Source organism: Sceloporus occidentalis, unplaced genomic scaffold, assembly GCF_023333645.1.
Source record: "Sceloporus occidentalis isolate IW3139 unplaced genomic scaffold, rSceOcc1.0.p SCAF_106, whole genome shotgun sequence".
NCBI classification, from domain to species: domain Eukaryota; kingdom Metazoa; phylum Chordata; class Lepidosauria; order Squamata; family Phrynosomatidae; genus Sceloporus; species Sceloporus occidentalis.
Genome location: NW_028317086.1, coordinates 1,758,724 through 1,830,812, shown reverse-complemented (window position 1 = coordinate 1,830,812; position 72,089 = coordinate 1,758,724). Strand labels below are relative to the sequence as shown.

General features: G+C 40.2%; 3 protein-coding genes across 3 annotated transcripts; 2 read left to right on the top strand and 1 right to left on the bottom strand.

Annotated features, from left to right (window-relative positions):
• Positions 1-15,224: 15,224 nt before the first annotated feature.
• Positions 15,225-21,944, top strand: LOC149283331 (dimethylaniline monooxygenase [N-oxide-forming] 2-like). Its single transcript, XM_089497711.1, has 6 exons — positions 15,225-15,356; positions 17,137-17,325; positions 17,708-17,870; positions 19,560-19,702; positions 20,598-20,797; positions 21,581-21,944. Exons 1-6 carry the CDS (start codon positions 15,225-15,227, stop codon positions 21,942-21,944), a joined length of 1,191 nt encoding a protein of 396 aa, XP_089353837.1.
• Positions 21,945-35,701: 13,757 nt separating this feature from the next.
• On the top strand, positions 35,702-45,170 carry LOC149283330 (dimethylaniline monooxygenase [N-oxide-forming] 2-like). The gene is made up of 8 exons (XM_089497710.1): positions 35,702-35,839; positions 36,812-37,000; positions 37,604-37,769; positions 39,666-39,808; positions 41,643-41,842; positions 42,172-42,530; positions 44,354-44,426; positions 44,810-45,170. Exons 1-8 carry the CDS (start codon positions 35,708-35,710, stop codon positions 45,168-45,170), a joined length of 1,623 nt encoding a protein of 540 aa, XP_089353836.1. The 5' UTR covers positions 35,702-35,707.
• A 7,577-nt stretch (positions 45,171-52,747) lies between these two features.
• LOC149283329 (flavin-containing monooxygenase 3-like) lies at positions 52,748-65,907 on the bottom strand. The gene is made up of 8 exons (XM_089497709.1): positions 65,770-65,907; positions 64,627-64,815; positions 59,510-59,672; positions 58,531-58,673; positions 54,898-55,097; positions 53,852-54,207; positions 53,318-53,390; positions 52,748-53,090 (listed from the first exon to the last, which is right to left on the bottom strand). The coding sequence occupies exons 1-8, from the start codon at positions 65,899-65,901 to the stop codon at positions 52,748-52,750; spliced, it is 1,599 nt and encodes a 532-aa protein (XP_089353835.1). The 5' UTR covers positions 65,902-65,907.
• Positions 65,908-72,089: the final 6,182 nt, after the last annotated feature.

The following is a 72,089-nucleotide window of genomic DNA, read 5'->3' as shown; positions in this document are numbered from 1 at the left end:
CTTATGATAGTTGGTCCTATTAAATAAGCATAAAGGAGGCTTTTTGTACATGTGTTGCTTATTTTTATCCGAAAACAAGTTTAGTCTCCCGAAATGTGTAGGGTTTCATAAAAATGACAGATCTAGTTTATACTACAAAAAGGCATGCTTTTTTCTTAGCCTTGGACACAGCCATTTTGGCCAAAACATCACCGTAATGCAGATAAGGGCCACTCCCCCTAAGCCTCAGTATGACCACATACATGTTTTTACTCTTCTCTGCACCCCTTCTCCTCAAACAGATTTCATCTTCCTTTCATTTGAACAACCCCTCCATAGTCCACATCTCTCCTTCCCTTTTGCTATCTCCCCACTTCATCTAACATGCCCTTCAAAGCCTTGCCACCTCTAACCAGTCTTGGATGAAAGCAGCCCATTCCCACAAATCTAAATCTCACTTGTTTTTGGTCTTAATCCTCCACCGTCTGTGTTTGGGGTACATTGAATTTAACCCTGTACCCTGCCTCAACCCCTGCATCTTCCATACAAACACAAACTACCGCAATCCTTCTAGACTTAAATCGGTACTACTTTAGCGTGTAGTCTACCAGTAATCTACAGTCTACCTTTAAACTGCCGTCAATTTAAACTGCCGTACATTCTGTCTAGCACAAGTACCCTGCTATAATGTTGTTAAAAGATATCTATAAAAATCTAATCTGCATAGAAGAGAATGCAGTTGCATTTTTCCGTGAATACAATCTGCTGGTTGTACCACAAAACGCAGCGCCTTGTCATCACCCATGAACGCAACAGCGACTTTTACCGGAGAGTCTAGTAGAACTGTCACTGTAACGGTACTCCTAGTTGACTGGTTTAGTATGCATTGACAGGTGTGTGGAGCTATTGTTTCTCATCGTGCACAAGGTAAGATGGTTGGCACAGATGTTAACCTCATCTAAGTGGATGAGGCAAGATTTTCTGGTTAACCCTCCTCTTTCTGAAGATAGTGATGCAGATAAAAAAAAACAACAGGGACATGGACGCAGAATTGATGGGCCTTTGGTTTGGCCTTGCCTTCAGCCAAGGCTCGGATTGTCAATATTTTTAAGTGCAACAGCATGATAAAAACATCCTTCTATCAATCAGCGTGAATGCAAAACAGGTTCATTCCAGGAATAATCACGCAAGCGATTGAATGGTCATGGTTGGATGCCAAAATAAGCATTTTGAAAAATGAGTGGCATTCCTAATGAGCTGTTTAAATCGCACCTTGATTACATTTGCTGTAAAGTGTTAAGAAAAGAAGCAGAAGTTTTGTTTTTAGCATTTCTGAAGGACATATTGCATGTATATCGTTTAAAGGATTGAAAAGCAAATACTTTTTATTCCTATGCCATCTAATTAAATATAAATTATAAAATTATAAAGCAATATTATTTTTTTTATGATAAAGTTCAGGTAGACCACACACTAAGGTAGTATCCTCAAACCACTCCACTGCAATCTCAGCACTCCTTTCTCTTGCACCCTCTGGAATACACGCTCTGTGTACACTCACTGCTGTTCACAATCTTTTCATTTCTAACCACCTCCTTGCATTTTGTGTAACATACGTGTTACTGTAATCTATTGGTCTCTTGGCCCTACTTCCCTATTATTTGACAACTTTGCTGCATGGCTCTCCCACTTTCTTTCCTCTACCATCCCTGCACGGATCATGGCTGACTTCAATATATATTGAAGACCATTCCTAACCTGCTGCTTCTAAACTCTCCTCCTCTCTTGGTCTCCCACAATGGAGCACCTCCCCCACTAGACCTAGTGTTCTCCCATCTTTATTCAATATCTGGTTTATCCAACTTCCTCTTCTCTCTGTCAGGCCACAACCTGTTAACTTTTAACCTTAGCATGCCTCCCTCACATCCTCTACATAAAAAAAAACTACCACAGACCTATGGAAAACCCTATGATTTTAACAGATTACAAACATTACACTCTACAGATTACAAACACGCTACTGAACATTTCTTCAAGCACCTCTATCTCCTCCTGTCGAGATGTTGCAACAGTTTAGTAGAACCATACACTAGCCTCAGTCATGGATTGACTGCACTCACTAAAATTACCAATGACCACATCACCTGTAAAACAAAAGGCCACTACTCACTTCTTATATACTTGGACATCTCTGCAGCCTTTGACACAGCTCTTTCCTAGTTGAAATCCTACTTCTCTGACCATAACTTTAGTGTCTCCTTCACTGGAACTTGTTCCTCTTCCCTACTGTTGGTGTTCCCCCGGGGCTCAGTTCTTGGGCCTCTACTTTTTTCCATTCACACCTCCATTTATATCTTCCTTTTGCTTCCGATACCATCAACACAAGGACAACACCCTAATATACATTTCCTCTCCAGACCTTTCACCCTCTAACTCGCCTCATCAACTGTACGTCTGGAATTGCAACACATCTCACTACCTTAAACTTAACATCTCAAATACTGAGTTTATGGTTATCCTGCCATCCCGTCTGTCCACATTTCCAGATATCTATTTTACTGATGACAACTCAAGCATCCAACAAACAGATGACTTATAATAAACTAGCTGCATTCATCCTCTCTTACCTCACATCCAGTCCCTCACCAAATCCTGGCGCCTTCACTTGAAAAACAACTCCTGAATTTACCCATTTCTCACACAGGAAACAACCCTGTGTATTAATAAAATATAAGACAGAGAGGCCTTGCGCTCCCACCACAGGACTTCAGCAGGGTAAGTGAACTACAAAAGGGGCAGAGGGTAGATAGTGAGAACAGGGCGAGGAGGAAGATAGTGAGAGGGGGTAGATAGGGAGAAAGGGGGGGGTAGGTAGTGAGGGGGGGATAGTAAGAATATTGAACCAAATAAAGAGTGAGAGAATGAATGAATTGATGTGTGGATGTATTGTGTTAATGAGTTAGAGAATTAATGAATTACCGTATTCGCTCGATTATGAGATAAGGTTTTTTCAGAGCAAACGCCATGAAAATTACCCCTCGTCTTATAATCGGGGTCGTCTTATAATCAGACCTCAAATAGGCACACTGGTGCGGGGAACTCTCCTCACTGACAGCCGGGGAAGGTCTGCGTGATGGACGCAGACAACCCCCGCTGCTAACGGCACCTCCTTCCGGCTCCAGCGGAAGCTGCCTACGTGAACCGCGTAGACGTCTACATGCTGCCCGGACAACACACCGGGAGTCAGAAGCACCGGTAAATTGGGGGGGGGGGTGTTAAATGGGGGGCATAAGGCATTTCTGTAAGCAGAGTGCTCTATGAAATGCCCTTTAACCCCCTTAATGCCACTCTGCCTCAAGAAATGCCTTTTAACCCTCTATACGCCACTCTGCCCCATAATATGCCTTTTAACCCCCTAAATGCCAGGGTGGCATATATGGGTATAAGGCATTTCAGGAGGCAGAGTGGCACATAGGGGGGTCAAAAGGCATATCATGGGGCACAGTGGCATATAGAGGGTTAAAAGGCATATCATGGGGCACAGTGGCATTTAGAGGGTTAAAAGGCATATCATGGGGCACAGTGGCATATAGGGGGTATACAGCATTTCTGGGGCATAACTGGATGGGCAGGTTGGAAAATAAAAGGAAATAAAAACAAAATATTTTTCTCAATCATAGTTTACATGAATTAACATTTACTGTTTTTTTCTTTTTTTCTTAAATTAATATTCAGATTTTGGGGGGTCGTCTTATAATCGAGCAAATACGGTAATCTGTGAATTAATTGTGTCAGTGAATGAGTGATGAGTGATTTTGTGAATTAGTTGTATGAATGAAACAGTGGATAAGTAAGTGACTGTATAAGTGTGTGTATCATAGATGTATAAGTGATTTTGGGAAAGGCAAAGATGGCACAAGCAGGGTGTTTTAGCCTTGGGGACCAAGATGGAACAGGGAGAGTGTTTTTGGGACAAAGATGGCACATGCTGGGCTTTTTGGGGACAAAGTTTGCTCAGGCTGGGCTGTTTGGGTGACAAAGATGGCAAGTCCTATGTGTGTCATCTGGGTGCTAGTCATGTTCTATGTGGATGTCAGGGTTGGCTTTTGTGATGTGCTGTTTATCTACGACTGCTATGCTATGTTCCATACATTATTTATGTATACTTGCAAATGTAGGGTTTGTATGTCTTATTCAGTTGGTCTGTACTTCAAAGTACTGTTTACATGTGTTGTTTATTTGATTTATATTTGAATTACAGGAAGAAAGGAAAACAGGATGATTACGGGGGAGAGGACCTCTTAAAGTCATGGTAGAGTCAGAAGGAGGGAAGACCGCACTGACTCTCACTGTCTTCCCTTAATCTGCAGTCAGTATGGCAAATATTTTTTTGGGTATGGGAGTGGATAAAGTGATTGCGTGCTAGGGTGTGTGGAGGAGGGCCCAAGGAAATCATTTCCTAGGGTCCAATTAAAAAAATGTGTCTGTTACAAATATGAAATAATTTCAAATTAAAACTAGTTGTTTGTTACAAAAAATGTTCCTTTCTTTTTTGTGGGACAGGGCGGGTGCCTGAACACCTAAGGCTGGCCCTGAGAGTGCGAGCAACCCAGACATAAGTAGCAGCCCCTGTAGAAGTCTGGGAGCTACACAGAGAGATCAACAATTCACACAGGAGGGTGGAAGAATACATTTGTGTGATTGAGGGAATTAATATTTGTGAATGAATGAGTATCTGTGAATGAGGGAATGAGTATTTGTGAATGTGGAAATTAATATGTGTGTAATAGCATGGATGTGTAAGTGGGGGGAATAAATAATAAAAAAAATGGTATCTAAAGAACGCCCTGCTTGTCCTGAAAAACCCCCAATATATAATGTGTGTGGGTGCACAAAATAAGAAAGAAGAAAATTACAGCTAAACAGCAACACTGAAAAATATTAACAGAGCCTTTGTCCCAAAATGCACTATGAGTCTTGTTACTAAGGGGTTAATCACCATAAAGTTCTGGTTAGATTGTTTATTTTTTTCTTTCATTTCCATATTCACCATATTATCATCAGACCATGTATTGTCTTTAATAAAGATTTTATATCCAGATTTGGCAAAACCACATTACCCAGAATCATGTCTACAATTAAGAATAACAAGTCTTGGAAACATCTGTGGATGGTAACATTCCTATTTCCTGGCTAACCATGGCAGCATTACATATGGGTTAGCTCCTCCCCTCAGTAGGGTGACCACATGTCTCGGATTGCCCGGGGCAGTCCCGCAATGAGACTTTAAATCCTGGGACCCAGGCAGCCTCAAACTGGGAAAATGCATTGTCCCGAAATGAGAAGTCTGAGTGAAGGAGGTCTCAGCCAATCAGGAGAGACTTCACAACTCTGCTGATTGCCTGAGAGTTCAGAAGCCTCTCCTGGTAGGCTGAGTGTGACTGTTTTTGTCTGATTGTCACTGTGTTTGTCTGTTTGTTTGACTGTCTGACTGTGTGTGTAATGTCTGCTAATGGAGGAGTTAATTCTCTGAATTTGCACATGCCTGGTAATAGAGGGGTTAACACTCTAATCTACTTAGGTCTGTAATGATTGTATGTATACTATTAAACCTGACTGGTGGTGGGGGGGGGATAATGTGCTCCCTTTTACCCCTGCAGTACCATGGTAGCCTCCTGGAATCTAATATCAGGCATGGTGCTTTTTATTTCTCTGGTGTCCTCCATAAGTTTATTGTGGCTGGGGGAAAGTTAACTGCAACTCCTTACCGTGAATAAGTCCCCCCTTCTGCCTGAACTTCATTAGAACATTAGAAGCACTACTACATGTTTTGGAGCTGTCAGAATTGGTTTTCTAGCGCCATACGCCAGAGGTCCTTGTTCCTCTGTTTACTTGCAATTTACTTTGCGTACAAAATCACATGCCAGCCCTTAAAGCCCTAACAGTTACCAGGTAAGCCTGCCTGTCTCTGCGCCACACTTGATGCCCCTGGCTCTCCATTTTTTACTCTTCGGGGAAGAGTAAGTGCACTTCTAACTATATTTATCTTTTTTTGACAGTTTTATTTATATCACAACAGTGATTTAACGGTTGCAGTTGATTTTTTCCCCTTTCCCCCAGCTGCACTATGGATAGTTCTCATTATTCTCAAAGATCTCAATCTAGGTCTAGGTGAGCCAATAATTTTTACACGAAAAAACATCCTAGAGTTGCAGATAGTGTACAATGCCTTGATCCACTTCAAGGATATCTTGGAAGGCAAATGGGTAAAAGTCTGTAGCGACAATTAGGCAGCTGCCTCCTACAGTGGATATAAAAAGTCTACACACCCCTGTTAAAATGCCAGGTCAGTCTTTTTGGGTAGGAGTCTATTAGCATGGTACATCTTGCTGTGGCAATATTTGCCCACTCTTCTTAGCAAAAGTGCTCCAAATCTGTCAGATTGCGAGGACATCTCCTGTGCACAGCCCTCTTCAGATCACCCCACAGACGTTCAATTGGATTCAGGTCTGGGCTCTGGATGGGCCATTTCAAAGCGTTAATCTTCTGGTGAAGCCATGCTTTTGTGGATTTGTGCTTTGGGTCGTTGTCGTGCTGAAAGGTGAGCTTCTTCAGCCTCAGCTTCCGTCTAGTCTATGTATAAGTTAAATCAAGCCAGTGTACTTGTCTCACTCTGTATTCTTGCAAGTCTGGTGGGAGGATAACCAACACATCCATGGCATTCCTCCATTGGGGTTAGGAATTAGGTTTGGACACCCCGCCAGGTAGATGGTAACTTTAATTGGGATCTTTTGCCTGTCAGTTTAATTTAAATAAATTTACTTCTAAACAATCTATTTGCAATAAAATATTTGCAGTATAATTACCTTGGTAGATCAAGTGTTAAAATAATACAGACTTAAAGTAGGACGAATTAAAAAGTGTAAAAGCATTATGTCACTTAACATCCTAGATTCAGTCTTGTTATAAACACAAAAAACAATCCAAGCCAATTAAGATAACAAGCATGTTTGTAGAAACAGAAAGATTAAAAGAGAGAATTTCAAGGAAATGCAATGACGCCATTAAATATCCACCAGTATATTTTTTAAGACAAACCACTGCTGAAGAAAGTAAATGCAGTAACTATAAACTGCCCTACTTTGGTTAGAGTGGAACTTTCAAGAGGTGATGTAACTGTAAGAGCACCAAGAAAAGGGCGCCCTTTTCTTATCCAGGACACAAATTGATTTCATGTGTTGATGACTGACCTCCCAATACTTACAGATCACTGTGAGATCACATTGTGTACACATAAAGTGAATTTTTTACAAATAAAGATTGTCTATTATAAACTACACAACATTGGATTGACTTGTTAAGTATACTGAGCTCTAAAATGCAGGAAAAGTAGATGGTCAATTTTAATTCAACTCTCAGCATACTGAGCTTCTCAAGCATACTATTTTGAAATGGAATTAAAATCCCTGCTTCAATGGCCACTCAACTCTTTTAAAACGGTGTATGTTGACGCCCTGGGGGGGCAGACATGGCCCCTGATGCCAATTACGGTATTGTTGAATGCTTTCATGTCGAGGCATTACAGCAACACCGTTTGGATGCAGAAAGTGAACGTAGATTGCTTTCAGCACCCGTTTGAAGTCATGATGGTCCTGGCACGTCAACCCTTTGTTTTTAGGTGACGTGCCTGGACCGTCAATTGTCATTTAAGGGTTAAACATATATGGAATGGGCATATATGACTAATTAAGGTTTCAGTATTTAACGCAGGACAAATGGACAGTCTTGATGGGAGGAATGGTTCTTATTTTGTATCAAATGCAATAGAACCTTAGCCATTTCCTTGTGCAAATTAATAGTAGAAAATATGTTAAACTATGTAATTAAAATGCATTCTTTTTATTTTGAATGCATTTCATAATCCCTTAAATAGCTTTCAATAGGTGACAAAGTCACATAAAAAGTGTTGATAAAGTTCTGCCCCTAGCAACACCTCTTACCACACCAGGAAGATAAAAGTATGTGGAGCGGGATCGTCACTTGTCTGACTTACCAAAAGAGCCTTCTAGTGGCACCTAGCTGCAGAGCATTGCAAGGTGGTCACGTGGGAGCTGCAAGGGAGGTTTGTGTTGCAACCGGACAGACTTTTATTTTAAAGCTCTCTGGGCTGAAAATTGGTACTGTCTCTGGAAAACAGAACTGATGGGGGGTTGTGTGTCTTTTTTTTTAGTAAAACCACATTACCTCTATAAATCAAAGTATCTGTCAAGTTAAACATTACTGTAAAACTAATTTTTCAAATGTATTAATACTTTAATTTAGTTCTGTGTTGATTTGAGAAATTATGCATACATCTGCCACTGCTTTTTACGCTTGTCACTTTTTGGCATAGATTCCTAACAGTTTCCCAGACTGACCCCTATTTATGAGAAAAAACAAGACTTACTAACATTCAAATGCTGTTGTTTAATCACGGGCTATCCTCAAAATAAGACAGATGCCAGTCTTGCATCTTTGTGTGCATTGTAGTTGCATGCAGCAGTTGTACTGTATAATGGGGACCTCAGGTGGTATAATATGAGTACTGCACTATTATTTTTGGGGTTCTCAAATCAAATTATATTTTATGTTAATACATTTAGAATAGATATTACCTTCTTTGTTTTATTATTACATGTCATGCCAATGAAGGTGTAGAAAGTATGGCCCTTTGAAGCAAATCATAATTTCCTTTACTGCCGAAATTAGGATTTTTATCAACTATATTTAACTGCTATTCAGCTAATGATGTAATGGGTTTAGTAAAGTAATCCAGTCAATCGGGAGTGGGAAAGTGAGAATTCTTACCTGGGAATTCCTTTTCCTTGTCCATTTCCAAGGTGGCACATGAGAAGAAGGCTCCGCCTACCAGGTAGGGCAGGAAATACTATAAAAAAAGGAGACGATTCCTCCCCATTGTGGTTAAAAAGAAGGACTCAGACAAATAATAGACAAGCAAAAGTAAATTTAATGGGTGGGAGTAAAAGTGTGCCACCTTGGAAATGGACAAGGAAAAGGAATTCCTAGGTAAGAATTCTCACTTTCCTTGCCATTCCAGGTGGCACATGAGAAGAATTAGCGAGATAGGGAGGGAAGGATTCCAGTCTGCAGGACACGACGACCAAATTGAGACTCATCAGAGAGATGAAGATTCAGCTTGTAGTGCCTTATAAACGTATGAATCGACCTCTAGGTCGCTGCCTTGCAAATGAGAGACGGATTCACCCCGGAGAGTTCAGCCCAGGAAGTCGAGACGGATCTGGTCGAGTGTGCCTTCAGGCCGGAGGGAGGTACTCTTCCCGCGGAGATGTAACATAAGGTGATTGCGTCCTTAAGCCAGCGGCTTTTTGGAAGCCCTGGACACTGCTCTGCCCTTGCGGGTCCCCGCAAAGGACAGGAAGAGAGCGTTGGATTTCTTCCAGGCAGACGTACGCGAGAGATAAGACAGGATACACCTCCGCAGGTCTAGCGAGTGGAGTTCCAGCTCCATGGGATTCTTGGGATTCGGACATAAAGTAGGTAAGACGATCTCCTGATCCGAATGGAAAGGTGAGACTACTTTAGGGAGAAACTCTGGTGGTAAACGGAGGATAATGCAGTCCGGCAGAATCCTGAGAAAAGGTTCCACTCTGGAGAGAGCCTGGAGCTTACTCACCCTCCTAGCGTAAGTGAGGGCTACTAGAAGGACAACCTTGTAGGTGAGCAGCTTTAGAGAGGTATTCTCTAGAGGCTCAAAAGGAGACGTGGTGAGTTGGTGCAACACGAGGTTAAGGTCCCAAGGTGGAACCGACAGACGGAGCTGTGACAGGGCCAGGCTAGCTGGCTCATATGTCATATGAAGTTTAGCCGGGTCACGGAGCGCTTTTGTGTCCGGTTCTGTATACCGTGACCCGGTAATATATTATATTGTGTTTATTGTGTAACCGGCCCAGAGACTGATGTGGATTCAGCCCCAGCCTTCAAAGAGACGATCCTATAATCTGGCTGGGGCTCTTAATCAGCCAGCACAGCCCTGTCTGCCCAGACGGCACCCGCACTACAGGGGGGATAACACAGGTGGGGAAACCCATTGTATTCTGTAATCCCCTCACCTGATACATCCCCTGTATACTGATGGGATTTGTGATGGGATGTGGCTGATGGGATTGGGGGTTGGGTTCGGTACACATTGCATTGAGATTGTATATAAATTCTGTGTGTTTGTAATAAAGAGAGTTCTTCTTGGTTTACTACGAATGGTGGTCTGGATGATCCGTGGATAGCTGAGTGCTATCCGTATGAGGGACTGACTGGTGATTCCTCAGCCCTCAAACAGGGGGACCCAGCCTTGGGTACGGTGACCCTGTAACAGGAGCCTAGGGCGAAGTCTGCACATCCCCTTAGAAAATCTGGAGATCCAGGGATGGGAAGCCAGATTGGAGTCCAAGAAGTTGCTGAGAGCTGAGATCTGGACCTTGATAGTAGCAGGTTGTAACCCCTTATCAAAGCCGTCTTGTAAAAAGCGCAGCACCTCACGGATGGATGGAGAGGATACTTCGTGCCCATTGCACCAGCTGATGAACGTTTCCCAAACCTTCTGGTATTTAGCAGCCGTAGTTTTCTTGCGGCTGGAGAGAATCGTTTCCACTACTGATGAAGTTAATCCCCTTGAGGTCAGGATCTCCCTTTCAGAAGCCATGCTGAGAGGTTGAGCCGGGAGGGATCTGGGTGGAGAACAGGGCCTTGAACGAGAATATCCTTCACCTGAGGAAGAAGCATGGGCTCGTCTACGGACAGGTTGGTAAGGTCCGAAAACCAGATTCTTCGAGGCCAGAAAGGAACAACCAGGATGACACTTTGAGGGTTTTCCCGAATCTTCCGTAGCACTCTGGAGATAAGGGGAAGCGGAGGAAAAACATACGCGAGATCCAAGTCCCAGGTCTGCGAGAGTGCTTCCAGGGCTCAGGGCCGGTGCGTGGCCATCAGGTCTATCTGAGGAGTACCCCATTTCTTTGTGATGAAGGCGAAGACCCTTTTGTTTAAGGACCATTCTCCTGGAAGTACTGAGTACTGAAGTACTGAGTTCCTGCTGAGGCAATCCGCCTCCTGATTCAGTGAACCCTTGAGATGAACCGCGGAGAGAGTGCAGTGACTGAACTCCGCCCATCGGCAGATATGAGCGGTCAGGGTCTGCAGGCGCCTGCTTCTGGTGCCACCTTGTTTGGAAAGATAGGCCACAACGGTGACGTTGTCTGGAAGGATCCTGATGGACTTGTGTAGCAGGATTGTAGACCAGAACCTTAGAGCCCTCCAGACCGCTAACAGTTCTAGAAAATTGATGTGCAGGTCTGATTCCCGAGGAGACCAAGTTCCCTGGGTAATATTGCTTCCCATAACAGCACCCCAGCCTCTCAAACTGGCGTCGGTGGAAATTACCACCCAGTCTCTCGTCTGCCAAGAGAGCCCCTGTGAAAGATTCTTGGCTGTCACCATCCCCAACGAAGGGAGAAAGTCGGACCTTCTTGCGAAAGGACATCCTGGAGCGATCCCAGTGATCCAGCAGGAACTGTTGAAGAGGTCTTGCGTGAGCAAGTGCCCAGGGAACCGCTGAGATGGAGGAGGTCATTAGACTGAGCAAAGACATGATGGCTCTGATGGACACTGACTTGTTCGTTAGCACTGCGTGTGTGAATTCCCTCAATCTTAGGATCTTGTCCCGAGGGAGAAACGTCTTCTGTATGTGTGAATCGAGGATCATTCCCAGAAAGGTACGACGTCTGTTTGGAAGCAACTGTGACTTGAGTCTGTTTACTAGCCATCCTAGGTCGTGGAGGGTCCTGAGAGAAAACTCCAGATGGGACTGGAGCAGAGTTGCTGAGGCCGCTACGAGGAGCCAATCGTCCAGATATGGGACAACCTTTATGCCTTTTTGCCTCAGAAAGGCCACGACCACCGACATGAGCTTCGTGAAGATCTGAGGTGCTGAAGCAATTCCAAAAGGAAGAGCCCGAAACTGAAAATGTCGAATACCTTGAGGTAATGGAACAGCCGGACGGAGGAATCTTTGGTGGTCTCTTCTGATGGGAACATCCCTCGAAGAAATGATCTCTGTGGCGGACTTCAGGGATTCCATCTGGAACCTGTTGCATCTTATACAGGTGTTCACCACCTGTAGGTTGATTATTAGCCTGAATTTCCCGGATGGCTTTGGCACGACAAAGACGTTGGAGTAGGTTCCCTCTCCTATCTCCTGATGAGGAACCGGGACCAGAGCTCTTTCGTGAATTAAGTTGTTGAGCGTGGCGAAGAAACCCGAATTCTGCACAGCTTGTGTTTAGAGGCATTATCTGCAGACCACGACTTAAGCCAGAGAGCTCGCCTAGAAACCGCTGAAAGCGCAGTGGCTTTAGCAGACGTACGGACTGATTCAATGGAGGCATCGGAGATGAAATCAACTGCTAAGCAGGTGTCGGACAGGTTTCTTGCGACCTGCTCAGTCCCTGGAATAGCTGCAAGGTCTTCCACCACCAGTTGGAGCCAGATTTTAATGGCTCTAGAAGTTGACGCCATAGCAATAGCTGGACGAAAATTCGCCGCTGCTGCTTCAAAAGACCTTTTGGCGGCATTCTCAGCCCTCCGGTCCATGGGGTCTTTGAAATGGGACGCGTCCTCCAACGCAATGGCTGTTTTTTTCGTGGCCTTGGCTACTGCGGTGTCGACTTTCGGGACTTCCCAGGCCTCAGAATTCTTATTATCGAAAGGAAAAAGCTTCTTGGTTCTGGAGGATGTGAAGAATCTCCTGTCAGGATATTTCCACTGCTCCGTGATAATGGCAGAAAGTGAATCGTGGACTGGAAAGGTCTGCGGTTTCCTAGAGTGACCCTGAAAAGGATCTGGTTTTGGAACTGGTATGTCATCCTGTAGATTCAGAGTAGATCTGACTGCAGAGATGAGTTTCCCTGTTTCTTCGACTGGAAAGAAAAAGGTTTCTTCTTTAATCTCCCCGTCCTCATCAGAAGACTGTGGGTCATTCGACTGGTAGTCATATTCAGAAAAAGGAGCCGAATAATCTTCAGGGTTATCTGGGAGATAATTTGGTGGACCCTGCTGGTAAGGTTGTTGCTGGGGTACAGGTGCCTGAGAGGAGCTTGCCATTGTCAAAGGTAGACTGAAGTTCCCCCTTCAACCAGGAGGTAAATTCCGTCGTGGAAACTTATTTAGGCCGAGAGCAGGAGTTGCACGTTTTGGCCGAAGGGTCATGCAGGGTCTTTTGCAGGATGAGCAGGCTTTGTGTTTCGTCTTTCCCACAGATTTCCTATGTGGGGAGGCTTCAGGAGGGATATCCTGATTTTTATCTGACACGACTGAGGAGAAAAAACACAAGCTGTAACCGCAGAAAACAATGGCATAGGCAACGTAAAACTTCTTCCAAGCCAAGAGGGCAACACCTACTTAAAATGGCAGTAAAAAATCCTCAGGCACAGGCAGGCACAATAGCAGAGAAGTAGATGCAATACTACAGCACAGAAACGAAGAGCAAGGAAAGATCTTACCCATTCTGGCGTTTTATACAGAGGCATTTAGGTGCCCAGGACCGGAAACCTCACATCCGGAAATTCCCAGCCAATTGACCTCTCGTGACCCCGGGTCGCTGCACCGGAAGTGAAGCCGATTGGAGATATGAACGTGTGCCGAGAAACCGGCACAGCCGGTTAGAGATCTCCTCCTGCCGTGCCACACTCTGAGGATTCCCCGGGACGGAGTGAACCGGAGTCCGAGGATACACATCCCAGTGAGCCCCCTGGGCTGTGGGCAGAGCCGAACGAGGGCTGAGCCTCGTGTGCGTTGCCGCGATAAACGTGGAGTTGCAGCCTTCGAGGCTGTCGCACGAACCCTGGATCCACATGGGACCTCTGCCGGGTATCAACAAGGACACCTCCCCCGGGGCTCCGAGAAAATAAAAAAAGGAAGTAGAGGTAAGCTTCAGCCTTACCGCTACCTGAGTAGGGCAGGAAACAACACTGGGGAGGAAGGGGGAGGTCTCCTTTTTTTATAGTATTTCCTGCCCTACCTGGCGGGACGGAGCCTTCTTCTCATGTGCCACCTGGAATGGCAAGGAAAGGGGAGTTCATATGAATGCACAATGGCCCCAACACATTCCTATGGCAGATGGCTTGACATGGAAGTTCTGGGATCATTGGGAACTCTGCTGGAATCACCTCACAAAGGGTTAATGTTGCTCAGTGAATAATGGCTTACATCTAGCGCTTCCAATCCCAGTTGTTTGGTATATTCTAAACACAGAGGATAGTGTATTGTAGTGTAAATAGGTGTGAAGTAGCAGTGGTGTATCTTTTTCAAATTGTTATAGAATCCAAATGTCAAAGATCGTCATACCTTGTTCTGGTCATTACATATCCTCTCCATGTCTTATCATTGGATAAGGCCAGATAAAGAAAGGAATTGTAACACAAAGGTCAATTAGAGCTATTACCGATGTTACACAAAGTTACCATTTTTTTTAAAGTCATAAGAATTAAACATTGTTTTCATTGACACCATTTCAACATCCACACGCCCATGGTAACAAATAGTTAAATGACCTGAGTAATTGTGAAAGCTTGTTTAATAATGTTTTAGTTGCAAAGATTACTAAGTAACACGGAAATCTCTGCCCTTCCTACAACCGAATACATTGCCGTGCAAGAGGCAAGGTAAAGTAACCAAACTGCATGCAATCCTGAAAACATTTTATATTCTGTTTCCTCAGTCCAATACTGATTGTTAGTTTTATATAGAAATCATATAGGATCACTGTGTTCGATATTTTCCAAACCAGTGGTGTGTATTGTATTGTAATGAAAAGTTTATTAACAGACATATCAAACACGTGTCCTTGTCTTGCTAACTTATTAATATCAGTGCGCAACTGCTATTAACTATTAGAGAGGAGCTTACATACTCCTGCCCTTCGAGAAAAGTTGTAACCTTCAACTATACTTGCCTTATGTATGCAGTTATCTTTATCCAGTGGCTCTATGCAGCCATAGCTGAAAAATAGGAATTGTTTTACAATCTCCAGGACAGGAACTCTGTTCTAAAAGATCGCTCCAACATTACAAATGCAAGAATTAAATAATCATAAATGATTATAAATTGCTTTACTGAGAACTGCCTTGATTCCAAAAAGGTGTGCTCATTGCCAGCAGTTGGTATTTTAGGGGACTATGACTAAAAGGGTCGCTATAGTTGGTGCTGGATGCAGTGGACTAACAGCTATCAAGAGCTGTCTGGAGGAAGGTCTGGAACCAACCTGCTTTGAGAAGAGCAATGACATCGGTGGACTATGGAGATTTACAGCAAGTATTCATGCCCTCACCTTGTGATATACATATTTGTTGCTTCTTTAATTTAGTTGAATCTGTCTTGGGAACAGTAGCTGTTCTACCATATAATCAGCTTAAGCAGCTTTATCTTGTCGATACCTTCTATTGTCTTGGTAAAGGTCGGAATTAATTGATTTAAGTATTTAAGCAAACATACTACTAGTGTCCACCGCAGGGTATTGTAAAAATGTAAAATTCTTTGTAGGTCGCAAAGGCAGATGGGAAAATGAGCCCTTAACCAAGAGTTGCTTAAAACACGTTAAAAAAGTGTTAAAGTTGCCTTTGAGCCCCTATCTTTGTGGCCAAGACACCTCTGAAAAGTAGTGTACTAGGCTGGGATGCAACCCAATTCGATTCCCAAGCCCCTTCCTCCTGCACTGCTTCCTCGTCTTCACAAACACCTTCTACAAAAAAACATAGTGATTAAAATTGTGCTTAACTTTGGTAGGTGGGGCGGAGAATATTTTACCACAGGATGTCTGCTGGGACTGGTGATTGCAGCTGCCTATATATCTGACTCCAGGCAGGAAGGCTTTCACACGCCTGCAGCCGGCTCCTCTCAACCTCCATAAACTAAAATCATTCCATTTCACAGACATCTCCAAATCAACTGTAATTAATAATGAATACAAAAGTCTCCCGCCCTGCCTAATTTGCCACAAATATTAACATATAAACCCGTAACGTAAACATACAACTGTCTTAAACCCAATTAGGAACAGTATTTAAAGAACTAAACACACACTTTGTGCATGCCCTGATTAATGTGTCACCCCATCAGTCTGTGGCTGCTACCAGGGCCGGCCCAAGGCAAAATGCCGCCTGGGGCGAATTTTAAAATGCCGCCCCCCCCTTATGTACCCTTCCTCTCCCTCTGTCCCTGCCGCCCCCCCCAATTATCTACCCTTCCTCTCCCCCCCCTTGTACTTACCTTTCAGCAGTCCTGCGGCGAGTCTCCCTGTTCGGTCTCGGTGCCGGCTTGTAATGCTGAGCGCCGGAAATCTTCCGGCGCTCAGCATTACAAGCCGGCACCAAGACCGAACAGGAAGACTCGCCGCAGAGGAGGAAGAGAGGGGTGCCGAGCGGGTACTGACAGCTTGGTAAGCGAAAACCACTCGGCGCCCCTTTCTCTCTTTTTCGCTTTAAAAAAAAAAAAAAAAAAAAAAGGGCTTGGGGCGGCAAAGTGCCGCCCCTTCAAAAGTGCCGCCTGGAGCGGTTGCCCCACTCGGCTCCATTGTCGGGCCGGCCCTGGCTGCTACTGAGAAGTAAAGATGGCATCAGCGAACTTATATGTACCATCCCACACACAGTCCCTTCCTACTTAACCACATCAAAGAGAACCCAAATGGGTTGTAAGGGTGCCAAAACTGCTTGCAACTGTGGCAAAAAAGTGGCAAACGAATGAATCTTAACAAAATGCCTGTGATTTTGCCATTTGTTTTCGTTGGTTTCATCAGGGGACCTCCTCGTCATCCGGGGATTCATACAAACGCACAAAATTGCCAAATTTTATTAAAAATAAAGTTTATACGAATCAGAATGCACAAGTACAATGCATATAATAAAATAACACAATGCCTAAATAATCACACCACATGAACACGTATACCTGGTTTTATATTTAGATTGCATGTAATAAAGTGTTTTAGTTTAATTAGGGCCAATTAATAGCTCAAGAGGATTTTTAATATATGCTAATTGTAAATTTTAAATTTTTAAGTAATTAAACTATGTATTTACCTTATTTACACAGGAGGCTGTTGAAGAAGGGCGAGCCAGTATATACAGCTCTGTGATCACAAACACCTCCAAAGAAATGATGTGTTTCAGTGATTTCCCCATGCCAAAAGACTTTCCCGTATATTTACATCACTCAAAGGTCTTAGAATATCTCCATCTTTATGCAAAACAGTTCAAGCTCTTGAAATACATTGAGTTCAATGTAAGTAAAAGGCTTTTAGAGTTCTCCAATTTATTTAGTAAGTGTTTGGAACATTTTACTAAATTATTTTTGAACTATAAACCTCATTGAGTATAACAATTGGGGGCTGTTGTCCCTGGGCACCTGGAACATCATAGGTGCCCTATACACAAATTGTACAAATTTTTTGTGGTGTACAAATCTGCTAACACCACATAAATTCAATGATTTGGAAGAACTTGCCAATTATGTCAAGTGTATTCATATCATATTTTTATGATAAGTACACTTTAAAGAAGCTCATCACAAACCTATAAAAGTAGTCACGGTCTGTCTCAGATGTAATAAAATAAGTGTTAGAGCTTTTACCTGGCATGTAATAACATCTATTAATTCCATGTAGACGGAAGTCTGCAGTGTGAGTAGAGGTTCGGATTTTTCCTCTACGGGACAATGGGATATCGTAACTGAGAACCACGGAAAGAAGAAATTAACTGTGTTTGATGCTGTAATAATTTGCAATGGCCATTATACGGACACTTTTTTACCTCTTGATTGTTTTCCAGGTTAGTTACTTAAAATGTATTGTATTATGTTTTGTACAATCACTGATTTTTGAAAGCCAATATGAATGTAAGTTTCCTACTTTGCACAAACCTTGCATGTCTTGATCCTTCGAGTGACTCCACTTTAGTACAAAATTGGTGTCATCGGAAAGCCATCATTCCCCACAGAATTGTCTGAATGTGTGGCTGATGACCCATGCCATCTCTTTACCTTAAAACTATCTAGAGTGTGGCTACAGAGTGGGATCTCACTGCATTTTCAGCTCTAACTAATGTACCCCTGCAGTTATACTGCATTTGGGACACCACATTCTCTGCGATTCTGTATTAGAAACATGTAATCCTTGGAACCCACACATCAATGTGGTTAATCATCATTCTGTTCTAAAGTAGAAAATTAAAAGGCAAAATCATTGTAAAATGTGACATAAAAGCTCGAATGTTCCAAAGAGGAGGCAAGTAGCAACTCTGAAATAAGTAGCATACTTTTGCGATTTCCAAGGCTAATGGTGTTTGCCACATATCTGCTTGTATTCTGTGTTTTGTTGACTGTAAAAAGACAATGCCATTAATAGTTCATCTTTAAGAATGATACTGAACATTGTCACTCAAGGTTGTTACAATATTGTTTTGGAGACCTCATTTCCAGAAGGATATTTACATATTGGAGAGTGTTCAGAGGAGTGCTACTAAAATCGTAAATGGTTTGCATGATACAAAAATAAAAGGAAAGACTATGTGATCTCAATATTTATAGCATGTAAAAATTGGGATTTAAGAAAGCAAAAGAGGGAAGTTTATTTCAAAGTGAAATGTTAGAGTAACTGATCCTCATCTAAGTAGAGAGTCAGAGGCTTAGATGTAGTGCAAAGAAAATATCTCTTTATTGAGAGAGTAGATTGGTAGATAAACAGAACAGTGGTTTTTGAGATTTATATTTACATAGCATTTCCTGTCACAATACTTTTCACTCCCAACCATTTTGATGTTACCTGGGGCTAGCCCTGTACTTGCCCACATGTAGCCTCGCCCCATGGATGGTAAAGCCACACTCCTTCAGGGAGAGCTCCAGGTAGCCTACCTAAGGAAGTTCCCAGGTATGACAATGATTGCTCAGTAAACACTGCATCTGTTAGCCAAAGAAGGAGGTAGTCCTTAATAACATATTTCCTAGTCTTTACCTGCATTGTTGTAGAAGACTGTGTATGAGCCTCAAAGAGTACCAACCGGTAATAGTATTAATATGTTAACTGTTACTTATAAGTGTCAAAACAATTTGAAATATACATTCAGAATTAGTTTTTTTCTCTTAGGCAGATATTCCATCCAGGAGAAAATATACAATATAGATAGGACTCATCGAACTTGGGGTACTTTGACGTAGTGGGGGCTAAGCAATATGTGGCCGTATAGAGTGATGAAATCCCCAATATTTATGCCTTAGATATTTTGCATGGTAAAAGCTGAATTATTGTATTGATTCCTTCCAAGAGGTCCAACAGTCACAAACTGATTGTGCTTGGTTCTTGTTTATTGGTACATTTGCCTTCCACTACTCTGCAAATCAATATTTTCTCATACATGCATACTTTACCTATCTGTACTATTTGTAGTACATAAAATGTTGTAAACTAATATACACTTATATACAAATTTCTTACACTCTTCCTCAACAAATTTTTGTTATAGGCATAGAACTTTTCAAAGGCCGATATATTCACAGCAGGTTTTATAAAACACCAGAGGATTATCGAGGAAAAACAGTCTTGGTATTGGGAACCGGGAACTCAGCTGGAGATATAGCCGTGGAAATCAGCCTCACAGCTAAACAGGTGAGTGTGTAATAGACAGTTTCTTTTCTTAGGAGGACTTGAAGTTTCTTAACTATGCATTGAATTGTATCATATCTTACGGTGTTGTGGCATACACTTGGAAATTAGGTTGAAAGTGGGGGCTGGCCAAGCCACTCCACAAAATTATGATATAAATTAAGTTGAGTAAACTATAAACTGAGTGAATGTTGAATTATGTTAAGGTATAATAGTAATTTGGAATATAAACATACTGTAAGATTTTATTAAATCACTGGGAATGTGTTGAATCAGGTGAATAGTCTTCCAGTAGAAGTATTTGGGGTTAAAATAACCAGTGGAGGTAAGCATGAATGGGACTGGCATAAAGTTGTCCTGACATAAGGCAAAGCCAAATTATGTTACAGATGATATCATCATGACACACATGAGGTCACTGGCTCTGGTGCATTATCACAGACTATGATGTCATGTCACAAGCCTGAGTGATAGTTTATACCAGTGACCAATGATATCCCAAGATCTGGCCTTAGACACAGTGACACAAAACTCCTTTCTGTGGACTTTGAGAGCTTTTGTTTAGGAGACTATCCTCAACAAACCTATATTTCAAAAGTCATATCAATAAGAAAATCGTTTCTAAATTTTAACAAAACAGAGAACATGTATTCCATTCCATACAAAACCTCAAATTACTCAATTTATTACACCTACAATTGAAATACCAACATTACATTAAATACCTACCCTCCTAGTAGGAGAAACTGTTAAACAGCTATTTAATGTGTCATCTATACAATTTAAATGTTTGTCTTTTGAGAATGATGTATCAATATAATATTTTAATGTCCTGTTTCTCTTTGTTTTATTGTTTTATTTGTTAATAGAACTAAAATGCAATTGGCATATTTACTAGGTCTTTCTAAGCAGTAGACATGGATCCTGGGTAGTTAGTCGCATATCACATGGTGGACTCCCTGTAGATATGGCTCTCTCAAGACGTTGCAACATATGGATCAAGAATTTGCTCCCTTATGGACTTGCTGCCAGATTGAACGAGAAGTTGATGGGCAGTTGGTTTAATCATGCAAACTATGGCTTAGAACCTAAAAACAGGTACATTCACACAGGTGAAGGTGTACATATTACACCTGTGTATATGAGGAGCACAAACCTCCCTAGTGCCTTACAAACCACCCTAGTTTATTACAACTAGAATAAAAGGATACAATATGAAAATGTGCACTAAAAATGATCAAATAATGTACGTAAACAATAAGAATACCTTGTAAGAGACAAAGTAGAAACTCCAAGCTTGTGTAGCATGAGTGTTTTTACTGTTAGACATTATATGATAATTTTAGTGCACATCTTCCCTTTTCTATTTTACATTCCAAAACGATATTTTTATGCGATTAGGATCTTGTATAATTGTAATGGGGTTGTTGATTTAATGCTAATGTTGTCAATCATTTGCCTTAATTATAATTATCTTATATGATTTAGATGTAGTAATTGTTATTACGTCAATATTATACAAGCATAACATAGTATTACACTTTCCTTTTTGATAAAGTGAGGCTGTACTTTTTTGTTAAATGTTGGTTGTTTAAGAGTCGTATACCCTATTAATAGGGGTTATTCACTAAAGGAAGAGTTGGTTGGAGGGTTTGCATGAGACTTTTGTTTTAACTCTTTCATTTCACTATACATTATGAAGGCCCACCCAATAAACTTCTTCTGCATGAAGAGGTTGACTGACACTGTTAAAGGATCTAAGGATAGAAATGTAACTCATGAAAGACTGTGACATTAATATTCACATTTCTGTTTGTGAGTGCCTTAGGTTATCTGTTATGCGTGAAATAAATATCATAGCAATATTTTTTCATCCTATAGGTTAAAACACCCAATTGTGAATGACTGGCTGCCCAGCCAAATCCTACAAGGAGCTATAAAAGTAAAACCTAGCATTAAGGCATTTACTGAAACATCTGCTATATTTGAAGATGGGACTGTGGCTGAAAATTTGGATGAGGTTATTTTTGCTACTGGGTACAGCTCGTCTTTCCCCTTTTTCGACAGCAGCCTTATTGAGTTAAATGACAACCAAGTTACTGTGTATAAATATATTTTCCCCATCCACATTGAGAAGCCAACACTTGCTTTCTTGGGACTTGTTCAACCACTTGGATCAATTATGCCAACAGTAGAACTTCAAGCACGATGGGCAACCAGAGTCTTTAGAGGTACGAGTGCATAACACATTTAGAATGAATGTAGGAAGTTGCAGAAATAGTTGAAATGTACAGTGTATTCTTTAGGTACAGGGAATAAGAATTGTGGATAAAGAAACTGTACAGGGAAAAGAGGAATTATGATACAGTCTATCTTGAGTCATGTAAAACCGATGGGGGGAATTACTTGCATAGAGCATAAGAGAAACGGCATCGTGCATCCAGTTCATTGTACTGTGATTTTGGATGCACCATTAGTACCTTAGTCTCAGTCCCTCTAAAACTGAAATAATAGCTGCCCCTCAATCCATTTCTAACCAAGCACTCATTTCCATGATTAAAAACATTCTGTTGCCAATAACAAAGCAAAGTGTCTTGAGGTTGTATTTAACTCTTCTCTTCCTTTTATAGTTTATCACTAATCAGTTATCACTATATAATAGAAATGTTTATTTTTAGCATAGAATAAGGTGTTTTATCAAGATACAAAAACCAATTACTAGGCTTAAATCATGACACGTATGCAAAATTGCTTAAGTGAACCATGTCGGCCAAAGCAATATCTCCCTTTTAGGTGCGGCTAAGCTTCCTCCAATGAAAAAGATGCAAGCCTACGCTATAAAAAAAAAACAAGAAAGCAACAAATGGTAAAATATTTCCTATTAATGCAATCTACATATATATGTACACATAATTATATGCTTAAAATGTGAACTTTATTATTATTATTATTATTATTTTTTATGAAAAATGGAAAATTCCCCCTCTAGGCCACTAAAGGAGGTAGGAGGTACATTGTTTATGCTGAAGAGATGCATGATACACATTTGGAAGAACCTGTCTAGCCTAATGGGGAAGAAATTGACCAACATATTAAATTTGTGATAGCAGTGCGTAGCCATAGGCCTTGCAACAATCTTAAATCCATTGCCATATTTTACTGTTTAATCTTTGCATTCAGACTCTCTCATACTCTCTCCATATTTTCCTACCTTCTTCTCCAACCGCTACCATGTCCCCCATCTCCTTTCCCGCTCTACTTCTTGTCTTGCTTCTCCTATTGTTTTCTTTATACTTTCGTAGTTTGCTACGCTATCTGCTCTGGTAACCTGGCCTCCAATTGGGGGAAAACATGTGCATAGAAGCTCTGCCCTGTTGCTGAAGTACTACACCTGTCTGGAATAATGTAGATGAATCAGCAAAGAAAGAGAAGCGTTTCTGGACCTCTCTTTCTCTGCAGATCTGTTTATGTTATTCTGGCCTCCTGGAGTACTTCTGCAAAAGGAAAGAGCCACAGGGTGCACCCCGTGGGACAGCCTCTCCCCCTTCCCTCCAATTGGAAGAATTGCTCCAGGTTAACAGAGCAGATGACGGAGAAGCGGACAAAGAAAGAATAATGAGAACAATAAAACAAAAGAAGAAGAGACAAGACAAGAAGTGGAGCTGCAGAAAAGGAGACAAGGGGACATGGAAGAAGTTGGAGGAGAATGTAAGAAAACTTTGAGAGAGAGAGAGAGAGAGAGAGAATGAGATTATGATAGAGTGTGAAAGAGAATGAGAAAGTGAGAGAGAGAAAAACAACAACAAAACCCCCCCAAAAATTCTCTGTATTTTATTTTTGTTTGTTTGAAGTGCCTCCTCATTCTCAGACATTCGTACAAATCCAAATGCACAAGTTTATTGTTAACCATTATAAAAATGTCCCAACATTAAAGAAAAGATAGTCATGTTTTGGTGTTCTTTCTTTAACCATACAAGTATAACCTCATAGAGGTACAATGAAACAACAGCAGTATACTTTAAATTAAAGTTGATTATACTCTTTGTAACAACTTTACATTAATCAATATAGAGGATATTATCTCAAAATATGCAGCACATTTTGGTAAACATATTACTGTACCTGGGAACTTCCTTGGTTGGGCCACTTGTAGCTTTCCTCTTGGGGTGTGGCTTCGTGAAGGGGGCAGGATTAAGTGTGTGTTATGGTGGAGCTAGCTTCACGTAAGATTCTCGACTAGCCTTAGATGCAGGTACGGGCCCAGTAGCAGGGGAAAGTGGAAGGGAGTAGGCAGAACATAGGTGGGGGAGGGTGTGACCAAACACCTTCCCCCTGCCTGGAGGAAGAACAGACGGACCCAGAGATCCAGGTAAATGGCAAACATGGAGAGTGTGTATTACCGAATGTATACCACCATTTTCCTGTTTAGATAAGCCTTAATAACAGGCATTAAGAGTTCTTATTTTCCTACAATATAAATGCAACATGATAGTGTAATAATAGCATAATTGCATAATAATAACATTAAGTAAAGCAACAAAAGCATATGATTTATTTTAGTAACTACCATTGCACTCTATTTTCCCCTTGATTTAGGTTTGGCTTTGGAAGAACCCAAGCTCTTCAGACACATTATATTGATTACATTAATGAAGTTTCCATGGAGATTGGAATCAGCCCCAACATGATTTATCTGTTTCTCACGGACCCTAAACTGGCCTGGCAAGTCTTTTTTGGTCCTTGCACCCCTTATCAGTACCGATTAACCGGACCAGGGAAGTGGCATGGTGCAAGGGAAGCCATTATGACACAATGGGACAGAACAGTAAGCCCAACAAGGACCCGCATTGTGCATAAGAATCATAGCTCTGATTCTAATTTGGTTGGACTATTGACTGTTAGTGCTATACTAACTGCCATTTACGTTGGTTATTTATGCATATCATGATATTTCAGTGGTATTGAATATGATTGTAACATGATTGAGTTATTTACTCTTCACAAATTACCTACAAAGGCCTTAACTATGCATTCTTCATTGGTTGGGTGCATGGGACACTGCAATTTTCTTTTAAATTGAGGCGACTTGATGGGTTCTTATCTGCCAAAACATGTTTTTATGTTAACCTCCTATTCCATGGGCATATTACTTAATCATACATATCAATCAATCACATAAGACTAATGCTAATCCAAATACCTTATGTCTGATATTGCTTTTTAGAATTTTGTTTTAATCATTTACATACTTTTCCTCAATAACAAATATTAGATTGTTATAGCGGACAATTTCTAAAAAGGGTTCTGTTTTTGTTGTTGTTTTACATTGAAACACTTAATAAAGAAAACGCCCATAAAGGAAACAAGTTCTTCTTTCCTTTGTTTCTTTACCAAATAGTGAAAATCTGTGGGTTATGTGACATACTGTCAGATATTTTATGCCAGAAAGTATGTGTATCATTTTTAGGCATATTATATGTCACACAAAAACAAGGTTGAGTCAGAGCCATCTTGTTTTCTCATAAAGCACATACATGGTTACAGTTGTGATCAAAAGTTTGCATACCCTTAAAGAATTGGTAATATATTTACCATTTTTAAAGAAAACAGTGAGCAGGCAAAACATATTCCTTTAATTTCTTATGGGATTCATATCCAACTGTAGGTTATAACAAAATGGCATAATCATAAAACAAATGATTACATCCAATTACAGTGAGGCGTGTCAGGGTGTTGTCGGGCAGTACTGACTGACATTTTCAAGGCTTTGGATTTCTTTTTATATACTTTTCCATCTTTATAAAGTTCCACTACCTTATTACGCAGGTCTTTTCTACTCCCCATGGCTCAGTATTTAGCCAGTTCAGCGCATCCACTAAGCAATATCAGTAATTGTTTTTAAAATTAGGCAGTTCATTCAATGGACAAACCTATAAAAAAATGATAGGAGTTATTATAAAGACAAAGTCCAACAAAAACCTTTAATGGTTAAAACTATCTTTGATAGATGGGTAATACACTTTAATTGCCTTTTTACATAATTTTTGTTACCAATTTCAATACTGGTCAATAACTCAAAGTACTTATTAGACAAGAGCTCCTCTTGGTGCTGAATAATAGGAAATTTGTAGGGATATAATTGGGTAACACCTGATATCTTTATTGGAAAGTTTAAATCCAAAGGAGGCAATCGTAGAAATAAAGTTTGTCTTTAAAAGTTCACGTAATCACACACACTCTTGGGATACTTTATGGTGTTTGCTAACTTCAAGGAAATTATTTCCATTTATATAATTATTTCCAATTCTTCATCAACAGAGACCAATTGGGCACCAGCAACAAGATATTATTTAATTTTTATATTTTTACATATAAATATATATAATTGTCTTCTTCAACGTTTAGAATAAATGTATGCCTTTTTGGAAAAAAATATATTCTTCTGATTGTCTATAATGGTTTATGAGAACCATCAAATAAAATGCCAATGTGAAGGGTATAGTGAGGTATAGTGAATATCAGAAATTGTATTATCATCTTCAGAATTATGATTTTCAAAATATGGTTAAGTTTTCATAGTAGAATCATAACATGAAGATGTGTGCTGACCTCAAGAATGATACATGGCAGTAGGGGTTAAATGGGGCTAAGAAATAACAATGGATGACTAGCTATCAGGTTGATGGGGGGTGTTTGGTACCTGTAAGCAGGGCGGACTGACCCATCTAGGACCTGGGTTGTCTCTCAGGTGTCTCTCTGCACTGTACTCCGATCCCCACACCCTGACAGAGTGAGAGCATTTGAAAAAATATATGGTTTCATATGATTAATTGAATTGGCTAGCTTCAAAGATGTCCCAAATAGGAGGGTGCAGGGTGGCCAGGTGTCAAAAGCATTTGCTCTGAAAAAAACCTCGTCTTATAATCGAGCAAATACAGTATATTTTTTTCATAGTAAATTAGATGATATGATCAAAATAATGATATGTAAAGAAAGACTTTCTTGTGCTTAATAACACAATACCGTATTGGCTCGGATATAGGCCGCCCCCGTATATAGGCCGCACCCTAAAAGTTTGGTGCTTTTTTAAAGAAAAAGTTTTTTTCTTTAAAAAAGCACCAAAAAAACATGCTGCCACTCTGCCCCCCCCCGAGATATGCTGTCACTGTCCTCCCTCCCCGAGATATGCTACCACTGTCCCCCCCCCCCGAGATATGCTGCCACTGTCCTCCTCCCTTCCCGAGATATGCTGCCACTGTCCTCCTCTGCCCCCCGACTTACCGGAGCTGACTCCCGGGTGTCTTGCGAGGCCGGCGGGGGACATCTACGCAATACGCGTATACAACTTCCGGTGCCGGATGTGCCGGCACCGGAAGTTGTATACGCGTATTGCGTAGATGTCCCCCGCCGGCCCCGCAAGACACCCGGGAGTCTGCTCCGGTAAGTCAGGCGGGGGGCCAGAGGTAAAACGCAACCTCCCGTGCCGGCACCCCCCCCGTGGGAAGTGCTGGCAGGGGAGGCTGTCTGTGCGTATCGGGGAGTAGGATGCAGGTCCCCTGCACCGCTGCGGGGGATCTGTATCCTAACCCCGCTGCCTGCCCGGCGCCCGGGACTGCATGTCCCGGGCGTCGGGCGCTAGACCCCGAATATAGGCCGCACCCCCACTTTAAAGACTTAAAGTGGGGGAAAAAAGTGCGGCCTATATTCGAGCCAATACGGTATATAATTTATGCGGGTACAGTAAATGACAGAAAATAAAATTACAGCTAAACAGCAGCACAGCAAAATACTGATCTGTCCTTAAGGGTTTAACAAACCTATGGTAAAAATAAAATGTTTTGGTCATTGGTAAACCCTCAGAACTGAAGGGGTTAAAGAAACATTCACTATAGTTGTCCTTTAAAGAAATGATAGTTTCTAGCTAGTTGTGTGCAAAACAGGATTTTTGTCTCAAAATGATTGTAATAATGCGTAAATAAAACGCCCTAACACATCTTTGCAAATGGTGTGATGGCAAGTTTCTAGATATGAGTTAATGAGTACACGTTCATGGATGTAACCACATTTTTAGATAAGAGTTAATGAGCACACTTTGGTAAACATCTGCACATAAAAGTTGGCCACTTACATAGATCAGTTTATGTTGCCTGGTGCTCAGCCCTGCAGCCTGCCTCGCTCTGTGAATAGGTGCAAAGATTTGAGGGTCTCCTGGTGCAGGAAACAATGTAAGTTTATTATTTTTTAGTCGGTTAATTTATAGGCATGATTTCATCTACTGAGTTAAAGTGTTAATGTATTCTAGAATCTGTTAACCCTAGCCTGTCGATACAGAAGTTTTAATTTGTACTGTTCTTATAGAGTTAAATAATTGTTTTGCTGTAGTTGCAAGGACTTTATTTTGGTACTGTTCCCAGCAGATGGTGCCAAAGGGTTTGCAAGTATAAGCGAGTATTTTTGTACTGTTTGTGGAAGCAACTTTACTGTTTCAAGAAAACCTCAGAACACAAACAGGTAAGGCAAAAACATTTTAGAACTTGTAAACTCAATGCATTGAATGATACACTGCATAATTAAGCCACAAAATATGTAATGTGAGGGCACTGGGGTTTGACATAAGAAAGATCCATGGTTCTTAAATATTATTTCATATTATGTTACCATGGAATGCATCATTTAAGAAACTGGCTTTAGGATTGGGAGTCTAGCATGTATGTTCAAATGGTTAAGAATGTTTACTTTCGTTTCGGAGTACATTGAAACAGCAGTTGATTTCAGAATTAAAAAAATACTGAAAACAGATTTATAGGAGGGATCAAATTATTTTGTTGGGGTATTTATAGTAGCTCTTAGTACTCTAGTGTCATATCCCTGTAATGACTAAATCATTTATTGATTTGATTGTTTATATAAAAAAATAAGCTGGAACTCAGGACAGTGTGATAGATGTGTTGCAAACACTATTAAAACCTATTATCACTTGAAAAACCTAGTGTTCCCACTGTTAATTCAATAATGTTTTTGATACTGTTAATGTCTAAACTCGATGTTTTTTATTGGATACAGATAATGTATCTAATAATAGCAATAGGCATTAGACTGCATTAGGCCCCAAATCATTTTTCATTTAGTTTTTGGCTCATTCAGTTCGAACAACAAATTTTGTTTCCTGACCTTTTGGTTCAGATGAAATTTGGAGGGCTTTTTTATTTGGAAACACATGAGGAGACCATTGTCTGGTCCCCTCTGATCTCTGTGCAAATCTAGAGATGAGACTGACAAGACAGATGGGAGGGGAAAGAGGGGAGGAGGTCTGTCAGAGTGTGGAGCTGCAGAGAAAGAAATGACAGGAGGGATGGGAGGGGAAGCAAGAGTGGCGAGAGGGAGTGAGTCTGTGCAGAGAAAGAAGAAGGAGAGAGGGGAGTGAGCATATAGTGCACACATTGCCTGCAACCAGTGACATATTTACCTTTGGGGCTGCCTTAGACCCACCTAGTCCAGCGTCCCCTGCTGCCTCCTGCTCCTTGGTCGGATATGACATCATATACTGGCGCATTGTGTCTTAAAGGCATGCATCAACTTTTAATTAGGTCTATGGCTGAGCCAGCAGAGCCTTGAAAGTATAAATGGACTAGTTCTGCCTTAAATATTAAAACTAGTAGCTTGAGACCCACAGAACCCCTCACAATTTTGCTTTATTTAATGTTAGAAAGTTGTACTTAATGTAAGGAAGACTTACTTTACTGAGAGATGGTGGATATGTGGAACAGCCTCAAGGCACAAGTTGTTTGAGGTTCACAGAACCTGTGAGATTTTTACTTGTATTTCATGTAAAAAAGGTTTACTTGATGTAAGGAAGACATACTTAACTGAGAGGGTGGTGGATATGTGGAACAGCCTCCTATCAGAAGAGGGTTGAGGTCCACAGTGCCCCTGAGATGTTTCTTTCCCTCATCTTTAAACCTCTCTATTTAAAGTTGTTTTAGTTGGGGTTATAGATATTATTACAATTTTAGTATTAAATTGATCTGAGGAAGGGTTTTTCAGTATATATGTCTTTGGTATTTAAATGGTTAACTATAACTCCCTGATTGTTTCCTGGGGAGTTTGCATTTGCTAATACTAATTAATCAACACTTGATTTATTGAACACCTGAATGCTTAACAGTGTACCATTTTTGAAGATTTACCATATTTTCTAGGAACATTGCCAGAAATGCTATTTATAGCTTGTTTAAGTCAATCTTCTAATTAACTGGCCACAGTCCCATGAAAATGTGAGGTAATGAGAATAGGAGGGATTAAAGAGAAGGGGAGAGAAAAAAGAGAAAGGACACAGGTTGGAAGAAAGGGGAACCAGAGAGAAGGGTGGAGATAAAAGAAAAAGGGGAAAAATAAAGAGAAAGAAGAGTGAGAGGGAGAAATAGGAAAGATCATGAGAAAAAAGAGTGAATTAGACAGAGGAGAAGTTATGAAAAAAGGGGGTCATTGGGAGAAAGAGGAATGATAATTAGAAAGGGGAGAGAGAGTTTGTATTTTGAAAGTTTTTGTATGTAAGGGCAAGTAAGCATATGGCTGTAAGGGCAAGTGTAAGCCAGGATGTTGTGTAAATGTGAGTGTGTATTTTTGTGTGTGTGTATGTGTGGGTAGGCATTTGTAAGGACAGTATATATGTGTGTATCTATCCATTACTGTTTTGGACCTAAAGTGTATGGAATGCTTCACCAACCCAGGAGAACTATTTAGTATTTTTTTTAAACAAAATTTTTACTTTTGCTGTGTAAAAATGTAAAAATGTTCACTATGAACCATATCCGTACCTATCCCTGCTCCTAAAATAGAGCAAATGTTTGCAGTATTTAAATAAATATCCATGTTAAAGTAAGTATATACACAAGTAGGGTTGGGTTATTGATTGGGCAAAATCAGTAGATGCCAAAGCGCACCTAGTTTTCCATGCTCCCCTCTCAGGCACACAGCAAATGCCAGTGAATCCTGACATCAGTAAGTACACAGTCCAGGAAAGATCCCTTTGGGCACAACTCATATGACTAACATTAACCCATTACTGTATATGTAACAGTGTCAGCTTGCTAATTTAGTGGGCAGTCTTGTGTTGTCTCAACGTTCCATTATGGTTTCTTAATGCTCATCTATACATGTAATAGCCTTGTCATGTAAGAATTGTCACTCATTCTAAGCACCACCCAGTGTGAGTGGCAATTGCCAGTGGTGATGGCTATAAAGAGGGGGTGAAGAACAGAGGCATTTTAGGACTGAGGGGCAGCAGAGGGGTTGCTACTTGATAGTATTGCAGGGGGACAGGGTTCTGACCAGTATGTGGAAAGGGTGAGGAAAGGCTGATGGCTGGGTGCTGGGGGTGTACTTAGAGTAAAGGTGCAGTGGGAGAGTTAAGGGAGCTTCCAGATAATGTGTGCGGGAGGTGGGGTGAAAGGGAGAAGAATAGACAGGAGGAAAGGAAGAGAAAGAAGAGAGAGGATGGGGAGTAGAGAGAGTAGAAAAAGAGAGACGACACATACACTAATATTATGTATAAGCATGGTTCATCACAGCCTATATGCTTTAAACGTCTTTTGTAAGATACAGTGGAGGATATGCCATATCCTAAAATATTAAATTAATAGTACATTGAAAACCTGCAAAACATGGATGGAGGCTTGTTCAAACTATAATAAATTCACAGATTCAGGATAACATGCATTAAGCGTTTTGACTACTGCGTGAAATCTTGTTCATCAAGGAAAACAAGTAAAATAATGACATTTAAAAAATATCCTGCTTAGATTAAAAAAAATACAATATAGCTGGTTTAAATGTTGGTTGTATTTTTTATTTTATCAATAAGTTTTGTTAAATCATTAGGACATGTTAGTGAAATATGGAATTTAATCACTGAGGGTAAATCAATCCTAGTTACTATCCCATTAATGTACAAGAACTGATAGCGTGATATCAAATTTCATATACTTTTTTTCTGGATATTGTATTGTAAGACCACCTGCACATTGAAAGGCAGGATTAGTCAGTGCCAGCATTCAAAAACTGTACAAAAATTTAGCATTCAACCCTCAAGCTGTTATGTGAGACTTTACCTCTGTGGGAAAATGCAGTTGGGTTAGTTTATGAAGATTATAGGGGCACAGTGTCAGGGACTGTGTCCATACAGACGACTGTAATGACCCAAAGCACCCAAAGATTTTGTTCAGGAGTTATTGAGCAGTAGCGGAGTCGGACAGGACCTGTGCAGGGTGACTGCACTCAGGGGAGGGCTGGCAGCCTAAGGCCTGGGGGGCAAGTCTAGTCAACTGGCCCATTGCACCATCAAAGCGGCTGCGAGCGACATTGAAAGCGGCCGTCGTGCGGTAGTCACATCACCAGCGCCTAATGAAATTAAAGTGGCCGGCGTGCACGCACCGCATGCCTCAGCTCTTCATCACACCCCTTTTAAGACGTGGGAAGAGGAGCTGAGGCATGGCCGTTGGGTCTGACTGCCGCATGATGCAGGGGCGTACCTAGAGTATTTGGCACCTGTGGCAGACCCTGTATGTGGCACCCCCCCACACACACACACACACTTTAAAACTGCATAGTTTCTATGGTTAGGCAAACATTGACAGGGGTACAGCATATTTGTTATCATTATATGCTTAGGGATTATGCAGTACCACCGTCAATGTGTGCCTATACATTGAGCCAGACACTGACAACCCCTATCACTATATACTAAGCCAAACATTGATGTGGTGTAGGCTTACCACTTTAGTGACTGGCCTAGTATATAGTAGGGATGCACCGAAATGAAAATTCTGGACTGAAACTAAAAATTCAGCATTCACTTGGCCAAAACTGAAAAAAAAACAAAAAAAACTTTAAAATACTTTATTAAAAGTAACACCAAAATTAGACAAAAAAATCAACAACAATATTAACATATATATATATATATACACATATATATAACAACAATCACAATCCTATCATGCCCAGGTTCTAGCATGTGCTGGCTGACTTAGTATGATAGGAGTGTGATTGCTGTTTGCAATTATATATATATATATATATATATATATATATATATATATATATTAATACTGTCATTGAATTATTCTGTCCAATAAAGGTGTTAACACACCGAAGTTGGACCAAAAAATAATTTATAACAGCAATCACACTCCTATCATGCCTAGGTAGCTACTACATGCTGGAATCTGGGCATGAAAGGAATGTGATTACGGACTCCCTATGCCAAGCTATCCCCCAACACGTACACATCCATGCTATCTGGAACCCTCATTCACAAACATTCAGCATAACACCCATCACTCTCACACACTTACATTCAGCATAACACCCATCACTCTCACACACTTACTAATCCACTCTCTCCTACCTTTTCTTCTTTCACTCTCACTTTTCCTCCTCCTCCTCTTCTTCTTCTTCTACTTCTTCTTTTTCCTGTCCTTCCGGTGTACTGAGTGCGGCAGACGGTGGGCGTGGCTTCAGTGTTGTGCGCCGGGATTTGACATCAAGTCCCGGCGCACAGCCACAGTTGCCGCGCGCATCGTTTCTGGAGGCGTGCCGGCATGGTGGCACCCCTCAGATGAGCGGCAGCCGGGGCGGACCGCCCACCTCCCCCCCCCCGCCAGGTACGCATGACGGCCGCATTCAATCCTGCTCACGGCCGCTTAGTTTTTAACTTTGCGGCCGCAGCCGCATTGAATGCTAGTCTGCCGGTCGTCCGTCCGGCCCACCGGCCCGGATTTAGGGCGGCCTGGGGGGCAATTGCCCCCCGGCCCAGCCCGCCCCTGACTGCACTCTCCCGAGTGGGCATCAAGGGTTGTGCGGCCACATACCAGGCCCTGTCCAACTGTGCTGAACACAATCTTGCGGCACTCTGGGTCGTTACAGTCGTCTGTATGGACCCAGTCCCTGACATATGGCCGCAGGCAAAAGGCCAGGAGTTTGCAGAGTTGAAACTGCAGCGCTTTCAGCTCGTCTGCTTCTGTGTTATGCTGGTTCCGGTGTTCTGTTAGCTCTTTCTGCCTGTTATGATGCATACCTGTTTCTGGACCTGAGTCTGCAAGAGTCGTCTTCCTCATCCCTGTTCAGTTAACCTGTTCTGAGCCCCGGCAGAGGGGTGTCCTGTCCCTGTAACCTGTGTTCGTGATTCCTGCCTTGGAGGAGGTCAGTCTGCTAAACAGTGTTCCGGTCATCCAGTGGTCTCTTCTTCTAGTCTGCCTGGACCCCCCCTTTTATGAGAGTACCCTCACGTCTCTGGACATCCGCCAGACAGGCCTTCATTCTGTTGATGTTTCTGTTCACGTCCGGAGGCCACTCATTCGAAGGGGGATACTGTCAGGGTCTATCCAGGCTGCAGAGCTGCATTTCTCTGATTTTCCCTGTCTCGCTACAGTTCCCCCTCTGCTGTAATCCATTCCTGAATTTCCAAATGCTCTGTTCTGTGCTTCTGATTCCTTGATTCCAGTTGTGCTCTTTGCTTCAGCTCTGTTTCCTTTATGTTTGTCTCAGTCAGCAGTCTAAAGGTATGTCCTTCTTGCTTTTGTGTCTAGATTCAATGTTTAGTTTCAGGTTATTAATAATTCAGTAGGCAGGGTTTAGTGCTAGGACCCACCGAATATTGGAGTACTTTGGCGTAGTGGTGGGCTAAGCATACAATGGCCATATGATGTGACGGAATCTCCAATTGTTATCTTATAGTCCTAGGCTAGTTCTGTGTTTATGTGCGTCAGGTTTTTTTTGGACCTTTGCCCTCTTTGCCCTGATTCATCTGAGGATTTCGGTTCCTCTCTCCTCTCCCCATGTCCCAGTTAAGATATCCTATCCTTGCTTAAAGGAGACGCGTTCGGAGGATTCAGGCTCCTCACTCCATCCCCTGTGTTCCTTGTCTTGTTCCCTGTCCTCTCTTGTGTCCTGTATATGTATGTCTTGTCTGGCTATGTTTCTTGCTTTGCCCCCCTTGCGTGCTCTGTCCCCCTTGCTTGCTATGTTTCTGCTGTTGCTCTGCTTGGCTTCTCTACTCCCAGCCTGAAGCATCCTGCACATTCGTCTGGAGAGCTATGTCTCATGCCTGCTCTGGGGTGCCTGCAGGATATCACTTTGTTTTGTTTTTGACAACATCCGCTGCTATGTCAGGGCCCTGGTATGTGGCTGCACAACCCTAGGTGCTCAACACTTGGGAGAGTGCAGTGCCCTGCACCAGGCCCTGTCCAACTCCGCTACCGCGCAATAACTCCTTCATACCATACATGGGTGCTCTGGGTCTTTACAGTCGTCTGTATGGACCCAGCCCCTGACACTTGCCACTGTATATGATGTTTTCATATACAGAGTTGATTCAATTTGAGATGAAATAGATACAACCTGATGCATTTCACCACTTTAAGGTGGCTTCTTCAGAGGTAATACAGTATATCAAAATTATAATATGAGTATCCTACCAAAAAAGGAATAAATTATCATGCATATTAAGAGAATGTCATATAAATGTAAATCCAAAAATATTCATAATAAGCATTCCTTTGAGAGTTAATAGATTTAAAGACCTGATATTTCCCAACAGGCACCTGACTGTGCTTTTTTGTTTAATTGGTCACATTTTCAGTCATTTTAACGTGTTTTGTAAAATATATATATATATATATATATCTAAATGGGGCTAGTTAACTAACGCCCCAAAACGAGGTTTGCAGCAGGTAGGTTGACATTTGATGATGGATGAAAATAGATTAAGAATATTGGCAGTAGTTTTATTAATGTTCACTGAATCAGTGTACATTTGTCTACTTTTTATTGTTTTTAGTGTTGGGTGGACATTTTTTAAGCATCATTGATTGTAAGCCTGTTGTAAGCTCATTTTTAGTGCTAAAAAAATTACAGACTGCAGTGACATCAAGATGTTGTTCAATTTGAATCAGCACTCACCAACAAGTAGATACCTACATATGTACATGTCTAACATTATAGGACATAATGACAAAACAAGTGGCAATAATTGGAGCTGGATGCAGTGGGCTAGGAGCCATCAAATGTTGTCTGGAAGAAGGTTTGGAGCCAACATGCTTTGAGAAGAGTGATGACCTTGGTGGACTTTGGAGGTACACAGTAAGTATTTAAAGGTTACAGACACAGGTTATAATGAGAGAGAGCCAAATATCTGCTTGGTAGGTACAAAAGTTCAATCTCAATTAGAGAACATTTATAGTTGAGTAACTATGATAAAAAGAGTTTTTTTTATGATGTTTGGCTAAGTTTGTTGCAGAGGCAGCAGTTTTAGAGAGAAGCTATTTCATCACTAAACCTTTGAATTTTAAAATGCAGACTTTTTTACCCTTTAGCTTCAAGGGATAGAACGAAATGTCTATTGCACCTCTTACCTGAGTTTTGTCTAAGGGCTGTCCTGCACAGCAGGCAATTGCTCTCAAGGGATCCATGTATAAAGTGGATACAGAGGCAAAAGGTGATATTTGTTGACCTTATTTGCATGCGCCTACCCAGAATCCCTTGTGGTTGTGGCAGCACCATGAGATTTCTGAGGGAAAAACAAGCCTTCTGGCTTCTCTGGTGTCTGTAGATGAGTGTTTAATAATACTCAAACCATTCCTGGACCATGTTTGCTTTGTAGCAGGGTGCAATATCCTGCTAAAAGAGGCCAATGCCATTAGGGAATACCTTTTCCTTGAAAGGGTGTACATGGTCTACAACAATGCTTGGCTAGGTGGTACGTGTTAAAGTAACATCCACATGAATGGGAGGACCCAAGGTTTCCTAACAGAACATTGGCCAAAGCATCACACTGTCTCTGTTGGCTTGCCTTCTTATCTTAGTGCATCCTGGTGCCATTTTTTATCCAGGTAATCGACGCATCCAGCCATCCACATGATATAAAAGAAAACGTGATTCATCAGGCTAGACCACCTTCTTCCATGGCTCCATGGTCCAATTAATATGCATTTTTGAGGTCTTGATTGATACGCATTAGATCTAATAAAACTCACACCCAAATGTAGAGGAAATGCAATATAAGTTATCACGTATAGTGTCCTCCCAGACATTGTTCAAGTTTTCCCATCACAGGAAATGGTGGAAGAAGGAAGAGCCAGTATTTACAGCTCTGTGGTAACCAACACCTCAAAGGAGATGATGTGTTTTGCCGACTTTCCCATGCCAGATGACTTCCCAGCATATTTGCACAACTCAAAGGTTTTGCAATACCTTAGACTCTATGCTGAACACCACCAGCTACTGAAATACATCCAGTTCAAGGTGAGTTCATTGAGTGGTATATTCAATGAAAAGTTAATTTGTCAGAAACAAATAACCAATTGACCGTTAAAATCAAAATGCTGCATTGACTATACTGTCTTGCTGTTCTTTTCCCACTGTGATGTTGCACAACATATCTGCAGCATTACTTTTCAGCACTTGCCTCTAGCAGATGATTGACCAGTCCACATTCTAAAACATAATTTTGGCATGAGTAAGCTGTTAGCTGGAGATGTCTAACTTTCTCCAGGGACCAACATAACTAAGCGAAGTAGAATCAGAAAGTTTAGCTTTGTACTTACCGGTAATATTTGTACCAGTTGAAATGCAGATTTTGTTTGTTACCCATGCAGTCAGACCTTAGGAACTCACTGGATCAGAAGAAATCAAACAAACATAGCAAAGATCTGGTTAAGTGAAAAATAAATATTCCTTCACAATAATACATGATTTCATTGTTATATCGGCGCCGTGACATTTTTCTGGATTTTTAATTTCAGTAAAATAATCAATGTGTATGTATCAGAAACCCACCCTGAGAGCTATTTTCACTTGACATTGTAAGCTTTTTCTAGCACACCACAATGCATTTCTCTCTTACAGACTGAGGTTTGTTGTGTGATGAAGCATCCAGATTTTGCTAATACCGGCCAATGGGAAATTGTAACTGAGAAGGATGGGAGGCATAAGAAGAAGACAACATTTGATGCCGTTTTAGTTGGCAATGGTCATTTTTTTAAACCGTATCTCCCCCTTGATTCTTTTCCAGGTAATACCAACTAGGCCTTAAAAAAACCAATATGCTTTATTTAAATTAATGGAGAAATATTTAAATGAAAGGAGAAAAAATAATACCTTTATGCAATGCACCTTACAGGGGTCATGAAATGTGCAGGTATGACTGCCCTTGCTCTCCTGTTACAGACTAATCTTACCTAACAAGTTGGCAGAAAATATTTTGTTCCAAAGAAAAAAGTTCTACTTTTCCTGTTAATACTATCCCTTGTTGAAAGCATAGATATATTAAATATTTTCGATCATTTTGAAGTTGGAGACAATGAAAACTTGATTTAGTCAGGCACAAAAAAACAGGAAGAAAATGTAAAAATATTTTAAGATATCTTTGTTAACTCATTCCAACTTAAATAACTTTCAATTGCTACTTTGGAGAAAAGCCACCTTTCCAGTGATGTTTGAATCTATTTTAATTTCCCAAAATGTAATCTCTCAACAGACCACAAATGCCTTGAGGTTGACAAATGCTATTGCAACAGGGGTTTAAGTTAAAAACAGACTTAGATTCAGTCAATACTGAAGCTGACCCCAGGATGATCATTTTTGAAAATTACCATCTCAGGATATTCCTTAGTAAATGGTACCTAGTTCAAAGCCTAGTGGGTATGTTTAGTATATAATCACACACGACTAGAAGCAGATGTTATAAAAACAGAGTGGCTCTCTAAATTGATGCCACTGTTGTGAAGAGATGAACATGTTGAGGACTGGAGATGAGAATTACTGCTCTAATCTTTATGCTAAGTCAGCATGGTCCAAAACCCAAACATATCATGGGCTATTGCAATTTCCTTAAGTTAGCTAGGTTTAGTCAACTTTGGAGCTGACCGCCTGTGTTGCCCTTTCATTTAAAGGGCAAGCTAGTGTTCCATACAACCACACCAATAAAACATGCTTATTAAAACACTTTGTAGGTAAGTTAATATGTGTTCTTCAATCTGCAGGGAAAAATGAAGCACTCATGTTAGGAGAAGCTGCAGCTCCAGAGCCGTAGTGTGCTTCACCCTCTGTGGTCCCATTTTCACATCACTTTAGGCTGATTGTTTAACCTTTAAAGTAGGTAAACAAAAGCAGCAGAGTCTATTCAGATTTAATCTGTGATCCTTTTCGTGCAGCTTTATCCACTGAAAAACTAAACAAGTGAGAGAGTAAATAATGCAATACCTGTTTTTTTTCTTTTCCTAGAAAGTATAACTTTTTTGCTAATATTTTTGCTTACCATTTTGGATGAAAATGAAGAAATCACCTATTATCTTGCCCCATAGCACCTCATATTGCAATTTCTTAATTCCTCCCTATTGTGCTTATTTGATGCTGTCATTTAAACAATTCAAATTTGAAAATAAAATTGCCTTTTTTGAAGAAGCCAAGCTCATTGTTTCAATGTACTTCATTAGTTACAAGTCCCCCCCACCGGTAACTAACACAAACTCTAGTAACACTCACTTTAACACACACACTTCCACATACACACTAACTCTGACATACTCACGCTAACACACCTCACATCCCTTACCTTGCCTTAAGCTTTTTTTCCATAGCTTTTGTGTGTGTAGGCATGCTATTACTATAGGATAGCATAACCTTGTGTTAGCGCGACCCCACTCTCCCGTATCATGTTGGGTGAGCCTAGACTTTAGACCAGCTTGCGGGGATAGATATTGCCCCCTAACTTCGTATGAATGTCCGTAAACAAGACTAGAATACAACAGACATAAAGGAAGTGAAAAGCTACAATTTTTTACCTGACATTCGCAGTTATGGCGTTCTTGTAGGTATGTTTATTGTATATATAATGTGTAACATAAAAGTGAATAGGATGGTAAAATCACACTGATTTTTTTTGTCCTTTTATTTTTTCACATTGCAGGTATAGAAAAATTTAAAGGCCAGTACATTCACAGCCGTTTCTATAAGAAAAGTCAAGATTATCACAAGAAAATTGTACTGGTGGTTGGAATTGGAAATTCAGCTGGAGACATATCTTCTGAAATCAGTGGCACAGCCAAACAGGTAAAAATACCTTTATGTGTGTATATGTACGACCTGGTACCGTATTTGCTCGATTATAAGATGACCCTGATTATAAGACGACCCCCCAAAATCTAAAAATTAATTTAGGAAAAAAAGAAAAAGCCTGAATATAAGACTACCCTATAAGAAAAAAGTTTTACTAGTAAATATTAATTCATGTAAACTATTTTTTAATATTTAATAAAAGCTATGATTGAGAAAAATATTTTTTTGTTTTTTTTCCCTTTTATTTGCCAACCTGCCCCCCCCAGTTATGCAAATCTGCCCCCAGGCTTGCCACTCTGCCTCCAGATATGTATTATACCCTCCTTTATGCCACTGTGCCCCATGATATGCCTTTTAATACCCTATATGCCCCTCTGCCCCATGATATGCCTTATACCCCTATATGCCGCTCTGGCATATGGGGGGTTAAAAGGCAAATCATGGGGCAGAGTGGCATATAGGGAGTTAAAAGGCATTTCTGGAGGAATATATCAAGCCCAGGAAGCCAGTACATGCTAGAACCTGGGGATGATAGGAGTGTGATTGCAGCCTCCCTATGCCATGCTACCACCACCACTCCCCCTTACACATCCATGCTATCACACACACTCATTCACAAACATTTAAATACTCATTCATTACATTAATCACACATACTTGCTCATTAACCCTCCCCCACCCCCTTACCTGAACTGCAGATCTCTCAATCGCAGACTTCTGCAGGGACCCGGCTGTGCAAGCAACTTATCTGGCCCCACCCCCAGAGGAAGCAAGGAGGGGGGCAGAGTCATATGACGACTCTGCTGGCTTCCTGTTCTCCTGATGCTAGTACAAGAGACGCTGCTCGCGACCAAAGCACCAGTAAGCAGCCTGGGCCCAGCTGACATTTTTTTTGAGGTCTGATTAGAAGACGACCTTGATTATAAGTCGAGGGGTATTTTTCAGAGCATCTGAAAAAAACCTTGTCTTATAATTGAGCAAATATGGTATTTGCATCGTGAGATTAAGCGCTGCGTAAATTGTTGGCACTATATAAATAAAAGATAATAATAATAATAGACAACCGTTTCTGAAAGGACAACAGACCTCATGTTCGTGAGTCAATAATAACCAAGTTAATAATATTCAGGATTATCACCTCATTTAACACCAGAAATAACAAACTTTTCAGGGAACACAGTTTAATTCTTACAATCAGCTTCTTTTAGTTTTCTGGAGAAGTTTTGCCTGCTGGACATGAAAGTCCTTCTTCCCATGAAATGTTATGTGTCTAAAAATCTATATGTGCTAGTTTCCCTCGTTGTCTCGCGTTTTCTCGTTGGACAATTGTAGCCCAAATGTTTTAGAGGAAAGAACACTTTTATTTAACAATTTAGCAGAGTTTGCTAAATAAGGAGCCATGCAGCAGTGCTTTTTTATAATGCTACTCCCATGCTGATGACACCCAATAACCCACTTCCAGCGTTATTCACAAAAACTCAAATAGGTCCATTTTGTTTTTTAAATAAAGATTCAACATCTAAATTTGTACCATATATAATATAAATCTAATGTATCCTCTTTTGTTAGGTATATTTCAGTACACGTCAAGGATCCTGGGTGCTAAGTCATGTTTCACAACAAGGATTTCCATTAGACATAAGATTCTCAACACAGTTCCATTTCTGGATTACTAATGATTTATCTGCCCAAATCCAGCATTACGCGCTAAAACACACAGGAGTCCATTGTTTTGTTCTTTGTTTTTCATAGAGATTCAACATCCTTTCCAACTATTTTTAGATTTGTACCCCATATAATATAAATCTAATGTATCCTCTTTTGTTAGGTATATCTCAGTACACGTCAAGGATCCTGGGTGCTAAGTCGTGTTTCACAACAAGGATTTCCATTAGACATGATGTTCTCAACACGATTTCATTTCTGGATTACTAATGCTTTATCTGATGGTGTTAGAGCAAAGATGATTGAAAAACAGATGAATGGGTGGTTTAACCATGCAAACTATGGTTTACAGCCTAAGGACAGGTACAAGTTATATTTGTTACATGACACAGCATGAATTGGTAAACTAGATAAAGTTCATATGGAAACCTGAAGGACAATATTTAAATATAGTTTATGAAATGCACTCTGTACAGATGAATGGGAGCAACCAATGCTGTTCAGGTCTGTGAAATAAAAACAAGTAATTAAAACCTACAAAAAGTGAAAACTATTTTTGAGGTGCCATAGCTGGTAGGTAAGTAAAAGGGGAGATATCCAGCAATATTTAACAAATAAGATGTTTACCTATACTCTGTGTGAAACCTATAAAAATGATTGCCTTTATGTTAATAGTTTTCTGCGTTCTACAGGTCTACGTTAAAAGAACCAATTGTAAATGATTACCTTCCCAGCAATATCCTGTGTGGAGCTGTCCGAGTAAAACCCAGCATTAAGGCATTCAGAGAGACTTCTGTCATTTTTGAGGATGGAACAGTAGTTGAAGACCTGGATGCGGTTATATTTGCCACTGGATATAGCGTCTGCTTTCCTTTCCTCGATGACTCTATCGTCAATGTTAATGATGACAACAAAGTCACACTGTATAAATATGTATTCCCTCCGCATTTAGAAAAGCCAACACTGGCTTTTCTGGGAGTCCTCCAACCATTTGGGGGTGTCATACCGGTCGTGGAACTACAGTCCCGCTGGGCCACTAAAATTTTTAAAGGTTAGCATGGTGGAGATTGTAAACTTGAAAACAATACAGTAAATACATGCTTAAATTCGTGCAGTAGATATCCTAGTACCTTTAGGTCTTTAGATTCTTTGTCACTGGATATATCAAAGTACTGGTATAATATAAAAGTATCATTTCTAGATTACCAGATATCCAATGACATCTAGTGATATATATCCTTTCTCACGACGCCCCTGATATAAATGGATCATATTTTTTCTTTTACATTTCTTAGTTTCATATATGAGAAATTGTTGGATAATTTCCCCAAATTCAGATACACAGACAAGTCCTAAATTAGTTTAGTTCCAGGGGCCCAGAATAAACCTACAAATAAGGGCAGGTTAGCCTAGCAAAAGAAATATCAAAACCTATATTGCCTATGTGAAAATATAATTATCACATTAACCCTAATACCTGGTTGTGCCACCCTTGCCGGCAACAAATGTAATCAAGCATTTTCAATAACTGCCAATGAGTCTTACATCACTGTGGAGGAACTTTGTCCAATTCTTCTTGTAATTCAGTCGCATTGGAGGGTTTTCAAGCATCAACTGCATTTTTAAGATCATACCACAGTATCTCATTTATATTCAAGTCTGGACTTTGACTAGGCCACTCCAAAACTTTCTTTTCACTACTTGTCCTGCTGCATAACCCAACTGCTAGACCTTTAGGTCACAAACTGACCTTCAGGAAAGCAGAATTCATGGTTCCATCAATTATAGCATGACCAGGTCATGAAGCAGCAACGCAAATTGTTAGTTTTAGATCTAACCATGTCTTTCAAAAAGTTCAACTTTTGGCTCAGCTGTCCACAGAATATTAGCCCAAAAAGTCTTAGAGGTTTTGGTAAATGTAAGATGAGCCTTTCTGCTCTTTTTTGGTCAGTGTTTTTTACCTTGCAACTCTCTCCAATGGATGTTATTTTTGTACAGTCTTTCTTATTGTGGAATTGTGAACATTGACTTTAACCAAGTCAAGTGAGATCTGAAGTTTTTTACATGTTAGTCTGGGTTCTTCTGTGATCTCCTGGGTGAATGATCGATGTGCTCTTTGAGGAATTTTAGTAGGCCAGCCACTCCTGGGAAAATTCACTATTGTTCCACCATTTGTAGATAAAAGCTCTCACTGTGATTTGCTGGAGTCCCAGAGCCTTCAATGGCTTTGTAACCTTTCAAGATGGCCGTCGATTACTTTGTTTCTCATCTGCTCTAGAATTTCTTTGGATCGCAGCATCATGTGCTACATTTTGAAACCTTTTTTGCCAAAGTTCACTTTGCAAGAATATTAGATTAAACAGGGCAGGCAGTAATTATACATTTAATTTGGTTAATTGGCTGATTTAGTAACTAACAGGCAATTTACTTCAAATAGGGCCAGGAAGGTTTGAATAGCTTTTTCCTTTTGAAATGAAATCATCTGCAATTTGTATCTACTTAAGTTATCTTTCATAATAGAAGGGGCTAATACTTTTTCAAAGTGCTGTGGTGTTCTATATTTTCACCTGTGTTTTGGATATGAATGAAAAGACAAGTTTTACCACAGTTGCCCAACACATTTCTCTCTTTATGTCATGACTGCACTTTTTTAATGGTAATTTAACCTATTCTTTGTAAGGGTGGAGTGAACAAAGACCTCAAAACTGGAAAGAATCCTTCGTTTTTAATCTGATTATGCAGCAATACAGAAAAACATAAACTATAGTTTAAATTAATTTAGTTATAATAAAATATGTGAAGGATTAAGATGAACATTTTCACATGTGTGCCTGCTTTCTGAAAATTTAACAAAATACTATGACATTGTTCTAGGTGCTGCTTGTTTACCTCTGGTGTCCAAAATGGAAGATTATATTAAAAAGAGTGAGAAACTCAGAGCTAAGAAGTGAGTGAAAGCCTAAAATATCTTATATTAATATCAAATTGCATTGATAATTATATTCATAGTTATAGCCATAGCCCCAAGTGGTGCAATGTCATATGTGGTACAGGAGAAAATCCAATAACTCTTAGAAGCACACCTGGGAGTCTTCTTCCTCCAGGCAGGGAAGTACTGTGTGACCATGTCCACACCCTGCCCACTCCTTGCCTAGTTCCTTCCTACTAAAGCCTGCCTGGGACTAGCTCTGTCCATACATTAAAACAACTCCACCGTTTTGGGTAGCCATGTGATATAATTCACTCACAAAATACAAGTAGTTTATTCTCTGAACAATTGTAATGCTGTGTAATGGTGATATTTTAATGATTTCATTTCCCTGTTCGCAGCTTCACCAAGTGTAGAAATCAGAGTCTTCAGGCGCAGTATGTTGAGTACATGGATGAAGTTGCCATGGAAATTGGTGTCCGTCCTAACATAACACGCTTCTTACTTACAGACCCCAAACTTGCTTGCAAAGTCTTCTTTGGGCCTTGTACACCCTATCAGTATCGTCTAACTGGCCCTGGAAAATGGAATGGAGCCAGGCAAGCTATCCTGACCCAGTGGAACAGGACTCTAAATCCATCCAAGACCCGTATTGTTTACAATTCTCAAGAATCAAATTATAAGAGTCGCTTAGGTTATTTGAGTTTAGTAGCAGCCATCTTCATATGTTTATTTTGCATTGCCTTAAGTTTGTTACTTTAAATGCTGTTGTATCATTTACGATTTTGTAACAATAGGAGCCTGTGGCAGCTGTCCCTTGGGCCCCTCCAACAGCCAGCATAGTCTGGAGGTCGAGGTCTGTGCAACCACTGACATGGACATCTTTAGTAGATGTCAGAGATCTGTGCACCATCTGTCAGAGATCTGTGCACCATCTGCTGTTGGAGAGTGCCAAGAAATAAGGTCATATCCTGGAACCCAGCATCGTTCACTCTGCAGAGGAGGCAGCTGCACAGATCTCCACCTCATCAAGATGCGATTGGACTGGGGGGGATCCACTAGGAAGCTTGCCACCAACTCTTTTATGCATAGAGATGGTCCTGTACCCCCCAGCAGAATTGAGATCTGGGTTACTGCACATGAGCTAAACATCCTTTGTTTTATAAAGTAAATCTTGACCTTGCCTATTTAGTTCATGAGATGTACCTTCACGCCCTAGCTATAGACACTTGTTTTTATATTTAAAAACTTTTTCCCAGAACTCTAAATCAAGTATGGTTTGACAGACCCAATTCAATGATTTACTTAAGCATATTGTTTTAATAACAAATTACAAAGGCATTCCAAAAACATATTTTATATTTAAAAGTTAGCAAAATATATTCAAAATTAGAAACAGGTGTTGGTGAATCCATGTGCATTAGAGGCTTAACTGCTGCTGGTGTTAATTGTCAAAATAGTTTGGGTTACTTGGGCTGATATAACTAGCAATAAGGGTACTTTAAGCAATCAGTGTATTGGTATGATTATATTTGATAAGAGTTTAATCATCAGCTTATTCTGAAAAAATCTCTCTCCATAATCATATTAGGGACATATAGTGAGATCCTGTGTTGCTAACCATGCATCTATATAGATGCATATATCTATGTATGTACTTATAAAACCCATATGGACTGCACATATTTTCATGTATTAAGGTAGTGGGTGCTACGTACTGGAAGCCAGAACCCATACAATACAACCCGATATCCCCAAATAACCTCAGAGACCAACATAATGATTAAAAGCAGGCCACAGCATTTATTAAAACTTTTCACAGAATACAGAATACAAACAGAAAACAGTGAACATTCAAAGTTTATTATAAATAACACAGACTCTTACAAAATAACTTACTACAATAACTTAAGATAAACTAATAGTATACAATAACTTAACTGTTCCTGCCAGCCACCCACTAGAATCTCTGCAGGGTTCTCACCTCCCCCTTTTCCACCACAAATCCACATACCCCCAATCAAAATGTTGACCACAGCCAGCCTTAAAGCTTGGTGGGCATGTCCACTGAAAAGCAACCTTAATGTATACTGTAAGAGGTTATGGGAGGGATTGAGACCCAACTCGTCTCCTGTAGCATTTCCTTCTCCTCTAGTTATTGTCCCTAGTTGGCAAGGACATACCACCGGCCACGCTGTTCAGAGACGCGGATCCCCACCAGAGCCATCGCCTGCTCCACTTCCTCTGGAATAACTAAATGAAACAGAAAAAAGAAAAACAAAAATTCCAAGTTGAAAAACTGAGTTGTGAATGTCCCAAAGGTTGCTTTCTAGCCCCTAAACAACCAGACAAACCCATGCAACGGTAATATCACTGTACTTAGCAGATGATGCTGAACACATATTGGGGTGTTTGGAAGTGACATATACCAGGAGCTGTAAATCTACAGTATCTCACAAAAGTGAGTACACCCCTCACATTTTTGTAAATATTTTATATATTTTCATGTGGCAACACTGAAGAAATGACACTGCTACAATGTAGTGAGTGCATAGCCTGTATAACAGTGTAAATTTACTGTCCACTCAAAACAACACAGCCATTAAGGTCTAAATCTTGGCAACAAAAGTGAGCGCACCCCTTAGTGGAAATATCCAAATTTGGCCCAAAGTGTCAATATTTTGTGTGGCCACCATTATTTTCCAGCATTGGGCATGTAGTTCACCAGAGCTTCACAGGTTATCACTGGAGTCCTCTTTTACTCCTCACGGAGCTGGTGGATGTTAGAGACCTTGCGCCCCCCCACCTTCCGTTTGAGGATGCCCCACACATTCTCAATAGGGTTAAGGTCTGAAGACATGTTTGGCCAGTCTATCACCTTTACCCTCAGCTTCTTTAGCTCCCCAGTGCCGACAGCACTCATGCAGGCCCAGGCCATGACACTCCCACCACCATGCTTAACTGTAGGCAAGACACACTTGTCTTTGTACTCCTCACCTGGTTGCCGCCACACACCCTTGACACCATCTGAACCAAATAAGTTTATCTTGGTCTTAGTGGACCATAGGACATGGTTCCAGTAACCCATGTCCTTAGTCTGCTTGTCTTCAGCAAACTGTTTGCAGGCATTCTTGTACATCCTCTTTAGAAGAGGCTTCCTTCTGGGATGACCAATTTTATGCAGTGTGCGGCGTATGGTCTGAGCACTGACAGGCTAACCCCCCACCCCTTCAACCTCTGCAGCAATGCCGGCAGCACTCATACGTCTATTTCCCAAAGACAACCTCTGGATATGATGCTGAGCATATGCACTCAACTTCTTAGGTTGACCATGGCAAGGCCTGTTCTAAGTGGAACCTGTACTGTGAAACCTATATATGGTCTTGCTCACCATGCTGCAGCTCGGTTTTAGGGTCTTGGCAATCTTCTTATAGCCTAGGCCATCTTTATGCAGAGCAAAAATTATTTTTTCAGGTCCTCAGAGAGTTTTGCCATGAGGTGCCATGTTGAACTTCCAGTGACCAGCATCAGGGAGTGTGAGAGCGATAACACCAAAGTTAATACACCTGCTCCCCATTCACACCTGAGACCTTGTAATACTAAGGAGTCACATCACACCGGGGAGGGAAAATGGCTAATTTCAATTTAGGGGTGTACTAACTTTTGTTGCCTAGGTTTAGACATAAATGGCTATGTGTTGAATTATTTTGAGGGTACAGCAAATTTACACTGTTATACAGGCAGTACACTAACTACTTTACATTGTAGCAGAGTGTCATTTGTTCAGGGTTGTTACATGAAAAGATATAATAAAATATTTACAAAAATGTGAGGGGTGTACTCACTTTTGTGAGATACTGTGTGCTTGAATTACAAACTTTGGCTAAGGCTGTGATAACATTAGTGGATAGAAGTGTTCAATTATTAGCTTTTGAAATACCCTAGGGTGTCTAGGTTTCACAAATGTATAATTATGATAAATTGAATTGGCCAGCTTTTCTCAAACAGGACATAGGGGCAGGATTACAAGGTTTGAAAAAACATGTTTTGAAAAAGCAATATGCTACCTGTACTTATTGCCCTATAACTTGCAAAAACATTGCATATTTCTAAACTCAGGACAAATTGGAATTAATTAGAATTTAACAGGTTTACTTTAGTTTTGCATTTATCTTTTTATTTACTTAGTCATATTGATACTTAGTTTTGTTCCTTATATATGTGACATATTTGTTCTATTAAAAGGTTTGGGTATGAGGATTCATAGTGTGCTTTTAACGCTTAAAGTGTCTTATGGCAATGTAGCCCTGATTATACACTTGGTTCATTTACCCACATGTACATTTGTTGTGTCAGTGTCTATTGATTTATTTCATACATAAAAGGTAGGATTTATTCATTATTGTTTCGTTTCATTAATTTATTTTTAGCTGTATTAATTAAAAGTTATATTTTATTAAATCATTATTATAGTCATGTTTATTATCTAGCACCTCTTTCTTTTTTATTTGTATTTCCCTAAACTTGCTTGTCTTATTTGGGGCTTCGATACACTATTAGCATACCAGAGACTCCAGGAGAGGTGCTCCATCTTCTGGTCACCACAGGAAAACTCTGGAATGTGGAAGCAGCAACACTCCCTTAAACGGTGGCGTGTCAGTGAGAATGCCCACCCATGACATTGGCGTTACCTTCTGCCTCCATCCTGCGAAAGAGGGGACCCTGGGAAGATGGAGCCATAAAGTTCCAAGGTATTACTTCAGTACCATCTAACCAGCTCTGGTAAATTGAATGGAGCCAGGAAAGCCATCCTGACCAAAGGAACAGGACCTGTGTTTTTATGATTCTCAAGAATCAAATTTTAAGAGTCATTTAGGTATTTTGAGTTTGGTAACAGCCATCTTTTTGTTTATTTAGCATTGCCTTAAATGTGTCATTTTAAAAGCGGTTACATAATTTAAGATTGTGTAACAATAACTTAAGGGCTTGTGGCAGCTGTTCTTCGGGGCCCCCTCAACATCCACCATAGTCTGGAGGTCAAGGTCTGTGTAACCATTGACATCTCTATTAATGTTATGTCCTAGAGATCTGTGAACCATCTGCTGTTGGAGCTGCACAAACCTCTACCTCTTTCAAACCAAAGTATGACTGGACAGGGGAACCCAAAGAGGAGCTTGTCACAGACCCTATTATGCAAGAAAACGAGACCTGGGTTCCTGCATGTGAGCTAAACATCTTTTTTATTTCATGATTTGGACTTTAATGTCCTAGCTATAAACATTTGTTTTATTATTTAAAAACATTTTCCCAGAACTCTAAATCATGTATGGTTTGAACAACACAATTTCATGATTCACTTAAGCATATTGTTTTAATAAATTAAAAAGGCATTCCAAAAACATATTTTATATTTAGTTTTAGCAAAATTTGTTCAAATTAGAAACAGGTGGTGGTGAATTCACATGTATTAGAGGCTTAACTGCTGTTGGCGTTAATTGTAAAAATAATTGTTGGTTCCTTGGACTAATATAACTAGCAATAAGGCTACTTAGATGTGATAAGAGCATAATTGTCAGCTTATTCTGGAAAAAACATCTCTCCATGATCAAATTAGGGACATACAGTATAGTGAGGGACATATTTCTCTACCAGAGTCATGGCCTGCTTCTCTGCATCTTAAATAGCTAAATTAAACATATCAACGCCAACCTCATTGAAACGAACCCCTATTGATGTAAAATATGTTTACAGCCCTCCTGCTGTACTGGTATCCCTCTAACCTTAATCACAAACATAGTCATCCACTTGTTCAATTTGATGCGTGAGGGCTCAAGCGCTTGGACCGGCTGCCAAAAATTCTGAGAAACCATCTCCAACCAAATGATCTAAACAAAAGGAAACTGTGTTAAAACTCATGCTAAGTCATGATAAACTACTTTAAACTCAAAACAGAAACCAAACCAATGTCCCCGCAGGTGAATGACTAGCACTCCTAGGGGATCTCGATAACTGCTCCAAGAGAAGCTGAACCCAGCACATCCCCCTAAAACTGAACCATCACACCCCTGCCTCGTGCAGTGACAAACTGGACCTTAAAAGAACCAAAAGACAACATTGAGCTAGGATCTCCAGCCAAGCATATGATAAAAAAACAGCAGCACAAATTAAGTAAACCCAACCTCGCTAACACAGAGCTTTCTGAAAAACCTTAATAAATTGTAAATGGGATAGGTAGGATCCCTCCTGATGCATGAAAACGGGTCCTTGGACATCAGGGCAAACTGCACAATATCTCAAAAAGGTGGCAGATGGCCAGATCGCCAACCCCTGGGATAGCCTATAACCCCACCCAAACACTCTTCCTGAGCACATCAGTTGTTGAGCACCATATCCTACAATGTACTGAACATCTTCCTGAAAAATCCCACCAGGAACCGACTTGCTGGGGCTGACCAGCTCCCCAATACACATGGTGCCAAATGAAACCTCGAAGTCAGACAAACAGGGCCCAAAACAAGCTTACCAGACACTGGCCTCCTCCATTTACAAGAGCAGGTACTCCTCCTCCGCCACTACATAGCATTCTAAACCACAAACAAGCAGAGGTGTAAGAAATGAAAAATGTCTTTAAAAATGTGATTTAAATGTAAATTTAATGCATAAACATTTTGTGTTTGGGAAAACTTGGGTCTGTGTGTAAGATTTTACAAGTTGTAATATATTGACACAGTAATGCACTACAAAGGGTTTGGAATCAGGCTCCAACAGAGAGGGGTCAGACACTTAGAGAAAAAGGTGCTGTATTTTCACATAGATGTGTGTTTTCACACAGACTGTTTCCTCCACAAGCGGCACACAGGCACCTGGCCATCCACGTCATGTAAAAGAAAATGATTCATAAGACCATGCCTCCTTCTTTCATTGCTCCATGGTCCAGTGTTTAGGCTCATGTGCCCATTGTAGGTGATTTCAGCAGTAGACAGGGGTCAGCATGGGTACCCTGACTGGTGAGCGGCTACGCAGCCCCATGCGCAACAAACTGTGATGCACTGTGCGTTCTGACACCTTTCTATCAAAACCAGCATTTTTTTCAGCAAATTGATCTACAGTAGCCCATCTGTTCGATTTGACCACACGGGCCAGCCTTTACCTCCAACATGCATCAATGAGCCTTGGCCGACCATGACCCCGTCGCCAGTTCACTGCTTTACCTTCCTTGGACCACTTTTGGAGAGGCTCCGACCCGGTTGTCTAGCCATCATCTTTGAGGACGAAATGTTCACTTGTGACCTGATGTATCTTACCCACTGACAGGTGCTATGATAAGATTATTAGTGTTATTCTCTTCACCTGTCAGTGGTCATAATGTTATGGCTGATCAGTTGTATACTACTTTTTATAATGGGATGTGGGGGGGGTGTTCTACTCATTTGGATCGATGGTAGACAAAAACATAATGCAATTGGTGGAGTGGGCATGAATTTTTCTTTGTAGATTTTTTTTTTCTGGATAAGGAAGAGCACTCTCAATGCAGTGTGATGTTTCTAGCCACATTCTCTATAGCAGAGGAATAGCCTAATATTTTTGTGACAATGGATAATGTTTGAATACTGGGGGACAGAAATGGTGGGAGGGGCAAGATCAGAACAGAGGAGGTATGTAATAATAACACACATAAAACACAAGAGACCCATGATAACATTAAATGTATGCTCACTAATGCAAGGAGTCTAAATGGGGGAACTAGAAGCAATAGCATACACTAAGCAATATGACATAATAGGCATTACGGAAACATGGTGGGATGAGACACACGGCTGGGCAGTTAAATGGGTACACGTTATGTAGGTAAGATAGAAAAAGCAGGAAGGGAGCACTCATTTAATGTATGTTAACTGTATTGAAAAGAAAAGAAAAAAACCCATGGCCACTGTATTCTAAAATACACACTGGGTTAAAAACAAACAAAAAAAACTTGCAAATTAACAGAAAACTATATTAATAAATGCAGGTTTTAATATATTGAATAATAAAAGTCTGTGGTCTCACATTCCTGTTAGGCCTGACAAAATAAAAAGTAACAAAATCAGACTCTAAATCTTGTATAAGCCAGTAAAGAATGTATAACTGTTAATAAAATAGTCTAAGCATCACATCAATATAAAATTGTAAATTATGTGTTTAAAAGCACTCATTATAAAATTAAAAACCATGGAGGTTTGTACAGAAAGTGTTATCACTATGGCAACTAGTATAGCATTTCTAGTGAACAGACCATTCTATTTTAGTTGCAGTAATAAGAATATTTGGATATACAAAACCCCCAAATTGCAAATCAGTTATGGCCATGCCAGAAAGACAGCAAACAGGAGCAGAGGAATAAAGAGCAACTTCATTAATGTAGTAAAAGGGGAGGACTCCGCGTCTGAAGACAACACACGAGTTTTCGTGGCCTGAATTGTTTGGTCCCACTGATTTAAAATAGCATTTCTTGCACCATCCCATTTTCCAGGGCCCGTCAATCGAAACTGGTAAGGGCTACATGGTCCGAAGAGGACCTGCCATGCCAACATGGGATCCGTAAGAAAAAGAATAGGAAGGTTGGGTTTGCAACCAATGTATGAACTCAGTTCATCCATGTAGGTGACATAATCTGTTGACAAAGTCTCACCCCGACCAAACCTTTTGGGGAAAAAAAAAAAAAAAAAAAAAAGTGAAAAACTTTATTTCAAGATGAACTAAAAAAAGCAGTTGAATGTGTTTGTTCAATTGATACAAGGGCTACTGCACATATTATATATATAAAATTTTGTGGTTAAAGCACAAGGGTATTTGGAAATACTTGAGGAGTAAGAAAAAGAATGAATACACACTAAGAACAGGTGTCAGGAGTATAACTTTAAGCTCACCAGTTCTTTTTTTTGCCTTCCTCTTCGTCTAGTTCTTTGGTCATTGTTTCCTTAGATGGAAGTTTGCATTCTCCTTTAAAAATAACATGTTGCCATTCACTGTTACTCATTTTTTGTATTGCAAGGCGAATTGCACACAGAAGATTGATATTGTCAATATTGTTTTGCATATATCTCTAGGATGTTCTAACCATATTTATGGTATCCCAAGAATTCCTAAAACTGAAAAACATCTAGCACTCAGGGGAAAACACATCTCATGCCTCCTTTACAAATGTAAAATGTAAATGTAAGTAAATTCAGATTTAATCCAATCCAATGTACAATTCACATGGTATATGGTTTTAGCAGAAACTGTGTTTAACTTTGGTGAGATTATCATTTTTGGCAACATTTCTTCAGCTATAAAAAGTTTTATAACATTATTCTAAGATCATGTTAAATTTTTGATAAATACTGTACAATCACTAATTTAGAACATCTAATTTGTATTGAACCTCAGTCATTTAGTTGTTTCATTTAATGGTATCTCACCCTTGATAACTCTGACAGCCCAACGAGCCTGAACATCAGAGGTTGGTGGAATTCCTCCTAGAGACTGGACTAGTCCAATGACAGCAAGTGTAGGCTTTTCAAGTTTTGGAGGAAATACTCCTTTGTAGAGAGACACTTTATTTTTATTATTCTTCACAATGGAGTCATCCATGAATGGATACGCGTAGCTGTAACCAGTGGCAAATATAACTACGTCTACGTTGTCGATGATGGTCCCATCCTCAAACACAGCAGAGGTTTCAGTAAATTTTTTGATATTGGGTTTTACAATGACAGTACCGCAGGTAATACAGGTCGCTATTTCATCATTGAATACAGGCTCCTTCCTTAGACTCCTTGATTGGAAGAGAGAAAAAACCTTTATTCCTTTTGTTGTTTTTATTTTTAAAGCGTGAATATCAAGCCGCACAACCCAACCTGATTTATTACTGGGAAATATTGGTTTACCATATGACTAGACATGGCACTCATGGTTACTGTATGGTCAATAGCCTGTTTGAGAAGTCCCTAAATGTTTTTGTACATGGTGTGCATGTTAAATTACTAAAAAAAAAAAAAAAGATGTAAAAACTACCCAATTAAAGCGGTTGTATAACGTTGTATCATTGTTGTGTCGTATCATTGTATGGTTTACTGAGAGAGTGGTAGATAAATGGAACCGTCTCCCAGTAGAAGCTGTAAAGGGTTAAAACAATAAGAATTAAAATATACATGGACTATTATGAATCTAAGACAAGACCAACCACTAATGAAAGGTTTGAGGTCTTTACATCAGAAAAAGCGGGCAGACCAGATGGGCTGAATTGTTCCTACTTACCATCAAGTTCTGTGTTTCCATATCAAATTGCATTTTACATGTCTGACTACCCTATACATTTTTTATAATACAGATATATTATATATGCATAACTATACAGGTACCCATAAAATCACAGGCAAAACTGCTTTCCCACGCATCCATTGGCATGCCACTAAACTTTTCTACAGCAGACCTTTGTTATAACAATTTATCACAGGAAACATACTTGTTCAGCGGCACCAGACCATAGTTTTTATGACTGAACCTTTTTTCCATCATTCTTTCATACAACCAGTCAGATAGGGCTCTTGGAAGGAATTTATTTAGGAAGGATTGGTAGCGAGTCAAGTAAACCATGTCCCAGGGATATCCATTATCCCAAACTCTGCTCATAATCCAAGACCCACTTCTTGTGCTGAGCCATACCTGAAAAACATCCAGAAAATATGACATTTTTTGAACCAAAAGCATTTGTCATTTACATAGACTCGGAAAATTATTTTAGGACAGGGCTTGCTCAACATGCAGCCATGAAAACTCACCATGTTCATTTGCCAGGTTTCAGATAATTTGCAACCACTTCCAAATCATGGCGTGTGTTCCTCATATCAAATTGCTTGGAGACTAAGATATTTCGTATGAGTGGTATTCTTTAGACTTGTGCATTCGGATTTGTAAGAATTGCAAATTTACCGAATTCTGGTAAATTCAGCAATTCGTAGGAAGCTCTGAAGACAAGACCAGAGCCCCAAGAATCAAACGACAACAAAGCTAAAAGTTCTGAATTTCTGCCTGACATTTGTGGGTCCACATTTATTCTTGCACATTTCTCTCTTGTTCAGTCTCTCATTCTCTAAAAATATCTTTGCCGACCACCTCTGCATCTTCTCCCTTCAATCCTTAATCTTCTTTCTTCTCTTGAATCTCTGGGAACATAACGCGCTGTGGTGACGTCCTCCTCCACTGCAAGCACCACCATGTTGCCCTCATGTCACGTGAGTGCAAAATGACGACACTTGCGTTGATGTCCTCTCCCCAATTGGAGGATCAGGGAGATGATGTCACTACAGCTCCACCATTTTGAGAGAAGTTGCCTGGTTATGTCCACGGCAAGGTGGACGAAGAGAGAAGATGCAGATGTGGAAGAAGATGCGGAAGCACCCATGTTGCACCTCCATAAATTGCACCTGCACCCATGTTGCACCTCAAGGACTTGTTTTATTCATTAAATAAATGTGTTTAGGGAAGTTTTACTGTTAAACAAACAAGAGATATTCCCAGTTGCTGCTGCTTTATGGTAAAGTTACTTTGTTATATTTGAATAGTTGAGCAGATGAGTTTGAGCCCAGGCTCTGTGTACGACTATTTAACAGCCCTGTGCAAAATAACCAAAATGGCCACCGCAACTCATTGTAATTCTATAGCCAGTAACCAAAATTGCCGCCTCACATGAGCAAAAAGTCAAACAGACGGGGACGCGCATCTTCGTCAGAGACATATAACTCAATATGGATGGGCACAGCAGGCTGTATGGAGAGGGTTGGAGCTGGAAAAAAAGGGTATTTCATATAACCTTGTATTAAAGTTTTACAACAGATTTGATGTTAATAGAATTTAAAGAATAATTTTTTCCCTCACAGTTGTCCTTTAATAATTTGGCTATCAGTTTAGGAATATTTCAAGCTCCGAGCGATGGGGAGGCTGTGATATCTGAAGCAGGTGAACAGGGAAGCGAGAACCTGTCTTCTTGGTCTGACAGATACAACATGTCTACAAATGATAGAAAGGTGCCTCATTAGGGTACTATCATGCGCCTGGACATGGGTACTATCATGCGCCTGGACATACAACCTGGGATTACCTAAAAAAACAAAACAGGCTCTGCAATAGAGCAGAAGTGTGACGGCCTAGCTAATAGTGAAATGAGGCATGAACTCCTAATTCAAGGGACATAACCTCTGAAGAAGAGGGGAATCTTGCATGGGGTGGGCAGCTGGCTAACAAACAGAGCCAAAATACCTATGAGATGACCTAAAGGACTTGAAACTTCTTGCATAAGAGTAAAAGCTGCCTCCTAACCTCCCCTGAATACAAACTCCCCCAAGTTACAGTAACAAATGACTAGACAAGAGGACTAAATCGAATGACGGAGTGGGACCACCAGCTAATACAGAGTGGTTGTAACTGACTAGATAAATATAAAGGTAAGCATAAGACTGGACATAGCACAGAGTGATACAACACAATGATAACATGACCATCAATGCGAGAAAAAGAAATACAGGTACCTGTAATTGCAGTCATTCAGAGACTTTACTTAAATGTCTTTTCTACAGGAGAAGTGTTCCAACATCTAAAGGATAAATACTATACAAAACTACATAACTTACAATCAGACTTAAGCCCTCCAAAAATGCACTCTGCAATAGAACGGGACGGATACCGCTGCGGGGCTGCTGCAATCGGCAATTCAGTTTCGCCATGACATTACTTTCCGAACAGCGTCCCAACGAAAAGATGCTGCAATGATGTTGTGGGAGTGAGAGGTGCAGTGCGCCCCCACACAAATATTCGTGTGTGGGTATGTATTATATATACATACATACATACACTGTATACACACACTGTTGTCCAACAGTGTAATGTCCCCTATGCAAGGCTATATTATCTGCAGGGCAAATGTTCCTGAACATTGGGAGTGGTGAAAGGCTAATACCTCTCACTTGTCCCATGAAGTGGTCCCCTTTCAGCACCTGCAATGATCTTCTCTCACTGACACTGTGTGCCAGGAATGCATGCCATGTTCAGGCACCCAGCAAGGGAGAAACAAGCAGCAAGGAGTGTGCAGGAGGAAAGCTATACGTTTGGTATTACTGGCTATAGATTTTTTTGGGAGTAAGGGAAAAAGTAACTTTGTAGGCAGAAAAAGAGAAGGGGAAAAACATGTGAAAGGCAGGTGTCACAAGTTAGGACTAGTCTATCTACATTGTTTATGTTAATAAATTCCTTTAGGTGAGGATTAGGACAGATGTCTGAATAAAAAGTATAAATCTGTTTCATCAATGGAATAAAGAGGTTTGAACTGCATGATTTAATTTGTCTCCTTTGTCACGGTTATGGTATCTTGAACCAGACACTCTGGCATCAGAGTTGGAATACCAGTATTGTAATCCAATTTCTATACAGACTTTGCCGATAGCTTAGAGGGGATACAGATAAAAGGCTTAATTTCCTATAAAGCACACGGGACATTTACCAAGAATGCAGTTTTTCCTGGGCGCGGCAGTAGACTTAAGCGTATAAGTACCCTGTACTACAGAGAGTCAACAGCTAACACACATTGTGTTTTGTGGGTGGCCAGCATGGTCATATTTGTTTTGTACCAAGTTTCTAGCCTAAGTCTTCCGTAGTATAGCAGGGGTTAATACAGGAATCTGCAGGATTGTGCCAGGATTCAAAGAGCCATAAGAGCAACTCTATTGGTTGCTGGCAGGGGGCTTGTTTGGCATCAACCAATGAAGGGCAGCTGGTTGAAAGGCTAGAGCGACTTGTATGGGGGAAGGGACCACGGAGGTTAGCTGGGAGATATTTAGGGATTTTGTCTTAACCAATAGGCTGGCCAAGTATATCTATATGACATTTGGTTCTATAGAGTAGGATAAACAAAGACGCACATTAGTTTGTTCATTATTCGGCTTAAACAACGTGTTTGTTTTCATGTTCTCCCAAATACGAACGCACAAGTCTAATTATTACATACAGGACTGTGTATTTTGCATATGTTCCTGTTGACTTACCTCTTAAGCATAATATGGATCATTTTGATCCAAAAAATACATTTATCTGTTATGTTGCATACCTTTTCAGCAGTACGACTGAGGTCAACAGAAATATCGGCTCCAGAATTGCCTAATCCTACTACTAGTACCCGCTTTCCAACATAGCCTGATGGCTCCTTATAATCTCGATTATGCATGTATTGTCCTTTAAACTTTTCAATGCCTAGAATGAAAAAAATATAAATTCTAAATACAATAATATTGTAGTATACATTTTTAGTTCTTGTATACAGTATATGTTGCTTTTCTGTCCTTGTTATTTTAAGTTCACCAACTTTTTTTCTGACAGTTCCTCCTTGGCTCCACGTCAGCAAGTAAAAAAAAAAATTGTGTGCTTTTTCTATTATTGCCAGTTGGATCTAATCATTCCTAGCGGAATAGCTAAATTATGGATAGAAAACCTCATGGATGCATAATGACCTTGTGAAGCTTACGGATCATCCCAGTAGTTTCTTTATGGGTTTTTTTTCTGTTAAGTAAAGTAAGAGCTATAGCTTTGCATGATGGAGGAAGTAGAAGCACAGAAATGATTTTATCTGATAGGTTACGAGAAAAAATATACATAGTTGATTAAATTAAGTTGATTTGGAAAATGAGTTTGAAAGAACATCTCATTTATTTAATGATAAAAGACATAACTATCTACTAAAAGTTTTATCAGGATGTGGAGTATGTGATAAATCACATAGGGCAATATTTTCATAAAATGTACAACAAACATGTAAGCAAGTCATATTCTGGGTTCAGTTATGGTATTTACACTGAACCCCTTTAAGTTGGAAAATAAAATGTATTAAAGTTTGCTTATCATCCTGGTTAAACTGTCCAGCTTTATGCCCTGTAATGCGTTATTATAGGAGCAATGTATTTTTGCAGAAGGGGGGGGGGGTTACATGCAATTTTTCACTTAGAAAGAACATTCAAATTTTTAAATGTTGTAGTATGTGATGTATGCACTATGAAATAGTTCCTGGCAATAAAAGAGTAATGGAAACCTACCAGGAAAGGACTGCAGAGGAAGGTTTGGATACACATGATGGCCAGTGCACACAAGCACTGCATCAAAGATGGTTGATTTCTGTTTCCCATTGCATTCTGTAACAACTTCCCATTTGCCCGTTTCCTGAAAATCTGGGCATTTTTTCACACTAACTACAGCTGTCTAAAATGGAGAATGGAGAAAACAAAATATTAACCAAGATGCATAGTATTTTAAAGTTTTTAATAATAATAAAAAAAATCTATTGTTACCAAGTAACTTATATTGTACCAATATGGCTAGATCCATTTTTTCTTATGTTAATAATGAAGGGAAAAATAGATACAGTTGTGATGAAAAGTTTACATACCCTTGGAGAATTAGTAATAAATGTACCATTTATTAAGGAAATCACGAGTGAGCAGGCAAAACACATTTCTTTTATTTCTTATGGGATTCATATGCAACTGTAGGTTATAATAGAAAGAAATAAAAAATGAAACGATCCCTGTTCAAAAGTCTGCATACTCTTAGTTCTTAATACTGTGTATTGTCCCCTTTAGCATCAATGACAGTGTGCAGTTTTTTGTTATAGTTGTCTATGAGGCCCCAAATTCTTGCAGGTGGTATAGAGGCCCATTCAGGGATGGACTGGCCCACCAGGAAACCGGGACGGCCGGTCCGTAGGCTGGCAGACCACATTCAAAGCGGCTGATGGAGGCGGTCTTACAGCTGCACGACGGCTGCTTGGAACTTCGCGGCCAGGTGGCCACTTTGAATAGATGACATCCAAGGGGGGGCAGGCTCACAAAAGGTGTTCCTCGTGGCAAGCAGAGGGACATCGCATTGGAGCAGAGCAGGGAAAAAGAAAAAAAGAAATATTACCAAAAAAATAGTTAGGGGTTATAGGAAAGCGGACCCATTTTCAAGAGGGGTGGCTGGGTTATGGCATTACAAAATAAATATAAACAGGTGTGTGTGAATGGCTGGGGGGGTAATACACATGGAAGGTCAATAGACAAGAAGGTGGTTGGGCATCATATTAACCAATACAAAAGGGGTGGAGGCATCATTACAGAAAGGAGGGGGTTGGATGGGGCATCACATAAATCAAATATACAAGGTTGTGGGGTCATAAATGCAAAAGGGGCAGTTAATGACAAAGCAGTGTAGAAAATCATTTTTTTATGCTTCAGTGTGGCAGAGCCTGTCCTGGTGTGCGTGTATGGGTGTCGGTGTGGCAGAGACTGTGTGTGTTTGGGTGTCGCAGAGCCTGTCCGTGTGTGTGTGCTGGTGTGGCAGAGCCTGCCCTGTGTGTATTTGGTTATCTGTTTCCTGGAACTTTACTTTCTGTGGGAATAAACAGAACTATTTAATTTTTACTTATCCAGAGATAAAACACCCTCCTGAATTTGTAGTCACTTCAGAGGACAAAACTTTCTAGGCCCAGAGATCAGTGAGACGAAAAGTAAAGGTTTTGGGTTATTTGCTCTATATCACTCTGCATATATTATTGAAAAGGATCAATGGCACTAAATTGTGGCTTGAGGTGTCCCGTGTATCATGTACTGATTATTCCCAATCCCATCACATTCTATCTCATTCCCAGGTACTTATTTGGACCTTTTAACTCTTTTGGTTCTGGAATTTTAATAATAACTTGGTATTCTGTTATCGTAAAGGAACAATTTAACCCCTTAGTTCCCCTATAGACGTACCGGGACGTCCAAAAAACGCCCACAAAGAAACCCCTATGGACGTCCCGGTACGTCCAGCCCTTCGTGCAGCGTCAGGGACACATCCCTGCCGCTGCACGGGAGACCAGGCTGTCGTTTGACAGCCTGGACTCCCCACTGACAGCAGAAGCCGGCTTTGCCGGCTTTCTGCGGTCCGATTGCCCGTAACAGCTTCCGGCATGAAAGCCGGTAAGCTGTTACCGGTAAACTGCCCGATCGCGCGACCGCGCAGCTGCAAACGCGCGATCAGGCATTCCCTTCCGGGTTACGTCACTGCTGACGTAACCCGGAAGGTCATCGGAGGACAGGATATCCCCTGCGGGGATATCCTGCCCTCCGATGAGGCACAGAGACGCTGCGATCTCTATGCAGGTCTGTGAGGACCTGCATAGAGATCACAGTGTGATCGGTGCAGGGGGATCGCGGGGAGGGGAGTGAGAAACCATCTCTCTCACTCCCCCTCCCGGCCTGTAACAGAAAAGCTGAAAAAAAAAAAACGTTAGTCCATTTAAAAATAATATTAAAAAAATCATTAAAATAATAATATAAATAATACTAAAAAAAATTATAATGTGGGCTGTGATGTCATTGTGACATCACTGGCATGTTCAGGAGGTCCCTAGGAGGACCTCTAACCATTTCTGTGTAAAAATAATATATAAAAAATAAAAAAAAATGTAAAAAAATTAAAATAAAAAAAAATGTAAAAAAAAATATATAAAAAAAGATTAAAAAAAAATTATTAAAAAACCTTACTTCCCATTGCCCTAGCATAACATCTAGCCAGTATAACCCTCCTGCCCCCGTTCACAACCCCCAAACCCGTTAAGCCATAGGCATAAAAATTATACACCTAATAGAACGCTCCCTGGTGCTGGGAAAGTCTGGAAAATCTATATAAATTAGGTATTTCTGAAATCAGGACACCTGAATTAATAAACTTGGAGGGGAGTTTCCATCACTTTACCTAATTTTGTGAGGATTCAGAGGGAAAATGTAAAAAAAAATTAGTTTAATTTTCTAATCTTCGCTAGTTTTTACTAAATTTCTCATTCTAAATTTCCAGCTAATCATCCAACTATGGTATCAAACGAAAGCTCTATCTCTCCTTGAAAAAACGATATATAGTTTATATGGGTACACTATTCACAGGAAAAGAGAATCATCGCTAAACCAACATACCCCAAAAATGGCAAAATTGCTCTGGGCTTTGAGGTACCAAAAACCCCTGGGATTGAAGGGGTTAATATAGTTTTAACCCCTTAATGCATTGTTTTTAATGGGTTTAGGGACCGCCCATTGTCCTTAAGGGGTTAAAAAGAATGATTTAGAGCTATTTGTATGGTAAATAGTGTGGCTGAGATAGGCGTGTGCAAGGGGTGTGGCGTGTGGGCACAAGAGCTCGACCACGCGATACAATACATGGTGGTTTTCATTCCTAGTCCGGCCCTGGGCCCATTCGTCATGGCAAAATGCCCCAGGTCATGCAAAGTTTTTGTTTGTCTTGAATGAACTGCACATTTGAGACCTCCCCAGAGTGACTTGATGATATTAAGGTCAAGAGACTGTGATGGCCACTCCAGAACCTTCACCCTTTTTCTGCTGTAACCACTGTAGGGTCAACTTGGCCTTGTGCTTAGGGTCATTGTCGTGCGTCCCATGTGCCAGTATTTTCTAATAAAATGCCGCATTCATCTTGCCATAAATTTTTACAAGATTCCCTGTGCCTTTAGAGCTCACACAACCCCAAAACACCATGCTTCACAGTGAGGATGATAATCTTTCTGGCAACTTGAACAAAAAATGAGAAGCCCCCAGAATAATGCAGATTTGCGGAGAAAGAGAGATACAGAAACACTTCTATTCCTCCGCAAATCTATCGGCAATATTCTGGCTTCTTGGAGTACTGCCCCCAAAACGGTCACAGCACACCCCAGGTGAACTGCCTCTTTTTCCTCCATTTGGGGGGTGGGTGTGACCGGAGGCTCTGCCCTTTTGCGGCCTGGTCAACAGAGTTGATACCCTGGAGAAGCGGATTAAGAAAAAAAATAAAGAAGCAGTAGCACCGGCAAGAGTAGAAGCGGAGACAAGGATATGGAAGCAGTCGGCTAAGAAGGTAGGAAGACATTGAAAAAGAGTGTAAGAGCAAGCGAGACCCAATGATGCCCAGCCAGCCAAAAGACTTTTGTGATATTTGTTGAGCATCATAGATAGGGTAGTTCTTAGCTGCAGTATGCTGCACAGCTATTTGCCTGACACATTTTTAGTGATAAGAGTTATCCTATACCACCAAAATTTAGCTCAGTATATAGTGATGGTGTACCATTATCAGTGCCTGGCTCAGTATATAGTGATGGGAGTCAAGCTGTGCCACCCTCAGTGTCTACATCACTGTATAATGATAGGAGTCATGCGGTACCACTTTTTGTGTCAGAATCACTGTATAATTATATGAGTTATGCTGTACTACTGTCGTTCTGGCTTGCTATATAACAATGGGAGTTATGCTGTACAACTGCATGTCTGATTGATTATATAATGATGGGCATTATTCTGTGCCACCCTAAGTGTCTGGCTTATTAAATAACAATAGTCATGCTGTACCAGTGTCTGTTACTAAATAATGATGGGAGTTGTGGTGTACCACCATCAGACTCAGCATACAATTATGGGAGTTATGCTGTTACATAATCAGGGTCTGGCTTGCTATATAAAGATGTTAGTTATGTTGTACCGCTGTCATTGTCTTGCTCAATATATAATAATGATCATATACAATGATGGAAGTTATGCAGTACTGGCTCAATATATAATATTGGGATTTATGCTGTACCACATATGTCAGGCTTACTATGAGCTACACTGTATCATGTCTATGTCTGGCTGACTGTATATTGATATGAAGTAACACCTACTCATGGATAATGGGGATTGTAGCATACAACCCCTGGAGCGCCAAAGGCTACTCTACCATCCAATTGTCCCTAATGTCCTATTAAGTTTATACAAAACACTTGCTCATGAAGGTGCTTATGAACTTCACCCAGCAACTTTTTATGACGTGTGGCCACTGTGGAGATGCAGTTTGATTTTTGCTCTCTTTCATGCTGCACCTAACATCACTGGCCACATAAAAGACTCTGCATGCTTTGCCTGTGCTGGAATTTTGGTCAACGATAGGCAGCCTGAGCAGAGGAGCATCGTAGAATTAGTGGAAGACCATGTGCAGAGAGCAGTAAATTTATCAGAATTTTGTTAATTTATAAGATGTTTTTGCAAATAATTTGTGTGCATACATGTATATTTTATAATTGCCCCCAACTTTTGTCCCTGTCCCCTTAATATAATTACTGGAGATGCCACTGTTTGGATCTGCACCCGAATTCTATGTTTCTACGTACCTTAAATTGGATGTGCCTCAGCAGGTCAAAATATTTAGCATAGAGGCGCAAGTAATCCTGAAAGACTTTGTTATGCATGAAATTAGGGTACTCATCTGGTATTGGAAAATCAGGATAACACATCATTACTTTGCAAGCATTAGTGAATACAGAACGGTAGATACTTGCTCTTCCATCCTCTGCATGGTCCTGTTTGTAAATAAAGAAAATATATTTGTGAAGTGATTCAGTAAAAGTTCAAATGTTACAAATCTTGCCGAAATTTATAAAAAAGGTACTGTACATAAGTATATATTTAAGCACAATAAGCCGATAATGACAGAATTATTATATTATTTGTGACAGAATGACCTGTCATACAAGGCCCCAATGTAGTCAAAGATGGCAGGAACTCCATTGTGCAATCTTTGTTTGGCAGCCAGGCTGGATCCATCTCTGACTACCTTGGGGCCTTGTATGACAGGTCATTCTGTCACATTATTCATGGAACCATTCTGTACCTTGATGAAGATCCTGCCATATTTTATAAATAGGTGAAAGCATTGGTATGGGTAATTTTTTTCTCTCTTTAACCATAGCCGATAATGTTGTTTAAGCTATTACTTGTGTTTTCACTTTCATTCTTTTATGCACATTTTTTTTTTTTTTTATGTCAATGGAGCATTTGAAAGGCCTCTGCTTTCATCTCCTCTAACTGCCAGTGCCATTCTTTAGGAGGGACAGCCACTCTTCAGGATCCATGAATGTATCACAGTGGCTATTGATATAGCCAAGGCCTAAGCACCACAATAACATATATATAACAGTAGAAAACATAAAAATTAATGCAAATGCCTCTCATTGAGGGCAATAAATTGACCCAGATATATAACTGTTCGTATTGTGCCATTTTTTTTTGTTAGCAGGTGTGATTTGCGGTCTCTACATCATTGTATCCACTCTGTACCTACGTACACACATATCTCTCTCTGGCATCTATATATCTATATTTATTTTTCAATTTCTCTAAATAGAGGGAAAATGAGTTGTATGTCAGCTTTGTACCATGGTAGGTCAAATTACACTAATCTTTACAGTACAGCAAAGACAGAAAACACACATTTGCTAGTTAAAATTTGATAAAGTTCATATAAAACTGCTTACCATGAAATTCCATAGTCCACCCACGTCATCACCTTTTTCAAAGCAAACAGTCCGATTACCAACTTCTAAGCTACATTTAAGAGCCGCAAGACCACTGATTCCAGCCCCAATTACTGCTATGTTCTGTGCCATTGTCCTTGGTATCTAAAGTATGACCAGGGTAAAATGCTTAAAATTTTTTAATGAATAGCTTTACTACATCATTAATAACTTAACTTTAAACTAGTGAAACACCAGACCCACCCCTACAAACTGCAGACCCATGCCAGGATGCACTGGAATCCTGGAAAGTTATGCAATATAACCTCGAAGGGTGTTAAAGTTCATATAAATAGGACATTTGTCAATTCAAAATGAATTGGTATTTTTCAACTAAACACTTGCAATGATACCAAACACTTAAATTATCCAAGCAAATCAGGTCAAACAACATTAAAATTCAATAACACCAACAGGGAGTAAATGGTCAATAAGAAAAAAAAAAAAATTATAAAAGTTGTAATCTTAAAAAATGGCCGTTACTGCCTCTTTAAAAAAGTTTTTTGTGTTTTTACCTTTTCAATAAATTTGTATGTGCAATTGAATTTAACGGAACACATGATACAACCATATCATCTTAAAGTTATTGATCCACTTATGAAATGAGGGGCCAACTTCCTGTCAGGTTTCTTCTGTAAGAAGGCCTGTGCTGGCCCTGTATAATTAAATGGCTAATTGGACTAGAAAAAGCTCACTGATTTAACTATGCATTACACAGGGCCAGCCAAGCTCTTCCAGCAGCAGAAGCTTACTGGGGTTGAGCCTTTATAATAAAAAGTTAAGTGAGGAGCAACCACAACTCTCCTACAAGCTCTTCCTCTCTATTGAATAGACCACAATGGGTTTCAAGGTGTTACAATATCAATGAATTACACATGCAACAAATTCTAACATAAAAGAAGTAGTGTTAACGCTTGTTTCCACTATTCTAATTATGTGTATCTGATAATGTTTCCAATTTATGGTAAAACTTCTTCCCAACCAGTTTAGTCAATGACATAATTTGACAACTACACTTTTTTATAGTGCAAGCAATACTATTGTATAGATAAAATAATTATATTGTATAGGGAAAGCGGTGGCTCTGAGATTTCAGTAACATTTCTTCACACAATTGAAAAGATGGAACTTCTACACTTTAGCAATGCTTAATCGAGTCAATAGCTACAACATTGAATAGCTAGTTGCAAATGAACATTTAAGACTGGCTTATGACTAAGGTGGGTACTAAGGTGAGACCACATCCCTTCGAGTAGACCTCTATAGTAATGTACGGTCTATACTACATTACAAGAATAACAGCCGCTTGTATTTTAACCACTACTTTGTACACGTATGCCTACAGCATTAAACATAAGGTGCGCCGAATTTCCAAGTCAAGTTTTTATTTAATCTTTTCATTCCTTCACGCTATCATATTCAAACATACCAGTCCAGGAAAACGTAAGTCTTGCACACCAAAATTTAAAAGTAAAGGCCAACCACTGTGCAAAAAATGTGCTCCCAATGCCATTCTGATATATTAAAAATGGATATGTCCTATGATGAAATAAACATTGAAATAAAATCACAAAAAGCAATGAGCTTTCTTAATGAGCTGGATTCAAGAGCTTCTAAAGTAAATCAGCCAAGCCCATCATTGTCAGCTGACATCTAAGTGCTCTTGAAAAAATGTGGTCTGGATATTTTGTGTATGGCTGGTGTGATTAATAGATTTTAAACAAAAAAACTAATTTGTAGTCCATAAGTGCTTCATATAAATACAATTGGCATCATAAATAAAAATATTTTAGTGCAGTTTGTAAGTGGTTTTGTCTCCCCAGCAATCCATAGAAAACTTTTATTGACCATTCCATTGCTAATCAGTTCTAATTCCTGGAGCCCTTTAGCTAAACCCATGCACGCAGACATTTCTTTCTGTATGATTACTGATGTTCAACTTAATGGGATTTGAATTACATTGTCACTACCAGGATCAAATGCATTAACCTATGTTTATTTGCATACATAGTGTGGATACGCGACATTGTTAAAGCATAGCTGCAATAATCATAATACAGCCCTATTGTGTACATTTACATAAGTCTCTAGTTAGGGGTGAAATCTGAACACTATTTAAACAGAAGTATTTTGCATATAGAATGACTGCTTTCTAGTGCCCGAGAAACTCTTAAAACGCCCAACTTTGGGATCTATTTGCCCTTTGTTTATATTATTATAATAATATTTCATATAAACAGCAAAAATATGTTTATAAATGAAAGTATAAAAATATATCACATCATTTTCTTACATTATTTAGTCGCATATATATATATATATATATATATATATATATATATATACTACAGGACTGGGGATAACAAGGTGGCCCTGGCACTTTGTTGCACTGATGAAGAAAATGCTGCTGATGTTATATGTTATATACATTGTTCTCATTTTGATGTTGTAAATGCAAACTCTAAGTACTTTATAGAATCAACACCACAGTTGGTATATATATATATATATATATATATATATATATATATATATACAGTATATATAAATATATATCTATATCTATATACAGTATATATATATATATATAAACACATTAGGAGCAGTGAGCAAAATGTTAGGATCTACAGCTTTAATCATCCAGCTAACATTTAATTGAGCACCATAAATACTGTGTTTCTAACAGAGCTAGAAAGCTTTTTTTTAATGCTGGACTAGATGCCCAAGTGCTCTTCTCCCCAACATGATTAAGCCCATTGTGCTTTAATCTGTTACAGTCTCATAGAACAGCCAAAACAAGAGGTTGTGATTCATACTAGACCCAAGGCAGTTTCCAATTGCCAATTGCCCCGGGGCCTCCCAACTTCAACAATTGGTCTGTGCCATCATTGCCCCCAAACAACTTGTCTGTGCCTTTATTGCCCCCTCCAACATAAACTCTGGCATACATATGTAAACACGCTTTCACAAATTACACACACTTACTCATACTCATTAACACACACCTACACATTCATTCTAACACACACTCCATCTCACCAAACGTACACGTCCATGCACACACAAATGCACATCCATGCTCACATATTTACACAACTGCACATCCGTGCTCACACACACACACACACACAAGTGTGCCCACAAACAGTTTCCAATCCATGCTCACACACAAGTGTACATCCATGTTCACAAACATATAAACAAACATATATACAAACACATATACATATTCCCACCTCCCTCCCACCTCTGCTTACCTCTCACTGCTCCTACAGCTTGCTATCTGGCTGTTCTCACCCAGTGCAGTCCAGGTCAGAAGAGCCCTTTCAAAACTATTTTAAATTGACATGAAGAGACGAGAACAAGGGGTTGCAGGGGTCATCCAGGGGCCCTCTAGAGGCACGGGCCCCATTGCAAACACCTGTACCTAGTAAGAGGTTCCATCCCACCTTCTGCTCATGTTTTTGACCAGTGGCCCATCATACTCCACTGCATTCAATACAAGCTTTACATTCTTTAATACCTTTAGGCGAGGGGATAACTCTCAATCATACAACTATTACAACCCCTCCCTGCTAATAACATCATATTTTTACGCTTGTGCCATAGCAGTAAAATGCATAGCTAGAAACTCTCTGGCTCTGGCTACCTGGAGCCCCCTATATACTTATATCGGTGAAGTTTCACCGCAGCTCAACTATAAACGTCAAGCTGTTTTTAACCTTGGTTTCACCTTGAAAGGGTGTAATAATCTAAACAATCATCATTGAAGTGACTGATAAAAATAGAAAAAACTGTTAAAACAGGATTAAGGAAACATATGTAAATTAGCATACCAATGATACAGGCTTTTGATGATATGAAAGTGTCCCTAAATACCCCAGTACTTACATTTTGCAGCTGTCTATTAAGATTTGTTGTTTTCTTATGCCTTTGTTGAACTCTCAGATGACTGCTCTTTTAGTATAGAATTTTTTTTATTGTTTGCCAGTTTCAGCGTTTGAACTGCCAAGAATTTGTTTGAAAGCCTTGCATAACTCGCAATGATATTACTCCTCCCTCTTCAAAAAGATCCACTGCCAAAATAGGATTATGTTCTGCTTGCATACAGGTGTCCTGATTGCCAAGATATTATGGCAGGATTTTTGAAGGGTTGAAAGTATTCATATTTAATGTTTCTTTCTTCTCTGCTCTATGGAAAATAGCAGTAGTAGTAGTGGTGGTAATAGTAGTGATGTAGTGGGGTAGAGAAATATATTTTCTTAATGTTTCTTAACATTGCACTAATATTTCTCCTTCACCATTGTAGGTAGCCATTCCAGATTTAGAAGACTGCTTCACATAGAAAAACACACTGTACTGTACATGTTGTTTTATGGCAAAGCTTATCAAGTCCTTCAACACCAGTATACATAAAAAAGAATTAAAAGTGGACTTATGGACTAATTTAAAAAATGGCCAATAGGCTGGTCTGTTCTCTAATGACTACCTTATGGGCAATGCTATCATTTCATGACTTTTAAATAGGCTAAATATTTCCAGGATTTTTAGTCAGAACAGCAAGTTTGTTCTGAATGTTCTCAAGCTTATTACAAAATACTTTTGGAATTAATATTTGTCAGCTTCAAAACTAACCTGTTGAGGTCGTAGTGTATCTTACAACCGGTTTAGGATAATTTTTGTTGAACCATGTTCAATGTTAATGTGTTGATTGATGGTTGATGGCAGACGAGCCCCCTGCTGGCGACCAATAGAGTTGCTCTTACGGACAGTTAAACTCCCGGTGCCAGAGCTGCTGAGGTACGCGTTAACCCCGTATTAACCCCTTATAAAAAACGGAAAAAACGAACACGAAGAATGTCCACGAATATTCGCCCCAAGAGAAGACAGGAACGGGCGAATATTCACGGAATACAAAGATTTATTTTTTTCCGAAGACGAGCACGAAGACGAACACTTACCAGTTGAAGGCCTTAAAGCATCTCGCTGATATAAAACAACATATAAGTATACACCACAGTGTAGCTTTGCTTCAGGGCCAAATTGGCAACACTGTCACCAACAGCAAACCCACAGCAGCTGTGGGTTAGAAATTAGACACAGCGGCCCCAAAGGAAGTCTGCAAGCTGCACCGACCACTGCAGTTCAGTTAAGGGGGTGGGGGAGGTTGTATGAATGAGTATGCGTGATTGAGGGAATGAATGAGTATCTGTCAATTAGTGAATGAATGATTATCTGTAAATGAGGGAATGAATGAGTATCTGTGAATGATTAGTACCTGTGAATGAATGAATGAATGAATGAATGTGTATATGAATGAGTTAATGAATGAATGTGAATGAGTACATGAATGAATATGTGTGTGATCGCATGGATGTATAAGTAGGGGGCATTGCACAGGGAGGCTGTTTGAGTCTAGGATGCCACACAGGCATGTTGGTTGAGGGCAAAGGTGGCAAGTCATATGCTTCCAATATGGGTATTGGGCAGATTCCGTGGATGCAATCAGGGTGCCAGGGCTGATATGATACTAAATTGTGTGGGGGCATTCATTCACAAAGGGGTGCTGGCTGAGGGCATTCATTCACAAGGGGGTGTTGGTTGGGGGCATCACATAAATCAATGCCAAAGGGGGGCTGGGTGGTGGGATACATATATAATGTGGGGCTAGCTTGGGGGCAATACACAAGTGTGGGGGCATTAGGGTGATCACATCGGCCATGGTTTCCAGGTGACATTTAACTTTTACATGTTGCTGACCAGCCCAATTAAAATGCTGCCCTGTAGTATGGGGAACATATAGACTTGTGGAAGGGAACCAATTAGTCAGGGCAGCATTTTATCTGGGCTGGCACCATCAATACACAAGAGGCAAGCTGGAGCCATTATATAAATCAATACTAAAGTGAGAGGCATGCTGGGGACATAAATCTACATAGTGCTGGCTGGGGGCAATACACAAAGGGCAAAAACACAAAAGGAGGTCAATGACAAAGCAGTGTGTAAAATATATATTTTTTATTGTTGTAGCTTAGCCTGTCCGGATGCGGGTGTGTGTTTGGGTGTCAGTATGGCAGACCTTGTCCTGGTGTGTGTGTGTGTGTGTGTGTGTGTTAGGGTGTGAGTGTGGCAGAGCCTCTCCTGGTGTGTATTCTTGGGTGTCGGTGTGGCAGGGCCTGTCCTGGTATGTGTGTTTGTCAGTGTGGCAGAGCCTGTCCAGGTGTGTGTGTCTGGGTGTCAATATGGCAGAGCCTGTCCTTGTGTGTGTGTTTGGGTGTCAT

What these genes read in the sequence shown, in the direction of transcription:
- LOC149283331 (XM_089497711.1), top strand. Translation starts at nt 15,225, where the DNA reads ATGACTAAAAGGGTCGCTATAGTTGGTGCTGGATGCAGTGGACTAACA. An exon ending in GTGGACTATGGAGATTTACA is followed by an intron (nt 15,357 to 17,136) that starts GCAAGTATTCAT and finishes TTATTTACACAG; the next exon opens with GAGGCTGTTGAAGAAGGGCG. An exon ending in TCAGCCTCACAGCTAAACAG is followed by an intron (nt 19,703 to 20,597) that starts GTGAGTGTGTAA and finishes CATATTTACTAG; the next exon opens with GTCTTTCTAAGCAGTAGACA.
- LOC149283330 (XM_089497710.1), top strand. Translation starts at nt 35,708, where the DNA reads ATGACAAAACAAGTGGCAATAATTGGAGCTGGATGCAGTGGGCTAGGA. An exon ending in GTGGACTTTGGAGGTACACA is followed by an intron (nt 35,840 to 36,811) that starts GTAAGTATTTAA and finishes TTCCCATCACAG; the next exon opens with GAAATGGTGGAAGAAGGAAG. An exon ending in GGCCACTAAAATTTTTAAAG is followed by an intron (nt 42,531 to 44,353) that starts GTTAGCATGGTG and finishes ACATTGTTCTAG; the next exon opens with GTGCTGCTTGTTTACCTCTG.
- LOC149283329 (XM_089497709.1), bottom strand. Translation starts at nt 65,901, where the DNA reads ATGGCACAGAACATAGCAGTAATTGGGGCTGGAATCAGTGGTCTTGCG. An exon ending in GTGGACTATGGAATTTCATG is followed by an intron (nt 64,816 to 65,769) that starts GTAAGCAGTTTT and finishes ATTTACAAACAG; the next exon opens with GACCATGCAGAGGATGGAAG. An exon ending in TCCTCTGCAGTCCTTTCCTG is followed by an intron (nt 58,674 to 59,509) that starts GTAGGTTTCCAT and finishes TTTTCATTCTAG; the next exon opens with GCATTGAAAAGTTTAAAGGA.